Raw genomic sequence first — 72,089 nt, 5'->3', positions numbered from 1 at the left:
TCTCTTTTGATCACAAAATTAATTCCAAATTAAGTCTTGATCAATACTAATTAATGTTGGTTTTAGTATACTACAACATCCTATGGTGCACATACAACACTAAATGCCTTGGATCTATGTTTTCTCTAATTATACATGTAATGGTATTTCCAAAGCATTAAGCCTATAACTAGCATGCATTTGACATAAACAATATGAAATACTAGTTAGGATGACATACCTTATATGGAGCTTGAAACCTTGTTGTATTTGGCCTTAAGAGCTTAGCACCAAAAGTATGAATGCCTCAAATAGCTCACAACTCACCTAGGACAAATGTGGCTCTTGAGAGAGAATATTCATGCACCAAAAACACCTCATGAACTCCAACATGGATCATAAGCCCAACACATATAATATAACTAATTATCATAATTAGTCCCCATAGATTTAATTAGTCTCTTTTGATCACTAAATTAATTCTTGATTAATACTAATTAAAACATATGATTTCATATTAATATATTAGAACTTATAATATATTAATAAATCATATATAACCTTCTCTCAAGAGTCCATCCTAACAAATTGTCCTGGTGCTATGCAACCCAAATGGACCATGCTACTCTTGGGTTGAGTACATACCAATAATAGTTATGGGCTTAGACACCTAATTCAAGAGTTTCCCACTTGGATAAGTCTAAAACTATTATTGCAAATATGACTCCAAAATCCCGACTAGCAATCGTAGCTCTTAAAAGCCGCTGTCTAACTCTGATGTACTCAATGATGTGTCCATTAGATAAGGGATCATATAGTCCTCCATTCTAGATATCATATGGACTGAGACATGGATTATAATCATTCTCTCTGTCCATCTGTTGTTTTCCCGATTTCTGATTTACGACGACCGACTAATTGAACAAATCAAATCAGTCCAGGCCCGGCCGAGCACTTAGGGTTGTCATCCCTAAATCATCTAGGGGCCCACAGATATCGCTTTTATCCACATGGGGTAAAAGGAACGGATAAACTTCGACCCAAATGCTCGCTTGTACTCACTTCAAATTACACATAACGATATGTTTTATAACATCCAAGTTATTGGTGCGTTTACATATGTCAATGTGCAACCGACTTGCAACAACAACTCACACGTCTCCATTTGAAGAATATAAGATATTATCGTCTCATGATCACTCGTGATAAAATCCATGAAGTGATTCAAATGAGTGTTGGTTTAATCCAATACTCGAATCTTATTCCAGGAGCACTCATGAATACTACAGCTATGTCTAAAACATCTACACATACTACAGACCCATTCATGACAGTCTTGCCTCAATACCTACTTTCAAAGTATGATCGACTGTGGACGGTTTGAATAACCTAGTTATTCGGGAAGTCAAAACATACAAAGTGAAACTCAAGAATAATACTAATCCTATGTGGCCCCAAAACTTTTGAGTCATATTGATTACTCATTATTCCTTGTATAATGTTTCAAATAATCAACTTAATACTTGAACCAAAACAATAGTTGTCCCATGCTACAAGCATGCACACTATGTTTACCTATGGTCCTTCCTTTGTGGAATAGATCAATTAAAAACATTTCGATGATGCTTATTTCACAATTCCAAATCCTTATGACAAATGTAAGAATAGCAGATTCTTTCCCAATCTGTTAGATTCTAAACTTATATGCAATGATCCTCTTGTATTGACTATGCACAAAAGTCACAAAGACTTGGCAACAGACATTACAAAGTATTCCAATGGAGAGTAATTCCATGGAAACGAAGTCTCATATTCAAAGTACATTCCTTTGAACATCCTTCTTGCATTAAGTTTTCTAATCTTACACAGATTTAAAGAATAACTTCCACTTATGGAAACATTTCCATATTCCCATTTTGACTATCACTTCTAAACAATACTTTCCTCTTTTCAGAATATGTCAATATGGTCCTTCCAAAATTAACACTATACTTCCGACTGTCCATGAGTAACCAATATTTGGTAAGCCTTAGATTGTCCTCGACAATTGCTTAATCATTTTAGTCATATACAGTTCTGGTCCTTTTTCCCTCTTAATGCCCTTGGCATTTGGAAAATTCAGAACACATAGAAATATTATAGCATATGCAATCAATCCTATATACCCGAAGCATATGGGATACGATTCATAATGTCTCACATAAAGACATGATCCTAGACCAGTCTTTTGCTATAATTTTTCCTATTAGCCATGTTCTCAAAATTCAGACTATGAAGAGGGATGTCGTAATCATAATCGAATATTGAGAACACAATTAATATTTCCATATTTACAATTTCCTTATGTTGAACCATTCCAACATAACATTCATATATATACTTGACTAAATTTGATTAAAATCTCAATTTAAGCTTTTAGAATTGGAATGAAGTATAATTTCCTCTCCCTTAATTATAGCAAAACAACTTTTCAAACCCTGCAACTTTGCAAATTGAAACTTTTGTTTTCTATAATTAACATTGCTAACTTACGACACTTAACATAATAATCATGCTCCCACTAACATGATAATTATATTCTTATTAGCATAACACTTATGCTCCAACTAGCTTTGACATGTATCCAGAAATCAGCTGGACTTCTAGAAATCAATACTTTATTGACTTTCATTACCAAAGTTCAGGTTTCTGATACGAGATGCTTCGATAAGACTTTATCTAACCTTCCGAAAACCATACACCTTTCCTTAGATAGCCTACATGTGTGTCTAAACAGTTTTAGAACTATGAAAAAGGATGTCGTAATCATAGTCTCAAATGTTTATACCTTTGCCATTGCTCACAATTCGAATTATGAAAAGGGATGCCGAAATGATAATTGAATTTGAGAATGCAAATATCATAATTTCTATCTGCTTAAAATCTACTTAGTGAAAGCGTTTCCTCACCATCATTTTCATGAATCGAAGATAAACCTTATGACACTTAGATTTTATGGTGTATGTGTTCCTATCCATGTGAATTTGTCAAAAACATAACCACAAGAGGAGGTTAGTGACAAATCCAAACTCATATGGACTGAACTAGTTCAATCTTAACTTCTTGCCACTTGGCAGCACAAGGGTCTACCATTGCTTCCAAGTAGTTATGCAAACAACTGAGAACTCATAAAACTCACATGCATTGTCAACTTTAACTGGAATGGGCACAGAAACAAGAATATGTCAACACGATAGGTTATAAACCTCAAGTCGTGTGCTAGTGATAAACAATACCCTTGATTAGTTCTTGAAACTTTTCAAGATCTTTAAGACTCCCACTGACCTCTTGACATATAAGATTTTCTTGTCAAGAACCATTCCTTGACAAAGCAAATATTCAAGAGTTAGTGCGGATTCTTATCAAGACAAACACTTCACACAATTGGCCTTAGTTGGCCTTTGTTTAATCCAAAACATCATAACTCACCAATTTAAAATGTGCAAGAGTAGAAAACATTTTACTCTACATTTGATAAGTGTTTTAAACCTTCTTAAGATTATGTCACTCAATGCTCGATCTTGGAGTGTTACTCTAAGACTAAATTTTGGAACGAAGTATGATTCATTTTTTGATTTAACCATTTCAACAATTCACGATTCCTCTTCTTAGTCAAACAATTACACTAAGATGTCCTTAGAGGATCAATTATGATATGGTTTTTTTCTAATCATTAAGATGATCATAAAACATGATACTGAAGTACTCTCCCATCTTTTTCAGATTGGAGAAACTTTTATCTTTCTGTCTAATTTGATTCTTCTCATTCGTCCTGCCATACATTGAAACTTTTCCATTGTTTCAGAATTATACTTAAACTTGTAAGCACAACCATATTTACTAAACTTTAGTAAATCATGACGGATAGTCTTATCGTTCTTTGTGGTGGACCTGACCAGTGCACACCCAGTGTACCCGATCCCTAGTCCTTCACTTGACTCACATATACATGTGAACAAGGAATCAGTCTTAATTTCCCAAAGATGAAAATTCCCATTCATCACACAATACAAGTTGCATGATTCTAAGTTCCTATCCAATTGAAACTTGGGTGATGAGAATATTTCCCTATTTGGCAAATTCTCGACACTACCACAAACAAAGGAATCAAATTCATGTTGCTAACATAGAAACATACAAACATCAATTTTCACAAATGCCAATGCAAGGAGAGATAAGATAAGATAAAATCAACAAAAAATTTATTTATTTATCAAATGTGAAAAAACTTTTCCTTACAATGCAATTACAAATGAAAACTATGTTACTACATATTTCTAAGCAATGTATCATAACTCTTTAAGCAGCAGCTCAAAAATCGGATCATCGAACCATGCGATTGAAATCCATCTTCACGACCAAATTCAACATACTCTTCCTTTAAGCTTCCTTCCTTTTTCATGATCCTACAGAACATCAAAGTGCAACCTTGTCATGATCATGTATTAAGAATCAACAATTAGGAACTTAATAGAGTCAGACAGTAGACTTACCTGAAGTAGAGTCAAACTTTTTGATTCTACCATATTTCAAATCTTTCAGGTAGTCAGGGAAGCTTCGCTTCCAATGTCCCTTCAAATAGCAGTAGAAACAAATGACTTCTTTTGCATTGGCACATGAGACAATCACAGACTTAGCCTTTCTCTTTACCATTTGGTCAACCGGGTTGACTATGGCCGATCCCTTTCCATTGGGAAGAGAAATCTTTTCTGGACTTCCAATGTTACCATTGTCAATGTCCATGGAAGTTTGAGAAGTAGTTCTTCCAATCAAATTTGCTTTTCCAGTGCGCCAAATCATTGTTTATTTAGCAGCAACAATCAAATAGGTAAGATCAATAAGGGTCATGTCATGGTCTGTCATATAGTAGTCCTTAATGAACTCACTATATGATTCGGGAAGTTATTGAAGAACCCAGTTGACAGCCAACTTCCTTGAGACAACGACACTCAATACTCTCAGCCTGTCAATATGTTACTTCATCTCCAAGACATGAGTACACACATGGCTTCCATCTTGATGTTTCATTGCTAGTAGGGCTTGAGTGGCCTTGAATTTTTCAAGTCTTTGAACTTGTGGGTTAGGGAGAATAATTGGAGGAGGTGGAGGAAGTGAAGTATGATTTCCGTTTCCACGATCCAATCGTGGAACATCATCTTCAAGAGGAAAGCTTGTTCCAAGAGATTTGGGAAGACCATAGTTGTCTGAACTAGACATGTACAATGGGAGAAATTCAAGTTAGTTGATTTAAGTCCTTAATATAACACCCAAATGAAGTATTAAGGCTAGGACCCAACATAATATTCTACAATTCGGAAGAGGGATGTCGTAATCCAATTGTAGAATATTTGAAGGTAGGTATGTGTAACGCCCGTAGATTCGGGCTAGTCATTTTAGAGACAATAAGCATCAAAAATGAGTTTTGATGGAAGATTATTTAGAAGGAGTAGTCTTAACCAAATGGTAGTATATGTTACAAGGGTTCCGTACATATAAAGAACGCCGAAATCCGAGTTATAACGAAGAAGTTATGGCTCGTCGAAGTTTTTCGGCAAAACCGACATGACACCGGGAGACGTAAATAGTGAATTTACGATGGAGGACTTTTTAGCCTTAGAAATCTAAGCAAAAGTTGTAGTATACGTTAAACCGAGAACATACAAAAAAAGAACGCCCAAATCTGACTTCGTAAGAGGAAGTTATGAATTTTCTAAGATTTAGCATAGCAGTGCACGGCCCGAAACTCAAATTTTAGATCGAGCAGTTTTTGGCCTACGCGACCTAAATTAGTATTGAAGATCTCATTAATAGGAACTCAACGGTAAAAAGACAGACGAAAACGGAGTCCGTATGTAGAAGTTATGAATTTTACGCGGACCTTTAACAGTATAATCTCCTCGTACTGTTAAATTTAAGATCGGTCGAGAATTAGCCGACGGAGTCAAAATGAAAGTTCTAGATCTTATTTTTACCTACGCGTGGATATAAAGTATGTCGAAAACAGATCTCGTATACGAAAGTTACGGGGTTTAGAAGTCGGCAGGGTGCTGCTGCAAAAGGGGTGACGTGGCACAATCTTGGCCATTGCTTTCTCCCCAAGGCTTGCCACTAGATGGTGACATGTGGCACTAATTTCAGCCATATTTCACCCTATAAATACAGCCCCTTCCACCCTCATTTCTTCACACCTCCACCCTTCTCTCTCTCTACTCTCTCTCTCTCTCTCTCTCTCTCTCTCTCTCTAAACCTCCCAAAACTCCCCTAGCGCTAGAAGAAAGCCCCGGAGCGCTCGACGGCTCTGAGAAGAAGAGCTTTCGGCTCGGAAGTTCTGCCCCTGTAGAGCGCGGCTTCTAGCCAAACCCCCTCGTAGGTAAGATACGTCTACCTAATTTTTAATATAGCTTTTATTTAAATATAGTAACGTTATTAGGACCTTATAATAATTATTTGAGCTATTATTATGGGTTATATAAGTGTCGTTATACTATCTTTTTAACCACTCACGGTACGGGGAATCCGGTTTGAAGGGTCGCCTGAGTTGTTGGATTTCAAAAGTGCTATATGCCAAAATGATCCTGCCCTCCGATGTTTTATGTCTAGCCCCTGTCTGTACATAGTGGTTGGAAAATATTGTTTAAACGCTTATATAATAATAATAATAATAATAATAATAATAATAATAAGACTAATAATTAGTCACGGTAAATATTAGACTAAAATCTAGTGGTAATAATACTAGGTTTCGTCGAAGGAAATTATTTTAAAGTAAACGAAGCGTTGTCCGAGTACCGAGTCACCACCTTATCAAGTGAGTGCATGGTCCCTTTCATCTTACACATAGATATGAAGTATTTAATATAAATTGCGTGTTGTGAGTGCATAGTTACTTTCATCTTACACATAGATATGAAGTAGTTTATATAAATTACGTGCTATGTGTGCATAACACCTGTATACTTGCTATCTATGCTGGATGAACGATTTTATACATGTTTTAAATAATTTAAACTGTATATGTATTTTATATCTACGAATATGTTGGGTAAAACATGGGTAGATGAATGATGAGAGATGAAAGATGATATGAGTGAACATTGACAACTATAGACTTAGTGCCTAACAAATAACATCGGCAGCTATGGACTTAGTGCCTATCGAATAAACATTGGTAGCTATGGACTTAGTACCTATTAGATAAACGTTGGTAGCTATGGACTTAGTACCTGTTAAATAAACGTTGGTAGCTATGGATTTAGTACCTATTAGCTGAACACTGGTAGCTATGGATTTAGTACCCAATGAATGAACTTTAGCAGCTATGGAATTAGTGCTTTACGAACAAGCATTGGCAGCTATGGACTTAGTGCCTATCATACAAACCCTGGAAGCAATGGACTTCGAAATGAACGAATGCAGGATAGATGATTCTTAGGGTAGATCCTTAAGAGTAAGGAAGATAATGGGGATGGGTAATTGGGTTAATTGTTTGATGATTAAACATAATAATTATATTATTGTGGGTTGAAAGCCCTATGTACTCACCAGGTTTCCCAACATGACCCACTCAAGCTTATTTGTATCACAGGTGTCGATATGAAGTTACATTACACTGAGAGATTAAAGAGATGTAGATCACTAGTGTAAATGAATTTAAGTTCTGTTTATGCTTATGTTTCTGTATTGACGATGACATCCCAAATGTTTTAAAATGGATAAAAATAAACTTCTTCGGAAATGCTTTGATAACGTATTTATCATGTTTTTTTGGGAACAAATTCTGCAACATTTTTATTAAAAGAGGTACTCTGATTTTTATAAAGCATAAACAAAATCGGTCTTTTCTGGCCGTGAAAATGGGGATGTCACAGTATGTCACACCCCGGCCGTCGACGGAAACACCGGGCAGTGTAACGTCATTTCTTGTATCATAGTTATTAACTTCCTGAAAATACATGCATTTTAAAATACGTCAACATAAAGTTGGCGAGTTCACAGGTTTTGACTCCATATAAATTAACACTTTTTCTCAAGTTCAAAAATATAGTTTTGAAAGTATCATTTTGACTCTCCAACATTTAGTATATATATTAGGTATAATGGTTTACTTATCAAATAAGTGATATACCTATAAGTTTCACATATTATGAATAAATGATTGTAATCCCATACAAACTAAGGTTGCTACGTATAAATCTTATTTCAATTCTATACGAGTAAAACCACTACGTATAAATCTATTTCAATTCTATATGAGTAAGTGTGCTAGGTATAATTGTCCACTTAATGAGAAAGTAGTATACCTACAAGTTCCTTGTACTTAGAATATAAGTTTTTGGGAAACTTATACTTAACATTCATACTTGTATATCGACAAAGTATAATGCTTCTAAAGTTGTGCGACCATGAGTCTGTAACCGCTGCTAGACATACAAACCTCTGATTAACAGATATCCCACCAATGGTTCCTCCATTGGTGCCACAATAAAACACCCATTGGTGTCATAAAGGATTCCACCAAGGTAAATACTTCCCCAATACGCTTCATCGACGCCGGGTCCAGAACAATCAATAGGACAGTTCGTCACCCGCAGACCGTTGGGTTGTAGCTAGCAACCACGGGTGGGGTCGTCAACCCACATAGATCTATAGTCCACCGTAAAACTGATTGGGTTGTAGCCAACAACCATGGATGGGGCGTTAACCCACATAGATCCATACACAACTTCCTCGCTCACATGGGATTAACGGTTACAGCTCAGAGGATTTCCACTAAGATTCCCAATTTTAGTAGATGAATGAGGTAGCTCATGTAGACTTTGTCGGTTTCCTATAACTCTAACAGCAAAGCATATTCGTGTCTAAAATCCTATGTTACTAGACAATGCTTTTAAACATTACTCCTAATTTCATAATATTTAGGCAGTATAACAGCTATAACTTGAGGTAAAATCAGGTTTTATCTTGACATAAAACCCACAATAATAACATATAACATACTTAACAAATGATATATATAACTTCCGAGTATAACTCTAGGTCTATCACACAACATAGTATATAGAACTCCCGAGTATAACTCATAAGCTACATCACATAATATATATATATATATATATATATATATATATATATATATATATATATATATAATTCCCGAGTATAACTCCGGGTATATATTAGTATACTTCTACAATAACATGCTAACAAGTTTAAGATAGTTGTATGATTTCAAAATATTATATATATATTTTAGGTATATATGCGACAAAACAACTATATCTCGGTTAATATAACTATCTATGTTGATACAAATATACTATCATATAGACATAATATTAACTTAAATACAATATTTAGCATGTGTTTTCCCCCGAAAACATTAGAAAGTGGGGCCGTGAAACTCACCCTAGTAGCGTGATTTTATGTAATCTAACTAGAAACGTTCAGCGGTTCGAGATCGTCGAGCTCGGGATGCAAAATGGCCTCCAAAAACGAGAGAGAAAGAAGAGATTAGGTGTAAGGATTGAAGAGGCCGAAATTGCTATTTATAGGCTGATTTTGGCCCATTCACGTCGTGAACATGATAGGTTCACGTCGTGAGATGGCAAGAGTCATCCCGTACTCCGATTAGTGTCCTGCAGCGTCCTTACGTCGTGAGAAAACCTTGCTCACATCGTGAGCTTTTGGGTTATCGTTCCATAGACTTCTAGCTTCGAAATGTGGCGTTTTGACTCCTCACGTCGTGAGTTTTTATGCTCACGTCGTGAGTTCTGTCAGATTAGGGTTTCTGACATCTGTATCTTCGGAAGGTCGTAACTTTTGCATACGAACTCCGCTTTTGACGTTCTTTATATCCACACCTAGGTATTTACGAGTACTACAACTCTCTTTTAGACTCCAATAGATAATTCTAGGTCTATTTTAAACTCCTCTTATTTATGGAGATTTATAGTGTTTGGGTTTATCATAACTTCTTCACGCGAAGTCAGATTTAGACGTTCTCTATATTTTTGGAATCGTATGGACGTATACTTCGATTTATACTATAAAGTATGTATGAAAGTTCATATTTGTATTAGAATTTATCATGAACTACATAGTAAGTTTATCACATTACTAGTTTAACAAAATCACATTACATGATTGGTATAATCACATGTGATTGTTATTGACCTATTTTGACGAGTGTTACATTCTCCCCCGTTAAAGTAATTTCGTCCCGAAATTTATTTTGTACCAGATACCACCTAAGGGTCCTGGATAGCTTCCCTACTTCCTATTACGAATGCCCTGTCGCGACCTAAACCTTCATGACTCCTTAACTTTGGACATTCCCTCCTGAAGTGTCCAATCTCGCCACACTCATAACACGTTCTTCCTCCACCATAGCCGGTTCTAGTATTTGTTCCTTGGTTTATTGTTGCAGGTGTTGTGTTACTGCAGTAGCTGACGGTATGTCCCTGTTTGTTACACTGAGTGCACCATAAACAGTTACCTAGGTGATGGCGATTACACTGCGTGCACCATGGGAGTTTTCCAGCATACTTCCTTGGTTGTATGGGTATTGTTGTTGTGGCTGCATAATTAGTTGCCACATCTTGTCTCTCCTCAGATGATTGTCTAGGATTCTTCCCATTAAATCTGCGCTTGTTCGTTCCAGATTCGGGAGACTCAGCTATAAATCCCACTTGGATTTCTGTGCTGGTTAGTTGATGAGCTATTCGCTTGGTACTGTCATATGTTGAAGGCTTCGATGCGATCACCATTCCTTTGATTTGTGATGCTAGACCCCAGATATATCGCTCAATCTTCTTATATTCGGGGGTTACAAGAGCTGGACACATTACTGCAAGGTCGTTGAATCTAGCGGTATAAGCATTTATCTCGTAACCCTTCATTGTTAGGTTCCACAGCTCTTGTTCCAGCTTTTGTATTTCCTCTCTTGGACAATACTCCTCTACTAGCATCCTCTTCAGCTCTTCCCATTTCATGGAGTTTTCAGCATCAATTCCCATTGTATTAACATGATTGTTCCACCATGTTAACGTTGCATCAGTGAAGGTACACGCAGCAAATCATACCTTACAATCGTCTGGACAGAAGCTTATTTGAAATACTGATTCTGCCTTTTCAATCCACCGGGTGAAGTTAAGAACCCCTTCCATTCCATGAAAGCTCTTAGGTTTGCAATTCATAAAATCCTTGTAGGTACACATTCTGGCAGTCCCTACATTTCCTTCATTTCTAACTTCACCTCTTGTGACATTAGCTAGAGCTGCAGCAATTCTCTGAGCTATGATTTCTTCAAGTTCTACTGAACTTATTGAGGGGTTTATTTCTGGTGGTGGTGGTTACGGTTGTTGTTGTTGTGGTTCTGGTCGTTGGTTAAGGTTTAGCCGAGCGCTACTTCTTCTAGGCATTTTGTTTAGTTCCTATACATTTTGGATCGCCAAGTGTTTAGTCTATCAAATATTATTCCCAATTTAAATAGTTCATACGATCTGATCATAATAAAATATAGTTGTACACCTACACCTAGTTGTGATAAGATCTATGCACATATGAACTTTAGTTGGAATATCTGATCTAAATCCTTGAGATCAAAAACATTTCGGGTATTTAGAAATATTATTATCGCAGGTCTGAGTCTTCATATATGACTCTATATTTGTTATTTGTTGTATTCATGCTCTTTTAATTATTGTTTGTTACTTCAGGTCTAGCTGATAAGGCACCGGCCAGTCAGGACAGTCGAAGGGCAGGATCATTTTAGGATATAGTCGTTCTGAAATCCAGCAACCCAAGCAACATGTCTATCCAGTCACCACTCCCGTAAGTAGTCCTTTAATAGTATAATTAATAATACTTTATATTGTAGGCTAAGGGATATACCTAAACCTATGTGACATCCCTATTTTCACGGCCAGAAAAGACCGATTTAATTTATGCTTTTAAAATAAAATCATAGTAATACTTTGATTTTAAAAGAGTTGCGGAATTTGTTCTCAAAACAAAATATGATAAAATAAAATTTATCAAAGCATTTCTTAAAGAAATGTATTTTCGTATATAACAAAACTCGGGATGTCATGTTCCGATACAGACCAAAAGCATAAACGGCACATTATAAGCCTTACAACAGTTATATACAACTACAGGCCAATAAACAAAATAGCTTGATGATTCATCCAACTTATGCTCTCGCGCCACTACATGTAATACAAATAAAACTGAGTGGGTCAGGCTTGCGAGCCTAGTGAGCATAAAGGGTTTTCAACCCACAATAAATAATTATATTAATTTCAATCATCAAACAATCAACCCAATTACCCACCCCCATTATCTCCTTTTATTTATTAGAGATTTACCCTAAGAATCAGCTATTCCTCATTCATTTATTCCTAAGGATTATCCTAAGGAATCGGCACGAAATCCATCGTTGCCAGGGTTTTCTCAACAGGCACTAAATCCGTAGTTACCAAGGTTTTCTCAACAGGCACTAAATCCATAGTTACCAAGGTTCATCTACACAGTACTAAATCCATAGCTACCATCGTATTTATATAAATCACTAAATCTATAGCTGCCAGGGGTTTTAGAGTACACCGGTGAACATCAAGTCCACAACACCTACAAGTTGCGAGCCTGCTAGTGTTCCACTGGACTGTCTAGAATCGTCCGTGGTTGTCATCCCTACTCTGCTGAATGACGGGGCCATCGTTTGGGTAAAGGTTTCACTCATTTTTCACCTGTCACCCTCATTTCATGATCTATATCATCTTTTGTCTCATCCTCAAACTCATCTTTCCTCACACACCAACTATTTCATCTACCCATGTTCTACCCAACATATTTGTAGATATAAATTACATATATAGTTTAAATCATTTAAAAACCTGTATAAAACATTCATTCAACATCCATCTCAAGTAAACAAACAATATATAAACACATAACACGTATTTCATAACAAATACTTCATATCTATGTGTTAGAAGAAAGTAACTACACACTCACTTGTTAAGACGATTGTCGGACATCACTACGGCTCTTCAACTAGTAATCTTTGATGAAACCGTGATATCTTCACAAACCGGGCTTCTCGCGGGCAGAGCTTCAGCTTAAAACTTTTTTCTTCTCGGGATCTTCGGGGCTTCGGGACTCGCTTCGGGTGTCGGGATGATACCGGGGTGTCGGGGGTACTTCAATACAGCTAGAGAGGGTATCGGGAGTGAGAGAGTGAAGGAATTAGCAACTATGGTCGGCTGCCCTTCGGTTTCTATTTATAGGGCCATTTTTCTGGATTCACGTCGTGAATCCCATAATTCACGTCGTGAGTTCAGTCAGGCATAGGTCATTGCATTCTTCATCAGTCCACTTGCTCTGGAAGGCGTCACTTCTGAGTTCACGTCGTGAATTCTGACACAGTGTTGGGGTTTGTGCCCCGAACTTCAGAAATTCATATCTTTCGCATACGAGCTCTGTTTTCGACATTCTTTATATGCACGCGTAGGTGAGATTATGCTCTACAACTCTCGTTTAGACTCCGTCGGCTAACTTTGAATTTAACTTTTATTATATTATTTTTAGTAAGTCGGGACAGGTAAACTCCGTTGGGAATTCACAACTCCTTCATCTGACGTCCGTTTTCGTCTGTCTTTTTCCCGTTGGACTACTATCGACGAGATCTTTGATTCTTGTTTAGATTGTTTCGGCTAGAAACCACTCGATCTCATATTCGAACTTTGGGCTGCATACCGCTAAGTCGAAACTTCGAAAAATCATAACTTCCTCATACGAAGTCAGATTTAGACGTTCTTTTTATGCATGCCCTCGTTTAACGTATTCTACGACTTTCATTTAGATCACTAAGACTAAATATCGCTCTATCATAAATTCACTATTTACGTCCTACAGCGTCGTGCCGGATTTGTCGCGAAACTTCGACAGGTCATAACTTCTTCGTTATAACTCGGATTTCAGCGTTCTTTATATGTACGGAAACCTTGTGACATATACTACAACTTGGTTAAGATTATTTATTCTAAACACTCTTCTATCAAAAAGTCATTTTTGACGCTTATCGTCTCTAAATTGACTAGCCCGGATCTACGGGCGTTACAATTATCTCCCCCTTAGGATGATTACGTCCCGGAATCATCAACGAAAATAGGGCTTGTATAATGATTCCATACGTTATCGTTACATCCTAAGTAATGATCGTAATATATATGTTTCTTCGAACGAATATCTAACTCTTGGGCTTCTTGACCGTAGGCGATGCTCAATCTTGCACCTGCTCCTCGTACTATGTTGGACGCTCAATCGTAACCTTCGAGTTACAAAAAAAATCCTTATTGAGGACTCCTTCTTCTTCTTAGGATAAGTACTTTCCTTTATCTATTGTAACAGACCGATGGGTCATGCTCTAATAATCTCTCATCGTATGATGTAACGCTTAGACTCAAGTCTCTTAGCGTCAAATTCAAGAATGGAATATACCTTCCTTCATATTCTAATGTGATATGATCACATTTTAGCCTGTAGCATTTCTAGCTACTAACTTCTTTAACAACGGGCGCGATACAATTGATCGCTTTGATTTCAATCTTCCGGCTTAAGTCAGATGCTACATCGAACTTGGTTCTCCGAACCACGTAACAAACCCATCGTAGTCGGAATCAATTTGATATGACCACTAGGGTCAGAATATCAATCATCTTCTTAGTCGTTACCGAAACAATGGTAACGACATACTTGAATAAAAACGGAATCAATCACTAGCTTCTTGGTAACCTTGTGACTTTCCCTGATCCAAGCGTGATTCATATGCTTCCAGTAGTATAGATCTCTACTACTATTCACACCTACTCATACTCGTCCCAAGTATTGTCTCGCAGTCCCCAAGTCCTAAAATCACAAAACAATTTAACACATACGAATGCGTCCAATTAATCATAAAAATTTTCCTAGACTCTACTAGGACTTCTTCCATGCGTATCTTTAATCATCAATTCTACTTCAACTCAGTTGGTGATGGAAATTCCAGACGATGGGGCAACTTCAAGAATTACACCAATCGTTCCATCATCCTGCCAATCGAAGGTGTACTTCAGACGTACCGTACTCCTCTAAACGTTCCGTTATTTTATCAGACACATTCTAAAGGCAAGATACCACTCTTATGATATCTTCCGATAGGTGTCATTCACTATCATAAGCCTTTCATTTCCTCCATCTACTCAATTCTATACGAGTCTTCACCATAACGTTTTGTACACCCAAGCAGACGCTCGGTGTACTTAGGCGAGAATTTTAAGATAGGAAAGCTTTATTTACGATAGACGTATAAATCTCCTTATCACTCCGAAACGTTTACATGCTAGTTCTAATATCGTAGTCGTATGCTTAGAATCCTAAACACGTAAGGTTTCCAGATCCGGTCGGCAACACACCATAGATCCAAACAAATAATAGCATATATGGTAAACATATAGTATTTAGCACATAAAGGCATTTTAGGCATCTTTCCTAAAATAAACTAGTGCTCGTGTCTAAAATATGGTAGAAACTCATCTCACAATCATCACTTAACATTCTAAGTTTAAGTCTAGAAATCCTACAAATTCCTAGTTCGCTTAAACTAATGCTCTGATACCAACTGTGACATCCCCATTTTCACGGCCAGAAAAGACCGATTTAATTTATGCTTTTAAAATAAAATCAGAGTAATACTTTGATTTAAAAGAGTTGCGGAATTTGTTCTCAAAACAAAATATGATAAAATAAAATTTATCAAAGCATTTCTTAAAGAAATGTATTTTCGTATATAACAAAACTCGGGATGTCATGTTCCGATACATACCAAAAGCATAAATGGCACATTATAAGCCTTACAACAGTTATATACAACTACAGGCCTATAAACAAAATAGCTTGATGATTCATCCAACTTATGCTCTCGTGCCACTACCTGTAATACAAATAAAACTAAGTGGGTCAGCCTTGGGAGCCTGGTGAGCATATAGAGTTTTCAACCCACAATAAATAAATATATTAATTTCAATCATCAATCAATCAACCTAATTACCCACCCCCATTATCTCCTTTTATTTCTTAGATATTTACCCTAAGAATCAGCTATTCCTCGTTCATTTATTCCTAAGGATTATCCTAAGGAATCGGCACGAAATCCATCGTTGCCAAGGTTTTCTCAACAGGCACTAAATCCATAGTTACCAAGGTTTTCTCAACAGACACTAAATCCATAGTTACCAAGGTTCATCTACACAGTACTAAATCCATAGCTACCATCGTATTTATATACGACACTAAATCTATAGATGTCAGGGTTTTTAGAGTACACCGGTGAACATCAAGTCCACAACACCTACAAGTTGCGAGCCTGCTAGTGTTCCACTGGATTGTCTAGAATCATCCGTGGTTGTCATTCCTACTCTGCTGAATGACGGGGCCATCGTTTGGGTAAAGGTTTCACTCATTTTTCACCTGTCACCCTCATCTCATGATCTATATCATCTTTCGTCTCATCCTCAAACTCATCTTTCCTCACACACCAACTATTTCATCTACCCATGTTCTACCCAACATATTTGTAGATATAAATTACATATATAGTTTAAATCATTTAAAAACCTGTATAAAACATTCATTCAACATCCATTCTCAAGTAAACAAACAATATATAAACACATAACATGTATTTCATAGCAAATACTTCATATCTATGTGTTAGAAGAAAGTAACTACACACTCACTTGTTAAGACGATTGTCGGACAGCACTACGGCTCTTCAAGTAGTATTCTTTGATGAAACCGGGATATCTTCACAAACCGGGTTTCTCGCGGGCAGAGCTTCGGCTTAAAACTCTTTTCTTCTCGGGATCTTCGGGGCTTCAGGACTCGCTTCGGGTGTCGGTATGATACCGGGGCTTCGGGGGTACTTCAAGACCGCTAGAGAGGGTATCGGGAGTGAGAGAGTGAAGGAATTAGCAACTATGGTCGGCTGCCCTTCGGTTTCTATTTATAGGGCCATTTTTCTGGATTCACGTCGTGAATCCCAAAATTCACGTCGTGAGTTCAGTCAGGCATAGGTCATTGCGTTCGTCATCAGTCCACTTGCTCTGGAAGGCGTCACTTCTGAGTTCACGTCGTGAACACTGTGTTCACGTCGTGAATTCTGACACAGTGTCGGGGTTTGTGCCCCGAACTTCAGAAATTCATATCTTTCACATACGAGCTCCGTTTTCGACGTTCTTTATATGCACGCATAGGTGAGATTATGCTCTACAACTCTCGTTTAAACTCCGTCGGCTATTTTAGACTTTAACTTTTATTACATTATTTTTAGTAGGCCGGGACAGGAAAACTCTGTTAGGAATTCACAACTCCTTCATCTGACTTCCGTTTTCGTCTATCTTTTTACCGTTGGACTACTATCGACGAGATATTCGATTCTCATTTAGATTGTTTCGGCTAGAAACCACTCGATCTCATATTCGAACTTTGGGTTGCATACCGCTAAGTCGAAACTTCGAAAAATCATAACTTCCTCATACGAAGTCAGATTTAGACGTTCTTTTTATGCACGCTCTCGGTTTAACGTATTCTACGTCTTTCGTTTAGATCACTAAGACTAAATATCGCTCTATCATAAATTCACTATTTACGTCCTACAGCGGCGTGCCGGATCTGTCGCGAAACTTCGACAGGTCATAACTTCTTCGTTATAACTCGGATTTCAGCATTCTTTATATGTACGGAAACCTTGTGACATATACTACAACTTGGTTAAGATTATTTATTCTAAAAACTCTTCTATCAAAAAGTCATTTTTAACGCTTATCGTCTCTAAATTGACTAGCCCGGATCTACGGGCGTTACAACCTAACAGAGTAAGCCCTAAACTACAGTCGTACTTTCTTAAGAAAGTACTAATTCACTATAGTTGATAACTCTAATACCAATCTGTCACACCCCGGCCGTCGGCGGAAACACCGGACAATGTAACGTCATTTCTTATATCATAGTTATCAGCTTCCTGAAAACACATGCATTTTAAAATACGTCAACATAAAGTTGGTGAGTTCACATGTTTTGACTCCATATAAAATAACACTTTTTTCTCAAGTTGAAAAGTATAGTTTTGAAAGTATCATTTTGACTCTCCAACATTTAGTATATATATTAGGTATAATGGTTTACTTATCAAATAAGTGATATACCTATAAGTTTCACATATTATGAATAAATGATTGTATTCCCATACAAACTAAGGTTGCTACGTATAAATCTTATTTCAATTCTATACAAGTAAAACCGCTACGTATAAATCTATTTCAATTCTATATGAGTAAGTGTGCTAGGTATAATTTTTCACTTAATGAGCAAGTAGTATACCTACAAGTTCCTTGTACTTAGAGTATAAGTCTTTGGGAAACTTATACTTAACATTCATACTTGTATATCGACAAAGTATAATGCTTCTAAAGTTGTGCAACCATGAGTCTGTAACCGCTGCTAGACATACAAACCTCTGATTAACAGATATCCCACCAATGGTTCCTCCATTGGTGCCACAATAAAACACCCATTGGTGCCATAAAGGATTCCGCCAAGCTAAATACTTCCCACGTACGCTTCATCGACGCTGGGTCCAGAACAATCAATAGGACAGTTCGTCACCCGCAGACCGTTGGGTTGTAGCTAGCAACCACGGGTGGGGTCGTCAACCCGCATAGATCTATAGTCCACCGTAAAACTGATTGGGTTGTAGCCAACAACCATGGATGGGGCGTTAACCCACATAGATCCATACACAACTTCCTCGCTCACACGGGATTAACGGTTACAGGTCAGAGGAATTCCACTAAGATTCCCAATCTTAGTTAATGAATGAGGTAGCTCATGTGGACTTTGTCGGTGTCCTATAACTCTAACAGCAAAGCATATTCGTGTCTAAAACCCTAAGTTAGTAGACAATGCTTTTTAACATTACTCCTAATATCATAATATTTAGGCAGTATAACAGCTATAACTTGAGGTAAAATCAGGTTTTATCTTGACATAAAACCCACAATAATAACATATAACATACTTAACAAATGGTATATATAACTTCGAGTATAACTCTGGGTCTATCACACAACATAGTATATAGAACTCCTGAGTAAGCTACATCACATATAATATATATATATATATGTATATATATATATATATATATATATATATATATATATATATATATAATTCCCAAGTATAACTCCGGGTATATATTAGTATACTTCTATAATAACATGCTAACAAGTTTAAGATAGTTGTATGATTTCAAAATATGATATATATATTTTAGGTATATATGCGACAAAACAACTATATCTCGGTTAATATAACTACCTATGTTGATACAAATATACTATCATATAGACATAATACTAACTTAAATACAATATTTAGCATGTGTTTTCCCCCGAAAACATTAGAAAGTGGGGCCGTGAAACTCACCCTAGTAGCGTGATTTTATGTAATCTAACTAGAAACGGTCAGCGGTTCGAGATCGTCGGGCTCGGGATGCAAAATGGCCTCCAAAAACGAGAGAGAAAGAAGAGATTAGGTGTAAGGATTGAAGAGGCCAAAATTGCTATTTATAGGCTGATTTTGGCCCATTCACGTCGTGAACATGATAGGTTCACGTTGTGAGATGGCAAGAGTCATCCCGTAGCTTTAACGCGTGTTTTCTAGCTCCGATTAGTGTCCTGCAGCGTCCTCACGTCGTGAGAAAACCTTGCTCACGTCGTGAGCTTTTGGGTTATCGTTCCATAGACTTCTAGCTTCGAAATGTGGCGTTTTGACTCCTCACGTCGTGAGTTTTTATGCTCACGTCGTGAGTTCTGTTAGATTAGGGTTTCTGACATCTGTATCTTCGGAAGGTCGTAACTTTTGCATACGTACTCCGTTTTTTACGTTCTTTATATCCACGCGTAGGTATTTACGAGTACTACAACTCTCTTTTAGACTCCAATAGCTAATTCTAGATCTATTTTAAACTCCTATTATTTATGGATATTTATAGTGTTTGGGTTTATCATAACTTCTTCACGCGAAGTCAGATTTAGACGTTCTCTATATTTTTGGAATCGTATGGACGTATACTTCGATTTATACTATAAAGTATGTATGAAACTTCATATTTTTATTAGAATTTATCATGAAATACATAGTAAGTTTATCACATTACTAGTTTAACAAAATCACATTACATGATTGGTATAATCACATGTGATTGTTATTTACCTATTTTGACGAGTGTTACAAGGTAAATGACGATTTACCAATTTCCACCATGAAAAACGAAATTGACCATTAGGTTTTAAATGGATTGAAATTCCTAGATCCTTTGATATTCATTGAACTTTTCAATGACATGTTTAAATCTCGATTGTGCCCTTCAAGTTTGTGACTGAGATGCCGAGGATCACAAACAAGGTGTGAATAACCATGCAAATTAGCTTGGTATACCCAATGTTACAACCACCTAATCAATGTGCCGGTTAACCACACACGCTCCATTGATCTATGATTAACATCAAGCTACCCTTTGCCACGCACTGTCAGTCCCAGATTAGTGTGTCGGTTAACCACACACGCTTCACTAACGACTTAACAAGGTGCAAAGTGCAGATTCATGGGTTAGCACCAAATTCACCTTTTCCTAAGTAACTAAGATTGGGAATTTATAAGTGCTTAGTTACTTAGCAATTCATTATACTTTTAATGAGAATTTAAATGTCCTGTCAAACCCGTTCGGCTAACGACCCTCCACCAGTCAAGGAAGCGGTGGGTGAGAGTGGACACCCATTAAACTACAATTTTATAGGCAGTAACCTTATACCCCCCCCCCTTATAGACCTGCTTCGTGAATGAGGCCTACTAACGGTAAGACTGATTTTGTTCTTATACATATATATAAATATTAAACCAATAATATTATAATAGTATAAGGGTTGAATTTTAAACTTTTAAAATTCTAGGGTTTGGAACAAAATGTTTCAAAGTGACACTTTGCATTTACAAATTCCAAAACTTGAGGGCAAGTTTTTAACTATTCAAAAACTTTTGGTATCCATAACTTATGAGTTTAATATAGGTTTTATGAAAAGACTCTTGACATTCCATTACTTGAGGACAAGTTATGGAGTTCATAAAAACGTTTATGTAAAAGACTCTTCAAGTTCCATAACTTGAGGACAAGTTATGGAAGACTTAAAACCATTTAAGATGACATTTAAAATGAGACCTTTCATTTTCCATAACTTGAGGACAAGTTATGGATTTCACCAAAAACAATTAGTTCAAAAATTCCAATTAACAAAATCAAACAATTTGCCTATGATCTAATTAAACTCATAAGTTAAGATAATTCATATCAAACAAGTTTCAAGAAATTAGCCTAATCATATAAACTAATACAAATCATGAAACTTTGACAATTATATTTTATTTGGATGAGAACAATCATTACCATATCAACAAAATCAGATTTTATGAACTAAAACATTTTGTGGTAATGATTCTAATCCAAAACAGGCCAAAAAAACTCGAAAAACTGATGTCTGGACAGGCAACTCGTCGAGCCCCATACTGGACTCGACGAGTCCAAGGCAAACTTCAACCAACTAGTCGAGTACAAGAATGGACTCGCTGAGTAGGGCTGTCAGACAACAATTTTCAGCTTTGAAAATTAACACATTGCATCAAATATAAAAGAAAACAACCCATGGCTCTAATACCACTGAAGGTTTTCCGTATACTACAACATCCTATGGTGCACATACAACCCTAAATGCTTTGGATCTATGTTTTTTCTAATTATACATGCAATATTGTATCCAAAGCATTAAGCCTACAACTAGCATTCAAATGACATAATCAACATAAAAGAGAGTTATAGAATTACCTCTTTGTTGCAGCTTGTAGAACTTCTTGAGTTTGGCCTTTAAGAACTTAGTGCCCCAAGTGTTGCACCTCAAATGGAATCACAACACACCTTTGGACAAAGGATGACTTTTGAGAGAATATTCTTGCAACCAAAATCGGCTCATGGGACTCCAAGGATCACTAGTGTGTCATTTTGGATGCTAAGGGGCTTCTTATATGGTGTGGCAAGATTAAGGTTACACCATGTAAACCCTAATGTGCATGACCTTCCAGATTCCTTAGGATCCATGGGTTTAAACCCCCATGGATCATCCATGGGTTGTAACATTGGTTTAGCCCAACCTAAAGAATCATGGATCATTGGCCCACATCATAAGAATAAATGATTTACCAAATCAATCCCTATATATTTAATTAGTCTCTTTTGATCACAAAATTAATTCCAAATTAATTCTTGATCAATACTAATTAAATTATATGATTTCCTATTAATATATTAGAACTTATAATATATTAACAAATCATAAATAACCTCTTATCAAAAGTCCATCCTATCAAATTGTCTTGGTGATATGCAACCCAAATGGACCATGCTACTCTCGGGTCAAGTACATACCAATTATAGTTATGGGCTTAGACACCTAATCCACCAGTCTCCCACTTGGATAAGTCTAATAACTATTAATGCAAGTAGTACTCCAAAATCCCGACTAGCAATCGTAGCTCTTAAAAGTCGCTGTCGAACTCTGACCTAGTCAATGACGCGTACATTAGATAAGGGATCATATATTCCTCCATTCTAGATATCATATGGACATGAGACATAGATTATAATCATTCTCTCTATCCATCTTTTGTTTCCCGATTTCTGATTTATGATGACTGACTAATTGAACAAATCAAATCAGTCCAGGCTTGGCCAAGCACTTAGGGTTGTCATCACTAAATCATCGTGGGACCCACAGATATCGCTTTTAACCACATGGGGTAAAAGGAACGGATAAACTTCAACCCAAATGTGTGATGGTACTTACTCATCAGATTACACACAACAATATGTGTTATAACACCAAGTTACTGGTGCGTTTACATATGTCAATGTGCAACCGACTTGCAACTACAACTCACATGTCTCCGTTTCATGAATATAAGATATTATTGTCTCACAATTACTCGTGATAAAATCCATGAAGTGATTCAGATGAGCGTGGGTTGAATCCAATACTCGAATCTTATTCCAGGAGTACTCATGAACACTGTAGATATGTCTAAAACACCTAGACAAACTACAGACCCCTTCATGACAGTCTTGCCTCAATACCTACTTCCAAAGTATGATAGACTGTGGATGGTTTGAATAACCTAGTTATTCGGTAAGTCAAAACATGCAAAGTGAAACACAAGAATAATACTAATCCTATATAGCCCCAAAACTTTTGAGTGTCATATTGATTACTCATTATTCATTGTATACTGTTTCGTATAATCAACTTAATACTTGAATTAAAACAATAGCTATGCCATGCTCCAAGAATGAACACTATGTTTTCTATAGTATTTACTTTGTGAAATAGATCAATTGAAAACATTTCAATGATGCTCATTTCACAATTCCAAATCTTTATTGCAAGTGTAAGAATTCCAAATTCTTGCCACTATTAGAATGTGTTAGTATCTAAACTATCATGCAATGATTATTTTGTAATGTCTGGGTACCAAAAGTCACAGAGACTTTACCAATGATATTACAAAATATTCCTTTGGAGATTGTTACAAGACAATTCCATGGAAATGAAGTCTCAAATTCAAAGTACATTCCTTTGAACATCATTCTTGCATAAAAGTTTCTATCTTTCTCATCTATTCTCACATCCAACTCCCAATATGGAAACATTCCATATTTTCCACACGAAAACTCATTATCAATAAAATCTTGTCTATTCATAATAATGTCAATATGGTCCATCCATTACTATACTTCCAACTGTCCTTAAGCGACCAATCTTTGACGAACCTTAGATTGTCCTTAATAGTTGTTTAACCACTTTAGTCATATCCGGTTCTATTCCCTTTTCTCTCTTAATGCCCTAGGCATTTGGAAAATTAGAACACGAGAATATTATAGCATATGCAATCGATCCTATACCCAAAGCATATGGGATACGATTCATAATGTCTAACATAAAGACATGATACTTGATTAGTCTTTTGCTATAATATTTATATTTGCCATGCTCTCACAATTCGAATTATGAAGAGGGATATCGTAATCATAATCGAATTTTGAGGACGCAATTAACATTTCCATATAGAATTTCCTTATGTCGAATCTTTTCAACATAACATTCATATATCTCCTTGACTAAATTTGATTAAAACTCAATCTAAGCTTTTAGAATTGAAATGAAGTATAAATTCATCTCCCTTAATTATAGCAAAACAACTTTTCAAACCTTGCATCTTTGCAAATTGAAACTTTTGTTTTCTATAATTGACACTGCCAACTGGCAACACTTACAATAATAATTATGCTCCCACTAGCATAATAATTACATAGCATAATACTTATGTTCCTACTAGCTTTGACATGTACCCAAAAATCAGCTGGACTTCTAGAAATCAATACTTATTGACTTTCATTACCAAAGTTCAGATTTCTGATATGAGATGCTTCGATAAGACTTTATCTAGGCTATTCAAACTCATACACCTTTCCATAGATAGCTCACATGTGTGTCTTAACAATTTTAGAACTTACAGCAATAAGTATCAAATGTTTAGACCTTTGCCACTTCTCATAATTCGAATTATGAAGAGGGATGACGTAATCATAATCGAATTTGAGAATGCAAATATCACAATTGCTAACTATTTAAAATCTACTTAGTGAAAGCGTTTCCTCACAATCATTTAAATGAATTAGAGAGAAACCTTATGACACTTAGATTTTATGGTGTATGTGTTCCTATCCATGTGAATTTCATGCCACCTGGCAGCACAAGTGCCTACCAATGCTTCCAAGTTGTTATGCAAACAATTGAGCACTCATGGAACTCACATGCATAGTCAAGTTTAATTGGAATGGGCACAGAACAAGAATATGCCAACACGATAGGTTACAAACCTCAAGTCGTGTACTAGTGTTTAATAATAGGTTTACTCTTGATTAGTTCTTGAAACTTTCAGGATCTTTTTTAAGACTCCCACTGACCTCTTGACATATAAGATTCACTTTATCAAGAACCATTCCTTGACAAAACAAATATTCAAGAATTAGTGCGGATTCTTATCAAGATAAACACTTCACACAATTGGTCTTAGTTGGTCTTTGTTCTATCCAAGACATCACAACTTACCAATTTCAAATGTACAAGAGTAAGAAAACATTTTACTCTACATTTGACAAGTGTTATAAACATTCCTTAAGATTATGCCACTCAAGTTACAATCTTGGAGTATAACTCCAAGACTCGATTTTGGAACGAAGTATGACTCATCTTCTTGATTTAACCATTTCAACAATTCACGATTCCTCTTCTTAGCCATACAAATGCACTAAGATATCTTTAGAGGATCAATTGTGATGTAGTTTTCTATAATCATTAAGATGATCATAAAACACGATACTAAAGTACTCTCCCATCTTTTCAGATTGGAGAAACTTTTATCTTTGTGCCTAATTTGATTCTTCTCATTCATTCTGCCATACATTGAAACTTTTCCAATGTTCAGAATTATACTTAAACTTGTAAGCATAACCATATTTACTAAAATTTAGTAAATCATGACGAATAGTCTTATCATTCTTTGTGGTGGACCTGACGAGTGCACACCCAGTGTACCTGATCCCCTAGTCCTTCACTTGACTCACATATACATGAGAACAAGGAATCAGTCTTAATTTCCCAAAGATGAAAATTCTCATTCATCACACAATACAAGTTGCATGATTCCAAGTTCCTATCCAATTGAAACTTGGGTGATGAGAATCTTTCCTTATTTGGCAAATTCTCGACACTACCACAAACGAAGGAATCAAATTCATGTTTCTAACATAGAAACATACAAACATCAATTTTCACAAATGCCATTGCAAGGAGATATAAGATAAGATAAAATCAACAAAAAATTTATTTATTTATCAAATGCGGAAAAACTTTTCCTTACAATGAAATTACAAATGAAAACTATGTTACTACATATTTCTAAGCAATCTATCATAACTCTTTAAGTAGCAGCTCAAAAATCCGATCATCGAACCATGCGATTGAAATCCATCTTCGCGACCAGATTCAACATACTCTTCCTTTAAGCTTCCTTCCTTTTGCATGATCCTACAAAACATCAATATGCAACCTTGTCACATCATGTATTAAGAATCAACAATTAGGAACTTAATAGAGTCAGACAGTAGATTTACCTGAAGTAGAGTCAAACTTTTTTATTCTACCTTCTTTCAAATCTTTCAGGTAGTCAGGGCAGTTTCGCTTCCAATGTCCCTTCAAATAGCAGTAGAAACAAATGGCTTCTTTTGCATTGGCACATGAGACAATCACAGACTTAGCCTTTCTCTTTACCATTTGGTCAACCGGGTTGACTATGGCCGATCCCTTTCCATTGGGAAGAGAAATCTTTTCTGGACTTCCAATGTTACCATTGTCAATGTCCATGGAAGTTTGAGAAGTAGTTCTTCCAATCAAATTTGCTTTTCCAGTGCGCCAAATCATTGTTTATTTAGCAACAACAATCAAATAGGTAAGATCAATAAGGGTCATGTCGTGGTCTGTCATATAGTAGTCCTTAATGAACTCACTATATGATTCGGGAAGTTATTGAAGAACCCAGTCGACAGCCAACTTCCTTGAGACAACGACACCCAATACTCTCACCCTGTCAATATGTGACTTCATCTCCAAGACATGAGTATACACAAGGCTTCCATCTTGATGTTTCATTGCTAGTAGGGCTTGAGTGACCTTGAATTTTTCAAGTCTTTGAACTTGTGGGTTAGGGAGAATAAGTGGAGGAGGTGGAGGAAGTGAAGTATGATTTCCGCTTCCACGATCCAGTCGTGGAACATCATCTTCAAGAGGAAAGCTTGTTCCAAGAGATTTGGGAAGATCATGGTTGTCTGAACTAGACATCTACAATGGGAGAAATTTAAGTTAGTTGATTTAAGTCCTTAATATAACACCCAAATGAAATATTAAGGCTAGGACCCACCACAATATTCTACAATTCGGAAGAGGGATGCCCTAATCCAATTGCTGAATATTTGAAGGTAGGTAAATGACGATTTACCAATTTCCACCATGAAAAACGAAATTGACCAATAGGTTTTAAATGGATTGAAATTCCTAGATCCTTTGATATTCATTGAACTTTTCAATGACATGTTTAAATCTCGATTGTGCCCTTCAAGTTTGTGACTGAGATGCCGAGGATCACAAACAAGGTGTGAATAACCATTCAAATTAGCTTGGTACACCAAATGTTACAACCACCTAATCAATGTGTCGGTTAACCACACACGCTCCATTGATCTATTATTAACATCAAACTACCCTTTGTCACGCACTGTCAGTCCCATATTAGCGTGCCGGTTAACCACACACGCTCCACTAACGACTTAACAAGGTGCAAAGTGCAATTTCATGGGTTAGCACCAAATTCACATTTTCCTAACTAACTAAGATTGGGAATTTATAAGTGTTTAGTTACTTAGAATTTCATTATACTTTTAATGAGAATTTAAATGTCCCGTCAAACCCGTTCGGCTAACGACCCTCCACCAGTCAAGGAAGCGGTGGGTAAGAGTGGACACCCATTAAACTGCCATTTTATAGGCAGTAACCTTATACCCCACCCCCTTATAGACCTGCTTCGTGAATGAGGCCTACTAACGGTAAGACTGACTTTGTTCTTATACACATATATATATATATATATATATATATATATATATATATATATATATAAATTAAACCTATAATATTATAATAGTATAAGGGTTGAATTTTAAACTTTTAAAATTCTAGGGTTTGGAACTAAATGTTTCAAAGTGAGACTTTGCATTTACAAATTCCAAAACATGAGGGCAAGTTTTGAACTATTCAAAAACTTTTGGTATCCATAACTTATGAGTTTAATATAGGTTTTATGAAAAGACTCTTGACATTCCATTACTTGAGGACAAGTTATGGAGTTCATAAAAACATTTATGTAAAAGACTCTTCAACTTCCATAACTTGAGGACAAGTTATGGAAGACTTAAAACCATTTAAGATGACATTTAAAAATGAGACCTTTCATTTTCCATAACTTGAGGACAAGTTATGGATTTCACCAAAAACAATTAGTTCAAAAATTCCAATTAACAAAATTAAACAATTTGCCTATGATCTAGTTAAACTCATAAGTTAAGATAATTCATATCAAACAAGTTTCAAGAAATTAGCCTAATCATATAAACTAATACAAATCATGAAACTTTGACAATTATATTTTATTTGGATGAGAACAATCATTACCATATCAACAAAATCAGATTTTATGAACTAAAACATTTTGTGGTAATGATTCTCATCCAAAACAGGCCAAAAAACTTGAAAAACTGATGTCTGGACAGGCAACTCGTCGAGCCCCATACTGGACTCGACGAGTCCAAGGCAAACTTCAACCAACTCGTCGAGTACAAGAATGGACTTGATGAGTAGGGCTGTCAGACAACAATTTTCAGCTTTGAAAATTAACACATTGCATCAAATATAAAAGAAAAAACTCATGGCTCTGATACCACTGAAGGGTTTTAGTATACTACAACATCCTATGGTGCACATACAAACCTAAATACTATGGATCTATGTTTTCTCTAATTATACATGTAATATTGTTTCTAAAGCATTAAGCCTACAACTAGCATGCAAATGACATAATCAACATAAAAGAGAGTTATAGAATTACCTCTTTGTTGTAGCTTGTAGAACTTCTTGAGTTTGGCCTTTAAGAACTTAGTGCCCCCAAGTGTTGCACCTCAAATGGAATCACAACACACCTTTGGACAAAGGATGACTTTTGAGAGAATATTATTGCAACCAAAATCGGCTCATAGGACTCCAAGGATCACTAGTGTGTCATTTTGGATGCTAAGGGGCTTCTTATATAGTGTGCCAAGATTAGGGTTACACCATGTAAACTCTAATGTGCATGACCTTCCATATTTCTTAGGCTCCATGGGTTTAAACCCCCATGGATCATCCATGGGTTGTAACATTGGTTTAGCCCAACCTAAAGAATCATGGATCATTGGCCCACGCCATAAGAATGAATGATTTACCAAATCAATCCCCATATATTTAATTAGTCTCTTTTGATCACAAAATTAATTCCAAATTAATTATTGATCAATACTAATTAAATCATATGATAATATATTAATATATTAGAACTAATAATATATTAACAAATCATAAATAACCTCTTCTCAAAAGTCCATCCTATCAAATTGTCCTCGTGATATGCAACTCAAATGGACCATGCTACTCTCGGGTCAAGTACATACCAATTATAGTTATGGGCTTAGACACCTAATCCAACATTAGATCCATCCATGCATGATTTTATGTCCATTTAATGAAAGTAGGGTGTTATATTTTGAAGTTGGGTCTTTATGGGGGATGTAAAGTCACAAAGTCAGTGGCTTTATGATTATAGATGCTTCTTAGGACTTGGATCTATGGTTGGGGCTTCTGGTCTTAAGCATTAAGTGCTTAATGTGGAATTTTGGCTTATTGGGTGAGTACGCTAGGGGTACAATTCTGTACGTACGACGTACAATCCATTTAGCAAGTACGCTAGGGGTACAAGTCTGTACGTACGACGTACAATCCATTTAGCAAGTACGCTTAGCGTATAGCTGAGTACGCCCCACGTACTCAATCTATTGGGCTTAGCATTTTGGGTTTCAAGTTTTGACCATTTTATTGGGCTTGGATGCTTGGTTTCTTGTTGGTCCTTCTGAGTACAAGTATTTTGGACTAGAAATTTTTTTTAGGCTTTAGGGTAAGGCCAATGAAGGGGTTTGGGACCAATTTGGAAAATTAGGCCATAAGTGGGCCTTAAATGATTAATTGGTTTTGGGCTTTTTAGATTTTGAGTTTGGGCCTTAGCCTTGGGCCAAACTAGGTGAGGGGTAAAAGGGTCTTTTTACCCCAAGTATGGATTGTTTGACTTATGGTTATGGATTGGAACCCAAATGTTAATTGGTGTTGTTTTGGTATTGATTAGCTCAGGGATTCATTGGAGCGGCAGCCAGGGATTTTTCAGTGAGAGTCAACAGTCGAGGTGAGTTTCCTTACTGGGTATAGCGAGTCTAAGGCACCAATGTCGACCCTTATTCTTTATGTTAGGATGCTAGGAGTCTGTGTGACCCTTGCATGTGTTATGTGCTGCTATGTATACCGGGCGGGGCTCGAAGCCGGGCGAGGCCCGATGACTGAAACCATGTGTTATTGTTTTATGATCATTATATGTGTCAGCATGATTATATGATATATATATATATATATATATATATATATATATATATATATATATATATATATATATATGTGTGTGTGTGTGTGTGTGTGTGCCACATCCAAAACTTTACGCCAAATTTAAACTTTTCAAACATAAATAAAACCCAAGTAGTATTGTTTTACAAAAATGTTTTCAATTCATTATTCAATCAGAGTGTCCCAAAAGCCAGATCATAAGGATGAGGAGCGGTACGGTCACGCCTTCGCCTTGCCATGAACTCCTGAAGTACCTGAAACAATAAACTGAAAACTGTAAGCCCGAGGGCTTAGTGAGCTACCCCCAAAATACCAATACAACACTGATAATACCATATCCGTAATAACCAATCAATCAACATGCATACTGGGCCATCGGCCTGACTGGACCGCCCTACAGGGCCTACAGTTCAACTGAATCTATACCGAGCCTTCGGCATGACTGGACCGCCACGTGGGCCTACAGTCTCCCGGACCGCTCATAGGGTGTGTTGGCCTTCAGCACAAAGCAGGACCGCCTCAACCCAAACAACAAGAAAATAACCATGTGCGCATAACTAACGTTTACTGGCATATACAAACATCGAACATATCTATCTCACTGATTACCAAACATATCAATCTCTCATAACTAGAGCACTGACCTAACAGGTCACTAACATATCAATCCCTACGGATCATAAGAGCATAACATACTGTCTATCCTGATTCTGATCTAACAGATCATATCCACATGCAACATACCATAACGATAACAACTAAAGGTCCGGCCTTGGTGCCTTAGACCCTATCGATATAGTGAGGATAACTCACCTTGCAGATGTCGACTCGGTAGATAAACTTCAACCCTCGGATCACTGCCACAAACTCCACCACCTATTACCACAGTATAATCATACCCATAAGCCAACTAATCAATCCTGGTCAAAGTCAAAGTCATCAGTCAAGGTCAACAGTCCATGTTGACCTTGACTCTCCGAGTACTCCCGGCTACTCGCCGAGTTCCTCTAAGTACCAACCCACTCGTCGAGTCACTTACAGTTCCTTTGGTTTACGATCGAGACCCTAAGGCCACTCGTCGAGCTTCCTTCTTACAACTCGACAGTTACCCGCCCATACATAAGTTGGGGCAACCTCATCCGACTCGCCGAGTTGTTCATCCACTCGTCGAGTCTACGGCAATCTTCATTGGACTCGCCTTGTTGTTCTTCCAAATCGTCGAGTTCATGCCTATAGTCATATGACTCGCCGAGTCGACCATGCGACTCGCCGAGTCCCTTCAGTCCTTTTTGCCATACAGACTCATTTGAGCCATGCAGCGGCTCCAAACTACAGATCCAAGCTTCTAAGGCATGCTTTTCACGTAAAGTTGCAAACTTTATGTGCATGCATAGCTATAAAGGCTCCAAATGTCCAATCCAAGCCCGAAATGGGGGTTTCCTACCCAAGGAAGGCTTCATTCACGCCCAAACCAGAAACTTTATGACTCTAGGACTTAAGAAGGGTCCAGATCTGAAGTTACAACTTCAGATCTAGCCCATAGTCCACCTTATCAACTCAAAGATCCATAAAAGACCCAAACTCAACCAAAAAGAGATCTAGAAGGGAAAAGAAGTAAAGGTGGCGACTTGATACCTCTGGAAGATGCTAACTGAGGTAGATTCTGATTCGCACACTTTCCTTGCTCCAATTCCCTTGCCTTCCAAGTTCCTTTTCTCCAAAGATCTTCCTCCCAAGCTTAATACACACACAATAGAGCACCACACGAATTAGGGTTTCTTAAGAACTCTCTAGAATTGTAAAGAGGCCAAAGGAGGCTTATGCTTCCTTAAATAGGGTGCAAAACCCCAGGATTTAGGGTTTCCTCTGCCAGCTCCTACTCGTCGAGTCCCTTCATGGACTCGGCGAGTAGGTCACTAAACACGCGTACAAACCCGTTGCTACTCGACGAGTAGGGCAACCAACTCGTCGAGTATGCCTTGACACCAATTAAATTCTTATTTAAACAATACCTGAGAATCGGGGCGTTACAATTCTCCCCCACTTGAACTAGACTTCGCCCTCGAAGTCTGCTGGAATAAACAATGACGGGTAATGCTCCCGCATTTCCGCCTCCGGCTCCCACGTCCACTCGGATCCTCTCCGATGCTCCCACTACACTTTTACCAAAGGTATCTCTTTATTCTGCAAAACCTTCTTCTTCCTTTCCAAGATGGCTACAGGCCTATCCATGTAATTCAGGCGCTCATCGACCTGAATATCATCCATCAATACTATTGCCTCCTGATCCATAATACACTTCCGCAATTGCGAAACATGGAACGTGCTATGAATTCGGCTGAGCTCCTCCGGTAGCTCAAGCCTATAAGCCACCTTGCCAACCCTGGCAATAATCCTGAATGACCCAATATAACGGGGACCCAATTTTCCCCTCTTCCTAAAGCGGATCACACCCTTCCAGGGCGAGACCTTTAGAAGTACCATGTCACCAACCTGAAACTCTAAATCCGATCGACGTCTATCAGCGTAACTCTTTTGCCGACTCTGAGCGGTCTGCCGCCGCTGTCTGATCTGCTGGATCTTTTCGGTAGTCTGCAAGACTACCTCTGTCCGACCCATCACTCTGTGTCCAACTTCACCCCAACAGACCGGGGTTCTACATCTCCGACCATACAACAGCTCAAAAGGTGCGGCACCAATACTGGAATGATAGTTGTTGTTGTAGGCGAACTCTACCAGCGGTAGGTGAGAATCCCAGCTCCCACCGAAATCAATAACACACGCCCTCAACATATCCTCGAGGGTCTGAATGGTCTGCTCGCTCTGACCGTCAGTCTGCGGATGGAATGCTGTACTAAAGTGCAGCCGCGTACCCAGTTCCTCGTGGAACTTCTGCCAAAAACGGGAAGTAAACCTGACATCCCGATCGAAGACAATGGAGACTGGAACCCCATGGCGAGAGACAACCTCGCTGACGTACATATCGGCCAATCTCTCAGCCGACGAACTCTCCCGTATGGCCAAGAAATGGGCACTCTTGGTCAATCGATCCACGATGACCCATATAGCATCAAGCCCCTTCGCCGTTCTCGGCAACTTCGTAATAAAGTCCATCGTGATCTGTTCCCATTTCCACATAGGAATCTCCAGGGGCTGCAGTTTACCATGCGGCCTCTGATGCTCGGCCTTGACCATCCTACAAGTCAAGCACCTCTCGACGTACCAAGCGATTTCTCACTTCATGCGCGGCCACCAGTAGCTCAAACTCAAATCCCGGTACATCTTGGTGGCCCCCGGGTGTATAGAAAAGTGAGACTTATGAGCCTCCTCCATCACTATCTGTCGGACCCCTCCGGACATCGGAACCCAAACCCGACCGTGTCGGGTCAATAATCTGCGGCCATCCTGGACAAACCGGGCGTTCTCGCCCTTAATCCGCTCCATCTTCCAGTTTTCTGGTCTCATGCCCTCGACCTGAGCATCCCTAATCAAGCTCACAAGCGGGGAATCCACCGATATCCTCATACACCTTGCCGGGGTAGAAGACCCAGCTGACTTGCGGCTCAAAGCATCCACAACCACATTCGCTTTACCAGGATGGTAAAGGATCTCACAACCATAGTCCTTGACTACATCCAGCCACCTGCGCTGCCTCATATTCAGGTTCGGCTGATCCATGATGTGCCTCAAACTCTTGTGATTTGTGTATATAGTACATCGTACCCCGTACGGATAATGCCTCCAAATCTTGAGAGCGAAAATCACCGCTCCCAACTCAAGATCGTGCATAGGGTATCTCGTCTCATGCGGCTTCAGCTGTCGCGATGCATAGGCTATCACCCGTCCCCTCTGCATGAGGACCGCCCCCAGACCTGTGATGGACGCATCACAAACTACTACGAAATCCTCGACTCCCTCGGGGAGCGTCAACACTGGCGCCTCACACAAACATCGTCGGAGGGTCTCAAACGCCCTCTGTTGCTCAGGGCCCCACCAGAAATCCACCCCCTTCCTCGTTAGATGAGTGAGAGGTACTGCAACCTAGGAAAAATCTCGAATAAATCTCCGGTAGTACCCTGCTAATCCCAAGAAACTCCTGATGTCGGAGGGAGATTTCGGAATCTCCCACTGCATAACCGCCTCGACTTTGGCTGGGTCGACCAAAATCCCCTCCTGGTTAACGAGATGTCCGAGGAACTGGACCTCTCGTAACCAAAACTCACACTTCGAGAACTTGGCATACACCCGTTCTCGTCGCAGAACCTCTAGCAGCTCCCTGAGGTGCTCCTCGTGCTGCTCTCGGGTCTTGGAATACACCAAGATATCATCTATGAACACAATGACCGAGCGATCGAGCATCGGTCTGCAGACTCGATTCATCAAATCCATGAATACTGCTGGCGCGTTGGTGAGCCCAAAAGGCATCACCACGAACTCGTAATAACCATAACGAGTCCGAAACACGGTCTTCTCCACGCCTTCCTCCCTCACCCTGACCTGGTGATACCCAGATCTCAAGTCGATCTTGGAAAACCAAGATGCACCCTGCAGCTGATCGAAAAGATCATTTATCCTTGGGAGTGGATAACGGTTCTTCACCGTCAGCTTGTTCAACTACCTGTAGTCGATGTACATCCTGTGCGAACCGTCCTTCTTCCTGACGAAGAGGATCGGCGCTCCCCATGGGGAACTACTCGGACGAATAAACTGCTTACCCAGCAGCTCCTGCAGCTGAGATGACAACTCCTGCATCTCTGGCGGTGCCAGTCGGTACGACGCCTTAGCGATAGGGGCCGCACCCGGCACCAGATAAATCCTGAACTCCACCTGTCTCTCCGGAGGCACTCCAGGTAACTCCTCTGGAAACACGTCAGCAAACTCTCTAACCACCGGGACCTCTAAAACCGAAGTCTGATCCCTGACCCGCGTGTCCACCACATACGCTAAATAACCTGCACATCCGTGCTGAATGTACTGTCGAGCCCTGGCGGCCGAACAAAACCCTGATCCTACTCTGGTGCCCTCACCATATACCACCAGTTCTCCCCCACTTGGGGTTCGAACTACTACTCGATGTCCCTCACAGTCGATCATGGCGCCAAACCGGCTAAGCCAATCCATCCCTACGATCACACATACTTCCCCCATGGGAATAGGAATCAAATCTATCAGGAATGATACCCCGAAAATATCCAGCTCGCATCTCTGGTAAACCGAAGAAGCAGAAATCCCGTGCTCGTTGGCGATCGAAACTCGCAACGGACACTCAAGCTCATCTACCGACACACTGAACTCTCTACTGAAAGTCTGAGATACAAACGACCGACTCGCCCCCGAGTCAAATAAAACCAATGCAGGCAAAGAGTTTACTAAAAACGTACCTAAACACAGGTACCAACGATAAGCACAACATAGATAAAATGACTGAAACAGACAACAGAAACATACCAGCAACCACATCCGGTGCTGCCTTGGACTCCTCGGCCGTGAGCTGGAAGGCGCGCCCCTGAGCCTTCGGAGGCTCCGCCTTGACTGGCCTCCCATCCCCAATCCTCAAAGTAGCCGGTGCGGATCCCAGCGCCGGCTTGGCGGCGAGCTGCGGGCAGTTGGTCTTCATGTGACCAACCTGATGACAATGATAACAAATCCTCATATCTGCTGGAGGGGCGGACTGGTGACAGTCCCTGGCATAGTGCCCCTCCTTACCACATTTGTGGCAACCACCTCCTCCTCGACAAATCCCTGAATGACCCCTGCCACACTTTCCACAAGTGCGGCTCTGCTGACCCCCGGTCCGAGTATCAGCAGTCTTGGACCGCTTAGGTGCCGGCTGCGACTGTGCCTGAACCTGACGCTGCTCCTTCAACTGCAGCTCTATCTCCAACTCGCGCCGCCTTGCGGCTTCCTGAAGATCCAAAAGAGTCTCACAACGTTGCGTAGCAACAACCTGTCGAATATCAGTCTTGAGCACACTCAAATAACGAGTCATCTGATACTGCTCTGAAGCAAACTCCGGGCAGAACATAGCCCTCTCCGTGAACATACGAGTGATCTCCATCACTGACTCCCCATCCTGTCTCAATGTCAAAAACTCATGAGCAAGTCGCTCCCGCTCAACGCGTGGAACATAGCGGGTGCGGAACATATCCCGGAACTGCTCCCAAGTAACAGCAGCTCGCTGATCATCAGTGTACGACCCTGTCGTCAATCTCCACCAGTTTTTTGCCCCAAGCCTCAACAGGTTCAGGGCACACCTGACCTTATGGTCAGCAGGACATGAACACGTGAAGAAACATCCCTCCACGTCAGATAACCACCTCATAGCCCTGATCGCATCCTGTGTACCATCAAACGTCGGGGGCTTCGTGTTATCGAAGTCCCGGTACTGGAAAGCCCTGCCGGCTCCTCCTCCAACCCCTGCCGCAGTTACAGCCTAAGTGGCTGCAGCGGCAGCTGTCTCTGCTAGAGCTGCATAACGCTCATCAAAGTACTCCACCATCGCGGTCTTAATCGACCCAAACATCTCTGGCAGCTGCGCTCGGAACGCTGCGGCAATCTCGTCGTGTATAATCTCTCGGATCCTGGCATCCAACTCCTCTGTCCCTATCTGTACCACGGGCTCAGGTGCTATCAGCACCTCTGACCCTCCGTCTCCCGATCCTAATCCTGATCCTGATCCGGATCCAGTAGCAACACGTCTCGTCACCACCATACTGAAATATATATTCAAGTCATCAGATAATAACATAATATTGGGAGACCAAAACCCACAAACCCTAGGGGTTGTGACTTCCTTGCTACGCGTATGGGTCCTGTGCTTTCAGTAGTACGAGCCCATACTACCTTCCACACCTACCCATATTTGTCTCAAGTATCACCACAACACCCTAACACTATCATCAACATATTATGCGCTCAACCCTTACTCCTAGGGAAACATCGCCTATCCCACAACTGATCCCACAGCTCCTCACAACCCACACATCCATGAAACTTCCATCAACCCCTGCAGTGCTAGTGCAGGCTAGTCGCACATAACACTGGACCTAATAGACTTTCGAATACCCAATCCTATCCGTAGACTGGATCAAACATTCTCAGGCTATAAGATCTTGATTACGCACGGCCGTGACGCCTACACTAACGACTACAGTAATGATGTCAATTCCATATACAAGAAACCCTAGGCTAGTAGGCATCATATAATCAGGCAAGTCTATCATGCGATTCCTGAAGATCCCTAGCCTAGCACTAGCATGCTGTTCTAACATATCATAATAACTGTATGGTATTTTGGGGTTTACTTACAGGCTCCGGCTGATCGTACCCTCTGCATCCTCCATCCTTTATTTTGAAAACCATTTTAGAATTTATTCCGAAAATTTCCTTGATTTGAGACTGGGTTCACACGTGTGTTTTCCCCAATTCACTCAAACCAAGGCTCTGATACCAACTTGTCACATCCAAAAATGTACGCCAAATTTAAACTTTTCAAACATAAATAAAACCCAAGTAGTATTGTTTTACAAAAATGTTTTCAATTCATTATTCAATCAGAGTGTCCCAAAAGCCAGATCATAAGGATGAGGAGCGGTACGGTCACGCCTTCGCCTTGCCATGAACTCCTGAAGTACCTGAAACAATAAACTGAAACTGTAAGCCCGAGGGCTTAGTGAGCTACCCCCAAAATACCAATACCACACTGATAATACCATATCCGTAATAACCAATCAATCAACATGCGTACTGGGCCATCGGCCTGACTGGACCGCCCTACAGGGCCTACAGTCCAACTGAATCTATACCGAGCCTTCGACATGACTGGACCGCCACGTGGGCCTATAGTCTCCCGGACCGCTCATAGGGTGTGTTGGCCTTCAGCACAAAGCAGGACCGCCTCAACCCAAACAACAAGAAAATAACCATGTACGCATAACTAACGTTTACTGGCATATACAAACATCGAACATATCTATCTCACTGATTACCAAACATATCAATCTTTCATAACTAGAGCACTGACCTAGCAGGTCACTAACATATCAATCCCTACGGATCATAAGAGCATAACATACTGTCTATCCTGATTCTGATCTAACAGATCATATCCACATGCAACATACCATAACGATAACAACTAAAGGGTCGGCCTTGGTGCCTTAGAACCTATCGATATAGTGAGGATAACTCACCTTGCAGATGTCGACTCGGTAGATAAACTTCAACCCTCGGATCACTGCCACAAACTCCACCACCTATTACCACAGTATAATCATACCCATAAGCCAACTAATCAATCCTGGTCAAAGTCAAAGTCATCAGTCAAGGTCAACAGTCCATGTTGACCTTGACTCGCCGAGTACTCCCGGCTACTCGCCGAGTTCCTCTAAGTACCAACCCACTCGCCGAGTCACCTAAGTGACTCGTCGAGTTCCTTTGGTTTACGATCGAGACCCTAAGGCCACTCGTCGAGCTTCCTTCTTATAACTCGACAGTTACCCGCGCATACATAAGTTGGGGCAACCTCATCCGACTCGCCGAGTTGTTCATCCACTCGTCGAGTCTACGGCAATCTTCATTGGACTCGCCGAGTTGTTCTTCCAAATCACCGAGTTCATGCCTATCTTCATATGACTCGCCGAGTCGACCATGCGACTCGCTGAGTCCCTTCAGTCTTTTTTGCCATACAGACTCATTTGAGCCATGCAGCGGCTCCAAACTACAGATCCAAGCTTCTAAGGCATGCTTTTCACGTAAAGTTGCAAACTTTACGTGCATGCATAGCTATAAAGGCTCCAGATGTCCAATCCAAGCCCGAAATGGGGGTTTCCTACCCAAGGAAGGCTTCATTCACGTCCAAACCAGAAACTTTCTGACTCTAGGACTTAAGAAGGGTCCAGATCTGAAGTTACAACTTCAGAACTAGCCCATAGTCCACCTTATCAACTCAAAGATCCATAAAAAGCCCCAAACTCAACCAAAAAGAGATCTAGAAGGGAAAAGAAGTAAAGGTGGCGACTTGATACCTCTGGAAGATGCTAACTGAGGTAGATTCTGATTCCCACACTTTCCTTGCTCCAATTCCCTTGCCTTCCAAGTTCCTTTTCTCCAAAGATCTTCCTCCCAAGCTTAATACACACACAATAGAGCACCACACAAATTAGGGTTTCTTAAGAGCTCTCTAGAACTGTAAAGAGGCCAAAGGAGGCTTATGCTTCCTTAAATAGGGTGCAAAACCCCGGGATTTAGGGTTTCCTCTGCCAGCTCCTACTCGTCAAGTCCCTTCATGGACTTGGCGAGTAGGTCACTAAACACGCGTACAAACCCGTTGCTACTCGACGAGTAGGGCAACCAACTCGTCGAGTAGGCCTTGACACCAATTAAATTCTTATTTAAACAATACCTGAGAATCGAGGCGTTACAGTGTGTGTGTGTGTGTGTGTGTGTTGTATGTGTATAGTGGGCGGGGGCCTATGTCAGGCGGGGCCTAAGATAACAAATTTATATACCAAGGGGGACTCGATGTCGGGCGGGGCCCGGTGGAGGGCGAAGACCCGGTATGTGATTTATTATGTATGGTATAGGGTAGTTTGGGGAACTCACTAAGCTTTGTGCTTACGGTTTTCAGTTTATGTTTCAGGTACTTCTGGTTCCAAGGGGAAGAGCTCGGGTTGACTGCATCGCACACACCATATGGATTCAGCTTTTGAGATATTACTTTGATTGATATGATGTTTGATACACTTATTTTCATTTGGTTGTATGGATAATGTTTTTGGAATACTGTTTTATTTAAATTGAAAATGAAATTTTTGGACCATATTTTGAGACGTTACAATAGTTGTTAGTAGCTTATATATAAATGGTCATTTGGTATAAATGGCCTTTTTAGTTTCTTATTTCCAAATTGTGTCAGCATTTGCTATAAACTTTTAAGTAAACTCTCCAAGTTAACAACAAGCCCGGTTTCATCACTTAATCTATCATTTTCTTCCTTTCACTAAGTCGATGCTAGTTACGGAAAGTTTGGTCATTTTGACACTTTTAGACCATCCTCTCATTTTTCTATTTATAATTTATATAAAATCTCAAAACTTAAAAATATTATTTATTTTCTCAATAATTATTTATTTACTAATCACAATCTCATTCATTTTAGAGGATGTTATAAGATATGCGTAACCGATAAGTTTAACCATTTAAAGAAAACCATCAACGAACTTTAGCAAAATTTTCTTTCAATGAAAAAGCCCTAGCAAAAAAGGTGGGCAATAATGGTCTTTTTGTTCAAATATAAAGAATAATGACGGAGAATTGTGAATTTTATCTTTAAAGATGGCAAGGTTGGAGTTTCCAAAATTCTTTAGAAAACACCCTTTGGAATGGATGAGTAGGGTTTCTTATTGGTGATCAAAAGGTAGCTGTAACAGCTTTCCACCTTGAAGGAGAAGCAAATCAATGGTAGCAATAAATGCATTGAAGTAACGAGGACGAAGGTTGTGTAGTAACTTGGAAAATTTTTAAAGAGGATTTACGAGCTTATTTTGAAACAATAAATTTTGATTGTCTTGGTCAAGCTTTATCAAGATTTCGACATTATGGATTTCTTTGTGGCATAAACAAAGATCGCTTTGTTCCATTTTGTAACGAAAATTTCACCCTAGACACAACTACCACATACTTCAAATATTGTCTAGAGTGCCAAAACAATCAAACCAATATGGACTTTGTCTACAAGGATCCAATTAACGGGGAAGTGTTAGATAAATGATAGATCAAGAATAAGTCGAACAATCACATGTTTTTAGCTTGGGATAATTTTTTTGTATCTTTCTACAAAAAAGTCAGTAATGTGAATTCTTTTTAAAGTATTATTGTGGTTTATATTACAAATTCAACTAAAATATATATTTGCCGTCATCGACACCTATCATATCGAAGCGTGTGCAAAGGTGGACGATATACTAATTAAGTAAAAATATAAAATTAAAATATAAGAAAGGCAAAACTGTGAGATTTTGTTTAAAAAAATTATTGAATTTATAATAATGTTTGTAAAATTAACGAAGTCCCCGCTACATAAATATAGTAGTTCAACAATATGTCATAATTTAGTTCAACTAAATTAATGCTTCTCACGATATATTTTTAATAAAAAAACTAAAGGTTTTTTTATATTTATTTAATCTGGTAAGAGGTTGGGTCTAATTTAAATAGATTTAGATTCTTTAATACCGTAACTAAAAAGTTCTAATATGTTTTTACTAGGTTTGATAAAAGATTGAATCTAACTATATTTTAACCCGATCAATCAAATAACCCTAAATCATCAAATTACAAGATGTTTTCGTTTCCATATCAACACTTATCATTTTATATGATATAATTTGAAAAAAAAATAGTCGTTGGGTTTGGGTAATATGCGAACTTGAATTATTATTATTATTTTAATTATTTTACTAAGTAGCTCATCATTATATCTATCTTTCTAATTGGACCCATTAAGCCAAAACCAGTGACAAATGATCGTATGATTATAGTTAAAGATAATTAGAATATTGTATATTATCTATGAAAATTATTTCATTATAAGAACAGAACAATTCTATACCCACTTTTTTAAACTTTAATAATTATGCTAAAACAAAACCAATTATTATAAATTAAAATAACAACAATCAAATGTCTACATACTTATCTTGACACTAAGAACGTCGACAAGAGAATGACGTTTTTAGATTCCAACTTATAACAATTAATTGCTACAAATAAAAATATTAATATTTAATTTTTTGTAATTAATAAATAGTACCAATTCATTCCCATAAGCAAATCAAGAAAACATAATTAGTGGGACTCCATATGTTTCTTTCTACCGAGTTGAGAACCAAAACGAAGTCGTAATGGGTGTTCAAACGGACGTGGCCCCACACGTTAACGGAGGTCCCACCAGCACGGAGAAAAATAAAACAATTTTGCAAATTTGCCCGTTGATGCCGGACAAAAGCCAAATCCTTTTCACGCTTAAAACAAATCTCTATGTAATCTGGTCCGTTCGATTACTCCGTAAAACAGGCGCTGCCGTCGATGCCCTATCTCACGGGGAGAGTTACATGTTTAAAGTTAAAACGATTTATGAAATTTTCATTTTGATGCCACTTAAGTTTTATTATTATTATTATATGTATATGTATAGTATATGTTTATATCAGTTTGTATTATTGTATATATGTAAGTACATAAGTATACACATTAATGGTATGTATACATGCATGCATGTATGTATAATTTAACATTTTAATTTTGAAATAAATGAATCTCAACTACCAAATTCGCTTATAAGTTACATCACTTATTCACACTTGGCAACTATAGCCGTTGCATTTTCTTTTTCTTGATAGAAGTGTCCAAATACTAAATATGCACATAAGCTTACATCTTCTGGTTGACTTTCTCCGATAGAAGATTTGGAATTTGATTTATTTTAGTTGTGAGACTCATGTATTACATGGGTTAATTTTAAAAAAAAAAGTTAAATATAAAGTTCAATTTGAAAACTTTGAATTTATAAGAAAATAAGAAAAATAATGAATTATTATAATGGAAATGTTTTTTATCTTTTAAATTTAAACAAATCATTTATATAAAGAAAAGAAATTAATGAGATTTAATTTAAGGAATTTTGAAATTAAAAGGTAAGTTTATTAATGAAATTGATATCTATTTATTGCAATTATTACATTAAAATATTATATGGAATTTATTAAAACTAGATTGCTAACCCCCGCTTCGCGGGGGGCAGAGGGACCTGATGTCGGCATATGATCTCGGTTAGAAGTTTTGGTCAGAAAATTTCGTTTATAGAATAGATAAATATATTAGGGGATAAGCATCAAAAGTTATCATTCATTACTGGATTGTTATAGGATATTCGATTACAAAACTGTCGATCCATTAAAGGATGACTATAGAACATTTGATTACAAAAGTGTTGGACTGGTATTTGTCGTCACGGTGCTTCATGGTCTCGAATGATCTTCCTGCGGATGTCTGTTGCTGAACTCATGTTGTCTTGCATCGTTTCGAACATGTCCAGCATGATGACGGTGTCTTGGTCGAGGTCTTTGATGAAGGTGTCCGTGATGACAATGTGGGTGTACGACATGTCGACCGGTGCTTCTTTTATCATAGTTGTCCTTGTCTCGTATGTGCTTTGAACGATTGCCAGTGATTCCTTCATTGTCTGGAGTTGGTCTTGAAGTTTCTGCATGATCGCTTCCATGTTGTATGTTTGGTGTTTGGTGGAGAAGTCGATATCTTTGGTGTATGATTTTATAGGAGATTATTGTGGTTGTTGGATTGTATTTATTAGAGGCAGTGAATTAGGGTGGCTGTGACCTTTTTTTCCTTTATTTGATAGATGTGATTGTTGGGTTTGGGTGTGGTATTAAATGAGTAATATCTGGGGAAATCTTTGACTACAAGAGGTATATTTGTTTTGGAAAATGGGATAATATAAGAATCAAAATTAATAGCTGGCTTGTCTTCAATATGCTTTGTAGCATGTATATCTATTTGAATACACTACTTTTAACCCTATGGTATCTGTTTTCATTGATGTAGTTTGTAAATTGTTAATTGTTGTTGTATATAAATTTATTTAATTGTATATGTGGTGATTCATATTAATATAGAGTAGGATAAGTATGTCGCTTATATCAGTGTGATATTAAATATGACATTGTTATGTAAGTATCATTTGTATAGGTTGTTTTTTGTGAAATTTTGGAAAAGTGGAAGCATGCAAACGGTGTCTGTTTATTATTGTTTATATTACATATGATAGTTGTTTAGCATGTCTGTTACAAAAGATAAACATATTGTCCAAAACAAAAGTTGGATTTCTTAGTGCTGTTTCATGATATCTGCTATTTTGTGGTTCGTTTTTGATTTTTTGGTGGTGGTGGCCCTGTGATAGGAGAAATGAAAAGGTATTAGTATTTGTTTTGGTATTTTGTTGTTTATTTTTTATTTCAGTACATCAACTTTTACCTGGTGGAGTGAAGGTGAGAGTGCGTGCCACAGGGCGAGGAGGTCTGCTTGGCTCTGGTGTTCCGTCATCTGGTCGCATTCTTGTCATCTGCGGTACGGCTGGTGTTGTTGGGACAGGTGTCTCTGATGGCATTCTTGATTCTTGGATGTCAATTATTATGAAACGGATGTTGTCGGTTGTTGATGTCCTAAGCATTTGGATACACATTGTTTTTGTTTGTTCTTTTTGATCAGTGATGATGTAAGGGAGGCTGTTTCTGCTTGTGAGCGGGTTGTCAGATATAAACTTTTGAAGTGATGATTTTAACAGCTTCCGAGACGTTGTTTCGGATACAACCGCAGGTATGGTGTCTGTAGTGTCGGTAATGGTGACTGTGAATTTGCATCTATTGATATAAAGAACTTGTAAGCAGTATAGTTGGTGAATAATGGTTTTCTGTATGCTTGAGAAGATACTTACGTGTAGGTTGGGTTTTCAATGAGTCCATGTGCACTGCAATACCACCGTTCGCCTCTTCTGAAAATGGGATCTTTACAGATTGGACATGTTGTTTGGTACCAGCTGTTTTGAAAGTGAAATTCCTTGATTGAAGCTTCTACTATGAATGTTTTATCCTATAGATAAAAAGCAAATAGTTGTCAGAGTGGGAAAGAGATTGTATTTGTATATACTTATATTATTCATATTGTGTTACCAGTAGATCAGATCTGTTTTTCAGTTTCATGTTGTATAGGGTTGAGGGAGTTCCTGATAGTGCTGGTATCGGCCTTGAGGGTCCTGTGAATCTGAAACCATGTTCTTGTTGGTATAGAATTGAAATAATATGGATTCTACCATATTTGTGTAATTTATGTGACTTACAGAGTTATGAGTGATGTTGTCTCCGGTATATCTGGATTGACATAGATATGTGTAGCATATGATGAGCCGTGCCGTAATGCTCCTACATAGAACGTATTTGGTGATTAAGAATATTAGAGGATATGATGTATATATATATATATATACATATATATATGGAGCCATACAGAGGAGTGTACCATTGGATGTTGATGGTTTTAGGTTTGTTACTGCAACAACCGTTGTTGTAGATGGGTGATCTAGGGAGGCACGGTTGAATTTCTGTGGATTGGTTATGCATTCTTTCCATAGATTGATTGCAAGTTCACTGCCACTAATGGAATTTCAATTGTTTTTGGTGTTAGGCGGTGATGATAGAATTTATGAGTGTAGTTTCATAACTAGTATGTATACCTTTCATCAGTTAGTATAAGCAACACAAATGGTTCTCTATTTGCTTTCGTGCAATCTCTTATCTTTGATAGAACGCCACTGAAGTCTGTTTAGAAGTAAGTGGAAGTATGTAACAAAACCAAATATGAACAATCACTTTACCTCGAAATTGTTCATATTTGTCAATTCACAGTTTCTACCCTTTTTGTTCCTTGCCTCAAAAGAACAACAGGGGTATATTTGTCAAGTTTGAAATTAAAAAAAAAAAAAAGTTACCAACCAAATATGAACAATCACTTTGAATAATATAAAACATTTATGTCCAGATTGTTCATATTGGTTATTTCCCACCTTCATTTTTTTTTGTTTTTTTTTGATTTTTTGTTTAATTTCAAAGCTAACAAATATACGTCTGTTGATGTTTGGAGGCAAATAAGAAAAAGGCCAAAAACTATGAAATGACCAATAAGAACAATTTTGGGTTAAATTTTTTATATCATGGATACTTATTATGGGAAATACTGTTTTGCTTTAGAAAAGTTAGAATTCTGTATTTCAATAATGGGCCTGGATTATTGCCTTTAAGATTTGGGATGAAATGAATAAATTTTTTTTTGTCAGATGTACAAAAGTGATTCCCATGGTATTTTGTAGAAATTATAAGTAATACAAATTTACATTTCAGTTATATCGAGGTTTTTAATAAATACCTAGATAGTATGGTGGTGTTTCTCCGAGTTGTATCAGATTTGACTTTGATACGAAGCGAAACCAACTTTTTGGAACTGTTACTGTGTCTGGAATTGGTTGTATGATGGACTTGAGACCAACATCAATATAGAACTCATTTTCAAGAACTTTTTGATACTTGTCTAACTGAGGACAGCTATAATCTGATATGATGTAACATTCTGAAACATTGAAAACAGATTCAATGTAGCTCTGATTTGTTCGTTGTCCAAGAATTTGAATTGCATCTCCCTGTAGAAACAGATTATTATAACATTAGATTGAATGGTATTAGATGTGTTTTTATTGTTATAGAATTGTATCGTGTGGTAATCATACGTGTTTTTTAAGCAACAAAGCGGTTTGGTTTGTCAATATTAAAGAGTGATAATTAAGAATTTTCTTCATACAAATTTCAAATTTGTTGAAAATTTTAAATCCGAAACCTCTTTTCCTTATATTTTTAATAAATAATAATTTTCTTGATAGACCTTTCATTTGCTGAAAAATTGCAATTTGAAACCTGTTTTTAGTGTAATATATTTTGGTGGTAACTTACAAATCTGTCAACAACCAGGTACCACGTCTCATATTGGCGGACATCGTGTTTCCATTTGCGTAGTATTCTAACTTGTAAGGGGCCTCCGATACCCTCAGCTTTGAGTTCTGAGATACTCGTCATTACTTGTTTGTGTTTTCTATTATAAAGAAATGTGCGGAGGTAAGCAAGATATTTGGATGAAAAAAAATATTGTATAAACATTTAAAAATTGTTCAAACATTGAAGAACATATGAATAAAATGAAAAGTAGTAACGGTGATGAAGGGTATAACAGGCAGTGATACTGTAGATCTCGGTTGAAGTCACTCTGCGTAGTAAATCTTTGAAGACAACATTTTTTGTTTCGTTGGTTTTAGTCGTGCCACTGCTGTTTATTAGTATCTTTATGGAATCTGGAGATGTTGCTCGGGAGAGGGCAACATAGAGCTGTCCATGTGCAAAGACAGGCTGTGACAAATATATTCCAATCTTACGTAGTGATTGTCCTTGACTCTTGTTGATAGTCATTGCGTAACAGACTTTCAGTGGAAACTGTTTTCGTGAGAAGATGAATGGCAGATCTGCTGACTTATGTATGAACTTTATGCGTGGTATGTATACACGTTTTCCAATCGAAGTGCCTGTTATGATTGTCGCTTCAATAACAGTTGGTAACAATTGTGAAACAATCATACGGGTACCATTGCATAAGCCTTCCCTCTGATTTATGTTTCTTAACAACATTATTGGACAGTCTACCTTAAGTAGAAGCTCGTGTGGTGGTATTCCTGGAAAGGTTAGGTGGTTCAGGTATTCTATTGGATAGAGGCCTTCCAAGTCCGATGTGTGTTTCCCATTCGGCTGAATGGTGTCCGTGCTATTGTATATCCTGCCACCTGTTGCCACCATTTTCAAAACATGACCGTTTATCTCATCAGTTGAATCATTTGTGGGACAAACTATCGCTCTTGCTGAAAGCAGTGTGGCAGTCGGTTCATTAAGTGCACCATCCCCATACACAAAATCAATTAAGGTTTGTAGGGAATTGGGAGAAGGTGATATTAGGAGTGAAGATGGAATTTGTATCCAACTTGAGTCATGTGGGTCATCTTTGTCAGGCACACCTATATGTCCATTACCAATAGCTAGCAGCCATGTGGCAAAGTCTGATAAAGTCATTGAGGCGTGGGGTATTGTGTTAGAGGACTCTAGTCTCATGTTCGTATGTAAAAAGTGAATTATAAAATATGTCCATAAATATGAACTTGGTAGAGTTAGTGCTATAATTCCAGAACGTGTACTTTTTGGTAGAACAGGAAGAGTTTGGCGGAAATCACCACCAAGAAGCACTGATATGCCTCCAAACGGTTTTTCATCGCAGTCTAGCACATCTCTAAGTGAACGGTCCAAAAATTCAAAACACCTTCTGTCACTCATTGGTGCCTCATCCCAGATAATGAGTGTTGTATGTTGCATAAGATCTCCAAGGAAGGTACGCTTTTTTATATCACACGACTTTTTGTTGTTTAAATCAATAGGTATTTTGAACCTTGAGTGTGCAGTTGTTCCAGAGGGTAACAAAAGTGATGCGATTCCAGATGCAGCAACAGCCAAAGCGATTTTGCCTATTGATCTCAGATACGAAAGAATAGTCGTCCATAAGAATGTTTTACCAGTACCACCGTGTCCATAAACAAACATTAATATTTGCGTTTCATTCTCTATGGAAGTAACAACTCTGTCATAGACTGATCGTTGGTCGTTGTTCAACTTTGGTAATTGATCATTGTGCTGTTTCAGTAGTGCTTCCCTATCATAACTCATTTCTTCCAATAGCAGTCGATTTTGTAAAACACCAATCACATTCACTGACGGAACTGGAAGAACAAAATATGCCATTGATTTAGATGGGACAGCGGAACGGAGCATGTCATCTAAATCATGAAGTAGTTGATGTTCAACAATTTCAGCAGCAGAGGTAATTGTCTTATCTGGTACTTCGACTCTAAGGGTATGTAAGTAGTCATCTTTCATCCTATCGCATGCAGTATTCCACAACAAAAGTGGATTGCTAACCTCACAGAACAGCAGTAGATGACAGAAAAGTGATCGTAGCTGTGATGCATTTGCCCATGTTGAAGCTTCTGTGAAACATGTCAACCACTCGATATCATCACCTATTAATCTAAGTGCATTACAGGCCGCCCTGAAAGTTGGATAGACAGTACCAGCAACAGTACGTAAATCCTCAAATGATGTACATCCTTTTTGGTGACATAGTAACATCCGTAAATAGAATAAATCACCGGAAGTCGGATGTACAAATACAAGGCGGCCTACCGCTTTTGATGATTCGTAAACCCTACGACCCCAACACTTACTTGACTTATCCCATTTGTAATTTTTTGGATAGTCCAGATATGTCAAATCATGGCCTTCAGGGTCCGCTGAATTGCTTTTGAACCACCCAAGCAGGGTAGTAATGTTGGCATATGGATTAGATAATACTTCGGGTATTGACCTGTCTCCATTGAACACCAATTGTTGCATATTTTCCTCATGAACGGTTAGAATCTGAACAGGTGGATGCCGATGATGTATGTGGAAGTCCAATATCCGCCATGCCGCCTCATGTGGACATATATACCGCCCATCCAAAAAAAATTGGACCTCATTTATAGGACGGTAATCTTCATTTCCAGTTCTGTGATGATTACCAGTATGCACTGAACTGGGTGATGCATCAGAAGATCCCTCCTTTTGGATAGTGTATCTGACACGATCTGCACCTTTGGAAATATATTTAAATAGGTACTTGATCATCATGCTCCAACCACAATACTCAACATTTATATGTGCACAGAATCGTGAGCAAAACCTTTTATTATAGGGCACAACATATCCGTTGTCAACAATCTGTCCATATTCAGTAGTGTGGCGTATAGTTGACGTACGTTTGTAACGTACATATCCATCTGTGTCAAAAAACGTAGCATCAAGAAACGGTTTAGGGAAGTGTTTGCTGCATTTGCCTTCTTTCATACATGGAGCTTTTTGGTTAAGTGGTCCACATGGACCATGGATCATGCAGGTTGTTATCGTCTCGTATAGTTTTGGCTCCTTAATTGGATCTGGCAACTCAGCTGTGATATACTTGTCAACATCACTTCCAATTTTTATACGGTTGGCAGCAGATACCCAGAGTAACATATGACAATGGGGAAGACCCCTTTTTTGGAACTCAATGGTGTATAGATCTGCAATAATGTACAAATATGTAAATCATAAACCAACGACAGTGTATAACGGGAAGTAGAAACAGCAACATAGAAGACAACACTATAACAAAGAAATTGTAATTTCATATTGTTTAGAACACAAAAAAAAAATTAATATATATATATATATATATATATATATATATATTAAATAAATAAATAAATAATAAAAACGATATGTGCAGCGGCAAATTAAAGTTTTTATGAAAGGGAGACTAAAAAAACTCAAGACACAGGTAGAAATGAAACGGAAAAGTGGACAGTCATCAGCTTTAAATGTATGAACTCACGAAAATAAGTATGAAGAACATACGAATGTTAATGTATGCAGATTGTAAAATCTATATACAGAAACAGAAATGGTACTAAATTAGGAATTTTACATGGTTTATATAACATATGGATTGAATATGTAGGAAGTGATAAAAGGTTGACAATAAGAAAGATATGAATGTAGCGATAGGAGCAGGAAACTATCTATCCAATGGTAATTTGGAAAAAACGTATACAAAGTGAAGATGGTACACGTAAGGGTAGAAATGATACCATATGTACACATACATAGCTTTGAAAATATGTATGAACCTGAGAAGCAGACAATGAATTAAGAAATTTACATAGTCTATGTCACACATGGAATGAACATGTAAGAAGTTAAAAAAAGTGAGGAATAAGAAATAGATACGTACAGTGGCAGGAGCACCAACGTATGAATGCAGCGGTAATTTTCGAACAACATATAGAAAACAAAAATAATTAAGAAAATACAACTTCCACTATAGCATGGTCCCGTCATATAACAATAATTAAAAATTCAATTAAATATTTCTTTATGATAAATTTTTTTGATAAATAACCAATAAGATTCCTGAAAATAGAGCCAACATTTAATCCAATGACGATGCGTATACAGAAACAGAAACAAATACATATCACAACACAGTGACAACTGAATGAACTTATCAATACAGGGGTAATGTTTGAAGAACATATCAGATAGCGAAGGGCTGCATATAAGACTAAAAGCAGCAACATATCTATGAAAGGGTAATTTGCGGAGAACAGATAGAAAATGAAAGTAATCAATAAAACCAAAACTCGACCACAACTGGAAATAGAACCAAAAGTGAGCAGAAACGGTAACACATAGAACAGGTGTAAGAAAGAAACCATAAATAGAAAATGAAGAGAATCTATAAAAAGCAGTGAAGTCGATAGGAAGGTGCATATGTTATAAAAGGTGAACAAAACTTGATTTGAAGGAATTAAATTAGCATACATGTACAATGACACAATTGAAAACATTAGAAACATCTAATTCGATAGATCCATATATATAAGAATTTGGAAGAAACACAGAGAATATAATATATACAATGAAAGACAAACATCCACAAAACATACAATCAACAAAAATCAACTGCTTTGACAGCAAGATACATAGCATATTAAATAATAACAATATATTAAAAAAAACGAAAAAAATTAATAATAATAATAATAATAATTCAGTTATATTTACCTCCAGGGCACAAAAGAACAGGTGTAAGACAGAAACCATAAATAGAAAATGAAGAGAATCTATAAAAAGCAATGAAGTCAATAGGAAGGTGCATATGTTATAAAAGGTGAACTAAACTTTATTTGAAGGAATTGAATTAGCATACATGTACAATGACACAATTGAAAACAGTAGAAACATCTAATTTGATAGATCCATATATATAACAATTTGGAAGAAACACAGAGAATATAATATATACAATGAAAGACAAACATCCACAAAACATACAATCAACAAAAATCAATTGATTTGACAGCAAGATACATAGCATATTAAATAATAACAATATATATTAAAAAAACCAAAAAATTAATAATAATAATAATAATAATAATAATAATAATAATTCAGTTATATTTACCTCCAGGGCACAAAAATAGTGTACATGAAGCAGGTTCAGACAGGTAAAACAGGAAATCTCATAGTACCTTATACATTATACCTACCAAAGTACACATAACATCATATGAAAATTGTATGAGGAGGCAAGTGGAAAACATACATGCATCTACTTCGCCAAATGTTTTGTCTTCCTTAAGAAACCGGATAAACTCATGAACTTTGATATTGAACACCCGAGCAATGATATCCGCTCTACTATGGAGATCGGTTTGGCGATGTGTATCCATATACCGGGTGATCTCTGGCCACTTTACATTGCATGTAAACGTGATAAAGTATTGTGGATTCTCATACACCCTACATATGGAAAGTGCATCTAAATAATGACTGTACATGAACCGGGGACCACCTGTGAATGACGCAGGTAGAAATACACGTTTCCCAACGGCACCCGCCTCCCTATCTCCCTTTGAAAGCGCATCATAGAGTCCACTAACATAATCAGAACGAAGATTTGCCTGATGTTTTACAATGTAATCCAAACGGCTTTCCTTTATACATGTATACGCATCAACCAAATACTGTTGGAAGAGCCATGATGCATTCAGAATTGGAGATCAGATATGTTGACGTGTATGGATATGATAGGCATAATACATGTTTACAGTAAGATTTTCACCACTCGTGCCTCTCCGATTGCGAAGCCTCAAACGGGGCGACCAACCTTCTTCACCATATGGAAACAAAAGTGGGTACTGTAAAGGCATGTAACTCGGATGGAGCTTACTGATACGTTGGGGCCGACCGGATTGTGAACGAATTATAATGTCATATGTGTTACATGTTGTGTCATCGCCACTCACTATACATCCCAGGGACCCTGGTAAGGGAAGATCATACCTACGGTCCTGAATGTTGTTAAACAGTCGAACTGCATATGACTGCAAATTACTTCCCTCTGCCATCTGTTTTGCAGTCTTGAAAGTCCGAACGTATTCATTATTGGCACTGAAGAAATCAACCAGAAATTTGACAACAGTAGGATCTAAACTTTTCCCTCTAGGACGATCAAAAGCTCTGAGACGATTTTCAACCTCATGGTTTGTATCAAACAGATAAAGTTGCAAAAACCTGGGACCTTTTACAGGATCGGAAGAAAACGACCCAATCTTGTGACTGATCTGACCTGATATCTTAAAAACATATGGACCCCGGCTATCATTCACCTCTTCATCAACATTAGCCCCAAAAGAGGTCATAGAAAACATACTATTATAAGCCCTAATATCCTTTAAAAAATTTCGACTTTCATACAGGGTAATAAACTCAGGTGGAAATGTAGAAGGATATGGAAGAATGACACTCCCACCTCGACAGCAATGAGTGTACCTTGTGTGGGCGAGTGTAGATATATTAAGAGCCCTTTCCACATACCAAAAAAATGCACCACAATACTCACATATCCAACTACAATCACCACAGTCACCATACTGGGGAAGCACAGATACTCGATCAAGATGCGGGCACTTCCATCGACCACCGATAGGAACACCCCCGGACGACGAAGCACCGATAGGAACACCCCCGGACGACGAAGCACCGTCACGATACTCGATCAAGACGCGGGCCCTTTCCGCCATGCTATACGTAGACGACCACACAACCACAATAAAGGAACGGAGAAGACGACAACGGAAGAAAGAAGCGCAAAACAAAAGACACGCTTTACCTTACAGAAAGGAAGATCGAGGTGGAGAAACGCAAAGCAGATGACGCCTAAGGAAGAAAAAGACAGCGAAAATGAAATGAAGGTCAACGATCCAAAAGCAAATGAAGATGAATAAGACACGTGGAAGGTGGTGGCCGGTTCAGAAGAATCCGGAAAGACATTAAAGTGACGATTCTTCAACGCTGACCAGCAGAAAAAAGAAGAGGACGGCTGAAGGAAGAATATACCGAACATTGAGTAAAGTGGGAATTTAAGGAAAATAGAAGGACAAAAAGTTAATGTAACTTCAGGGGCCGATTTTGACAAAATAAGGATACGATTATTGTTCCTTTCCTTCATTTCTTTAATATATATATAATAATAGAAAAACTAATAAAATGACATGTGGAAAAAAAATTAATTCAAAATAACCACAAAATGACATTTGGCAAATTGAATGAGAGTATGACAAGTGGCAAAAAAAACCTTCATTTATTAGAGAAGATAATTGACTAGTTTATAACCCGTGGAAACCACGGTTATTAAATTAGACGAATATTGATAGTTCAAATTCATAATCCTTGATCAATTAAATGACAATTTTGTGCTTGGATGAAACCTATAAAAACATATACCAATGTAACCAATATTAACAATGAATTATATAAAATATTGTTATTTGAAGATGTAAAAACGTAAAAGTTGTATGTAATAATAAATTAAGATTTTATAAGTTTTAGGTTTTCATTTTTTCAGTGTTAGTTCAGGGGTAAAATGGCAATTTAAAAAAAATAATAATAAGTTGAGTAGTAAGATTTAACGACCCAATGACCAAAACCACAATAAATAAAACCATACCGATAATTAACCACATAACCATACCGATAATTAACCACATATACAAACCTTTACATAAAAAAATTGGTTAGTGAAAGTTGAGAGAAATGAAATTTGCTTCAATTGTGGCTTGATGTAACAGGATTTTATCATTATAAACCCATTGTCAAGATGTTAATATCGCAAATAGTTGAAAATTGTTGTGCACTTGTCCCTGTATATATCTCCATTCATTTGATGCTCAAGATTGTCACCAAAAACACTACGTAATATCAGTAAAAAAATACATAAAAAAAACTAAAAAAATAGATAACACATACTACTTACAGCTTGTGGATGGAATTTTAGGGTAAAACACGTCCCAATGCAACAATAATTCTTGTGGATGAATGAAGAAGCAATTAACAGAACAACATAAATTAGGGATAAATAATGATAGTCAACCCAATGAATTAAATACAATGATTTACCTGTGTATTTGGAAATGATAACCTTGAAAATAATAATCAAATCAAAATATTCAGTATCTCACTCATTTTTAGTTCTCATACCTAAAATACGTATATATTCAAAATTTAAAATTAAAATCAGTTGACTTAAGTGAGCAATCAAGTTAAAATACTAAATACAAAGATTGAGCAAAATAATTGGAAATAATAACCTTCATCATGCTAGTTAAGTCAAAATTTTCGATGATTAATATTAATCAATATGGAATCTGATTAATCAGACCATTCTATTATCAAATAAAAGAAAAATTAATATTAGGGTTCCATTATCAGAAGAAATGTATATAACCCTAAAACAGGAAAAGATTATGCTTACAAGAAGAAATGGAGGCTGCAAAATTGATTGAACTCCTTAGATGTGGAATTGAAAGGTGTGGATGGAGGTTCATGCTGGTTGTGATTGGTGTATGATTGATAGATCTCTACTTATCTACAGATACATACCAAAACACAAAAGAAAAAAAAACGGCAACAACAATCTTAGATCAGTAAGAAGGGAGTAGTTGAGCGGGAGCAGGAATCGTATAAATAAATAGGCTAGCCTTTAATTTTGGAATGGATTTCCATGAAATAGGTTTTGATCTTGCTAATTAGTAGCAAAAAGACTCGATAATTGCTGATTTCTTGTATTTGTTTCCTGATTTTTTAGTATGTACGTGGATGTGAACGGGAAACCAATCTTTGGAAGATTAAGAGGCAGACACATGGACCCAAACCATAGTTAAATCCTCGATAATAACCATAAGGATAACCACCGTAAACAGGAACAAAGTGATTGCCTATTCCATTCCCACCACAGGGGTAATTGTTGATTCCATTCCCACCACCATTATCATCTTTTGGTACAACCTTTTTGACCTCCACAAGCTTCCCACATAATTCGTTGAAAATTTTTTGCATAACCTGTTCAACAGAATCTTCAGAATCAAAAGTGATTAAACCAAAACCCCTTGGCCTATGTGTTATGTTGTCATGCATCACAACTACATCTGTAATTCTACCGATTTTTTCAAAATAGACCTTGAATTCATCTTCTGTTATGTTAGTAGGTAACCCCCCCCTACAAAAATCTTCTTAATTTTTATATTACCGTTGCTAATAATAACATCGTTAGTTTTACCTTTTTATTTAATCTGCTTTGATTGTATTCATGTCTTGGTACAACCTTTTTCACTTCAACCTGTTAAGAATCAGAAAGAATATGTCAAAAAGGATCATCTTAATTCAATTAAACCGTCAAACAATTTAGTCAAGGATTATCTTGAACAACAACATGCAAATATATTAATGGAATTTTCATGCGATTTAGGGAGTAATATGAAATCAAACAGACTGATTAAGCAAATTAGAAGTAATAAGTGGGAGATTAAAGAAAACAAACCGCTCTCCCAAGAATCGTATGTGTATTAAGAACTTCATTCAGAGCCGATGCTTCAGTGAAGGAAATAAACGCAAATCCACAAGAACTTCCAGTGATTCTATGCAAATCCACGATAAGTTCCAGTGATACTATCTTTAGCAATTACAACGTGCATAACCTTTCCATACTTTCCGAAGTGTTCTCTCAACACATCCTCTGTTGTTTCCCATGATAACCCACCCACAAATACCTTGCTTTGATCACAACCCTCCATTTTATTCCTAAAACAAATCCTGGGTTTCAGGCGAAACCGATACAGGGGTTTTGGTGTTGAAAAAGATTGGAATTTGCCCTAAATCAAAGAATTAGGTTGGAATTTAATCGGCAACAACAATCGATCAGTAGGAAGGGAGTAGTCGAGTGGGAGCAGGAATCATATAAATAAATAGGCTGGCTTAATTTTGGAATAGATTTCCATGAAATAGGTTTTGATCTTGCTAATTAGTAGCAAAAAGACTCGGTAATTGCTGATTTCTCGTATTTGTTTCCTGATTTTTTGGGATGTATGTGGATGTGAACGGGTTGGAAGACTAAGAGGCAGACACATGACACATGGCAGTTAAAGACTTTGACACATGACACATGCAGTTAAAGACTTTGACACATGGCGATAGGAGATTCAAGCTATTTATTTATTAGAAAAGAAGAGAAGATTTCAAAATATTACATTTTCCAATCATATAGTTTGATCTTATATTTTTAACGACAGGAATTTTCGTAATTATATATCGTTCAATGTGACTTGAAAATTAAAAATATGAAATAAACCTGAAACCGTTTTTCAACAGGATAAGCATATGGAGTATGTTGAGTGCCATTAGTCCCGAAACCATACACGAAAATTAAAAAATGTCAGTTTTTTGTTTATTGACTATTACATGTTAATAGTTTATATGTTTGACAATTGGGCAAGAGTTATTGACGAGAACTTTACGAGAGAAATGAGAGTTTAGTTATCGTTTGATTTATTGTCATATATAGATGCAATTCCGCGATAAAGGAAGGGAAAATAACTTAATAGGATAATATATTTTTTATTTTGTACACATTTAGTCATTAATTATTTTGTCCATATTTGATCATTTAATTTTTTTTTCTATATACATTCAATCCTTATAACTGGCTACTCCACGTTAAGCCAGAAAAAATTAATTAATATGATAATATAATTTCCAGTTTGTACACATTTAGTTCTTAAAGTTTCTGTACACATTTAGTTCTTAAAGTTTTTGTACACATTCAGTCCTTATGACCGGTTTCTACAGGTTTTGTTCATTACATCCTACGTGGGATAATCAATAATGATATGTTTTCATACGTGGCTCGTCCCTCACCTATATCTGTAACCTAATTCATAAATCGATCAAATAATGTTGGTATCCTAATTTGCTCCAAGTACAAGATGTCTTCTACTTTAGTTTCAAGTATTTCTATAGTGGACACCGAGATTCTTTATGATTGTTTCATCCCCACTTGAATTTGCATTTCCAAGACAAAATGTTTAGAGTCTTCCCTAATTCATAGAACCAAGTATGAATTAGGGATGACTCTGAACTTTTTGTCAGGGTGTTCTTTTGTATTGGAAGTGCAAATTCGAGTTTGGAGGAATCAATTACAAAGAATCTCGTTATCTGCTATGAAGATAGTGATGAACTTTAAGCATAACAACAATTCCCTATGTGTGCATGCAACCTTAATGCTTTGGATCTAGGTTTTCTCTAATTGAACATGCAAACTATGAACACAAAAGGAGAAACCCTAGGATGTAACTATAATTTTCGAAATCAACATAGAACTAGGGTTAGGTTACATACATTGATTGTTATATTGTAATAACAATGATTTCCGTGTAGATCTTGAAGCTTGAGAACTTAGTGTCACAAGTGTAATACCTCTAATGGCCCACAAACACACAATGCAAGAGAATGATATGAGAGATGAGGAAAGGCAATGTAATTTCGGTTTTTCTTTCTTAGAATGATTGGCCGAAAACCATATGGTTTAGAACCCTTTATATAGTGCACCAAGGATGTCATGGATAACCCTAATCTGAATAAAATATCATTATCTGAAATATGGTAATTATCCACCTCCTTTGATTATCCATATATGATAAGATATTCTAGAAATTCTAGAATAATCTTACATATATCTATATATTTCGTCCACCACCTTCCCTAGGAAGGTTCTGGACCATATTGTTCAACTATTGAACAATTGCACTTTAGTCTCTGCACTTTCAGTTAATTCTTTTAACCCCAAAATTAATTCCAAATTAATTTATGATTAAATATTAATTAATAATATGACTTCTAGTTAATATATTATTTCCATAACATATTAATAAATCATTTATCTCAGTTTATTAATCAAATTAATAAATTCTTCATCTTCTTCTATTAATCATCATGTCTAGTTGCTGGTGTGAAGGCAACCCAAAAGGATCATGCCACTATCAATTCAAGTACATATCATTTATAGTTATGGGCTTAGACACCTAATCCAACTGTCTCCCACTTGGATAAGTCTAATAACTATAGTTGCGAGTATGACTTCAAAAATTGACTAGCAATCGTAGCTCTTAAAGCCTCTGTCGAATTCTGGCCAAGTCAAATATATGTCCTAAGATAAGGGATCATATAATCCTCTGTTTTGCAAAATATCATGTGGACAAATGACTTGGAACAAAATCATTCTCATTGTCCATCAGTTTGTTTCCCGATTCCTGATTTGTAATGACAAAGAACTTAATTGAACACATCAACTCAGTCCTGACCGGGCCCAACACATAAGTCAACACCAAATCATCGAGGGGCCCAAGATATCGCTTTTCCCCCTTAGGGCAAAAGGAACATATAAACTTTGACTTATGTGCTTGCACTATTTACTCATAAAATCGTACACAACAATGTGTTTTATAACATCAAGTTACTGATGCGTTTACGCATTATCAACGCACAACCAACTCGTAAACAACAACTCATATATCTCAGTTTAAAGATTATATGATATTATCGTCTCAGAATTACTCGTGATAAATCCCATGAAGTAACTCTCTGAGTGTGGGTTAATCCAATACTTAAATCCCTATTTCAAAAGTACTCGTGAATGTTGCAGCAAACCATTGTCATGTCTAAACCCTTAGACAATCTACAACCCAGTTCACGACAGTCTTAATTCACTACTTACTTCCAAAGTATGATCGACTGTGGATGTTTTGAATAATCTAATTATTTGGGAAGGAAAACATACAAAACTGAAACACAATGATAAACAATTGACAAAAGATAGTAAACAATACTCATAAATAAATCCCCATTTATTTAATCACCAAATTTCAATTATATTTATTTGTTACAAGTTTCTAAATATCTATCTAATCACTAAAACTAATATCATCCTTCAGACCAATGCTCCTTGCATGTTGAACATGCTTAACCCTTCTCAGACCCTTTATGAGGGGATCTTCAAGATTCTCTTATGATGATACCCTCTTTACGACGAGGCTTCCTTCTTCTACATGATGTCTAATAAAGTGATACTTTCTGTCGATATGTCTTGATCTACCATGATCTCTTGGTTCCTTGGTCAAGGAAACCGCTCTTTCATTATCGCATAAAATCTCAATGGGCTCTTTTATGGCTGACATTACTCCAAGATCTTCGATGAAGTTCTTCAACCATATAGCCTCATTCGACGCTTCGCTCGCTGCAATGTAGTCTGATTCACAAGTAGAATCAGCCACCATTTCCTGCTAGAACTTTTCCAAGCCTCAACTCCTCCATTAAGGGTAAACACTCAACCAGACTGAGAACGAAAGTTGTCTCTGTCTGTCTGAAAACTGGCGTCACTATATCTAGGGCTCTTAAGTCATAACTGCCACCAAGCACAAGGACCCAGTCCTTAGTTCTTCGCAAATCTTAAGAATGTTCTTGACTGCTATCCAATGAGCTCTCCCCGGATTTCCCTAATATCGACTAACCATGCTCAAAGCAAAAGCCACGTCAGGGCGAGTACATGTCATAGCATACATGATCAATCCAACAGCGGAAGCATATGGTACTCGACTCATTTCTGCTATCTCATCATCAGTACTCGGACTCTGAGTCTTACTCAATTTGGTATTGCTCTGGATAGGTAACTCTCATTTCTTGGAATTCTCCATGCTAAAACGCTTTAGCACCTTATCCAAATATGTGCTTTGACTAAGTCCAATTAGTCTCTTACTCCTATTTCTCAAAATTCTTATTCCCAGAATATAGGCAGCCTCTCCCAGATCCTTCTTAGCGAAACACTTTCCAAGTCAGGACTTGACTTCCTGCAAGGTTGGAATGTCGTTTCCTATAAGTAGCATGTCATCAACATACAACACCAGGAAAGTCACTATACTCCCACTAGCTTTGACATATACACAAGATTCATCTTCACTTCTAGAAAAGCCAAACTCTTTAACCTTTTCGTCAAAGCAAATATTCCATCGGGGAGAAGCTTGTTTCAATCCATAGATTGATTTCTAAAGCTTACACACTCTATTTGGGGTGCTTAGCATCCACAAAACCCTATGGCTGACTCATGTAAACATCCTCAGCCAACTTTCCATTAAGGAAAGCGGTTTTGACATCCATCTGCCAAATTTCATAATCATGAAACGTAGCTATGGCTAGCATAACCCTAATGGATTTAATCTTAGCTACTGGTGAGAAGGTCTCATTATATTCAACCCCTGGGGTTTAAGTAAAGACATTCGCAACCAGTCGAGCCTTGAAAGTGTGTACCTTTCCATCCATGTCAATCTTCTTCTTGAAGATCCATTTGCACCCAATTGTCTTACTACCTGGTACGTTATCAACCAAGTTCCAAACTTGATTGTCATACATGGACTTGATCTCTCTGTCCATTTCCTATTTCCATTTAGCAGACTCAGGGTCCGTCATGGCTTCTTTGTAGTTAGAAGGATCATCCAGATTTACCAGTGTACTATCACTGATAAACGTATCACCATCTGTAGTTATATGGAAACCATAAAACTCATATGTCATTCTAACTCGAGTGCAACGTCTAAGAGGTAATGATTCGTCAATAGGTTCAACAGGAGTTTCTTCCTCAGGTTGAGCGCTAGTGTTAGAGGTTCCTTCATCGCTTGACTCTTGAATTTCTTCAAGATCAATTGTACTCCCACTGTCTTCTTTTCATATGATCTCTCTCTCATGAAAGACTCCCCTTCATGCTACGAAGACCACGTTCTCACTAGGTCTATAGAACAAGTATCCAAAGGACTTTTGTGGGTAGCCGATGAAAATACTGTTGGGTTATGAGCATTCTAACACTCCTAAGTGTACATGCAACCCTAAATACCTTGGATCTATGTTTTCTCTATTATACATACAATTATGAACATCCAAGGTATTATCCTAATCTAGCATACAAAATAATAAATATAACAAGATAGAATACATACCTCTTTAATGTAGAATGTCTTCATGAAGCTTGAGTGCCTAGTGCCCCAAGTGTGACACCTCAAATGGTTCACACAACACCAAATACACTTGGAATAACTTGAGAGAAACTTGAACACTCCTTGAAATCTTCTAGCCCTCACACTCACACATTAGTGCACGATTTCTTGAGCCATGGGATTCTTTTATATGGTGGCTATTAGGGTTACACCATGTAACTCATAACTTTACCCATTCCTTATGCTCCATGGATTTTAACCTCCATGGAGTATCCATGGGTCACCCCATGGACTTAGTCCAACATAAAGAATCTTGGATCACAAGCCCACATATATAAGAATGAATGATTTACACAATCAACCCATATATTTAATTAGTCTCCTTTTGATCACTTAATTAATTCCAAATTAATTCTTGATCAATACTAATTAAATAACCTTATTAATATATTAGAACTTATAATATATTAACCAACCTTAAGTGTTATTTCTCTCATTATAGTCTATCCAAATGCATGATGCCATGCAACCCAAATGGACCATGCCGGGTCGGGTCAAGTCTTACCAATTATAGTTATAGACTTAGACATTAATCCAACAGTCTCCCACTTGGATAATTCTAAAACTATTATTGCGTTTGACTTCAAGAACCGATCAACAATCGCAGCTCTCAAAAGCTTCTGTCGAACTCTGACCTTGTCGATGAACTCTGACCTTTGTCAATGACTTGTCCATTAGATAAGAGATCATATATTCCTCCATTCTAGATATCATAAGGACTGAGACATGGATTATCAATCATTCTCTCTGTCCATCTGTTGTTTCCCGATTTCCGATTCATGATGACTGACTGATTGAACAAATCAAATTAGTCCTGGCTTGGCCAAGCACTCACATGTATCATCTTTAAATCATCGAGGGGCCCATAGATATCGCTTTTATCCCGAAGGTAAAAGGAATGGATAAACTTCGACTCATATGGCTTGTTCTACTACTTGTTGAATCATACACAAAGGCACGTTTTATAACATCGAGTTACCAATGCGTTTTCGTGCAATCAATGTATAACCAACTCATAGTAACAACTCATATCTCTAGGTTTGAAGAATATAAGATATTATCGTCTCATGATCACTCGTGATAAAATCCATGAAGTGATTCAAATGAGCGCGAGTTGAATCCAATACTCAGAACTTATGAGCACTCATGAGTGTTGTAGCACCACTTTGTCCACCAACTTGGACCTCTACAAACCAACCCATGACAGTCTTGATTCATATCTACTTCCAACATATGACCGACTGTGGATGGTTTGAATAACTTAATCATTCAGGAAGAGCGACTTAGTTATTCTGGAAGTCAAAACATGCAAAGTGAAACACAAGAATAAATGAATCAAATATGGTATCAAACCCTATGAATATAAATAAACACTTTTATTTATCACCATACTGATTACTCATTATTCATTGTTTCGGTTTTATCAACTTTATACTTGAATTTAAAACAATAGTTGTCCCATGCTCCCAGCATGTACACTATGTTTTCTAAACACTAGTCATGCCATACACCAAGTATGCATACTATGTTTGTCTATGATCTTTACTTTGTAAAATAGATCAATTGAACATCACTCCAATGATCCTCTTTTCACAGTCCCAAATCCTTACTGCAAATGCAAGAATTCCAAATTCATGCCATTTACTGAAATCTGTTAGATTCTAAACTTATATGCATTGATCCTCTTAATGATTATGCACAAAGTCAGAAAGACTTGACAACAATCATTACAGAGCATTCCAAAGGAGATCAGCTCCTTGGAAACATCCTTCTTTCATTAAGTTTCCTAATCTTACACAGATTGAATAATTTCTAACTTTGAAACATTTCCATATTCCATTTTGACTATCACTTTTGAACAAGAGTTGCCTCCTTACAGATTATGTCAATATGGTCCTTCGAGAATTAACATTATACTTCCAACTGTCCTTGAGCAACCAATCTTTGGTAAGCCTTAGATTGTCCTCGACAATTGCTTAATCATTTTAGTCATATCCAATTCTAGACCTTTTCCCTTCATAATGCCCCAGGCATTTGGAAAATTTTAGAAAGGATGAATATAGCACATCTAATCGATCCTATATCCGAAGCATATGGGACACGATTCATGATGTCTCACATAAAGACTAAACCAGTCTTTTGCTATAATATTTCCATTTCAATTTGCCAAGTTCTCAAAATTCAGATTATGAAAAGGGATGTCGTAATCATAATCGAATTTTAGAACGCAAATAATGGACCCATATATAGAATTTCCTTATGTTGAGCCATTCCAACATGAAATTCATATATATATCCTTGATTAAATACGATTAAAATCTCAATCTAAGCTTTTTAGAATTGAAATGAAGTATAATTTCCTCTCCCTTAATTATAGCAAAACAACTTTTTCAACCCCTGCAACCTCACGAATTGAAACTTTTGTTTCTATAATTAACATTGCTAACTTGCAACCTTTGTCATAATTATCATGCTCCCACTAACATGATGATTATTAGCATAACACTTATGCTCCCACTAGCTTTGACATGTACTCAGAAATCAGCTGACTTTCTTACAAAAGTTCAGATTTCTGATACTAGATTGTTTTGATAAAACTTTATCAAAATCATACACCTCTCTTAGATAGCTCACATATGTGTCTAAACAATTTTAGAACTATGAAAAGGGATGCCGTAATCATAGTCTCACTTGTTTAGACCTTTTCCACTTCTCACAAGTCCATGTTAGTGTGTCGGTAAACCACATACGCTCCACTAACGACTTTGAGAATGCAAATATCACAATTGCTATCTAGCTAAAATCTACTTAGTGAAAGTGTTTCCTCACCATCATTTTCATGAATCGGAGAGAAACCTTATGACACTTAGATTTAATAGTGTATGTGTTCTTATCCATGTGAATTTGTCAAAACCATAATCACAAGACAAGGTTAGTGACAAATCCAAACTCATATTGATTAAACTTGTGCAATCTTAAATTCTTGCCATTTGGCAGCTCAGGTGCCTGCCATTGCTTCCAAGTAGTTGTGCAACCAATTGAGAACTCTCAGAACTCCTATGCAAAGCCAACTTGAATAGGCACAAAAATTTCAACACGATAGGTTATAAACCTCAAGTCGTGTGCTAGTGAAGGACTTTAGGATTTATTCTTGATTAAGTCTTGAAACTTTCAAGAGCTTTAAGACTCCCACTGTCCTCTTGACATATAAGACTCCCTTGTCAAATATTCAAGAGATAGTGCGGATTCTTTATCAAGACTAACACTTTACACAATTGGCCTAAGTTGGTCTCTGTTTTATCCAAAACATCACAACTTACCAATTTCAAATGTACAAGAGTAGATAACCTTTTACTCTTACACTTGACTAGTGTTAACAAACCCTCTTTAAGATATGTCACTCAAGTTACAATCTTGGAGTATGACTCTAAGAATTTTTTTGGAACGAAGTATGACTCATCTTTTTGATTTAACCATTTCAACAATTCATGACTCCTCTTCTTGACTTTAGAGGACCAAATGTGATATGGTATCTTAATCATTAAGATGATCATAAACATGATACTAAAGTACTCTCCCATCTTTTCAGATTTGAGAAACTTTTATCTTTCTGCCATACTTTGATTCTTCTTATTCGTTCTGTCTCACATTGAAACTTCTCCAATGCTACAGACTTATACTTAAACTTATAAGTATAACCATAATTACTGAACTTAAGTAAATCATGACGAATAGTCTTCTTGATCTTTTGTGGTGGACTTGACCAGTGCACAAGAATGTGTACTCGATCCCTTAGTCCTTTCCTTATTCACATAAGGAATTAGTCTTAATTTTCCAAGCTGAAAGTTCTCATTCATCATACTATACAACTTGCATGATTCCAAGTTTCGGTCCAATTGAACCTTGGGTGATGAGAATCTTTCCTTATTTGGTAATATTAGACACTACCACAACCGAAAGAATCAAATCCATCTTTCCAATATTGCTATCAATGGAATCTTATAAGCAACAACTTTTCACAAATGCCATTGTAAGGATACTTAAAATAAATAAAATCAAAACCTTTTTTCTTTTATTTTAAAACTTTGCGGAAAAACTTATCCTTACAATCCATATGAAAACCTTGTTGTTATCTATTCCTAAGCAATATAAATATCATAACTCTTAAGTAATAGCCCAAAATTCTGATCACCGAACCATGCGATTGAAATCCATCTTCGCGATCAGAATCAGCATGTACTTAATAGAGTTAGACAATGGACTTTACCTGAAGTAGAGCCAAACTTATTGACTTTAACATCCTTAGGTAAATTTGGCAGCTTCGTAACCAATGCCCCTTCCTTTGGCAATAGTTACCTATGGATCCTTGATAATGGGACTATCTCAGACTTCGCCTCTCTCTTTACCATTGGGTCAACAGAGTTGACTATGGCCGATCCCTTTCCATTGGGAAGAGAGAGCTTTACTGGATATCCAATGGCATCATTGTCAATGTCCATAGCGTTTTAGGAAGTTGATCTTAGCAAATAGATAAGATCATTAAGGGTCTTGTCTTAGTCTGTTTCATAGGATTCCCAAAAGAACTCACTATGTGACTTAGAAAGTAGTTGAGCCACCAACTTTCTCAAGACTTTGACACCCAACTCTCCCGGCTTGTCAATATGTGACTACATCTCCAAGATGTGATCACACCTAGCCCTTGCCTTGCCAATAGGGCTTGAGTGACCTTAAACTTTTTAGGAACTTGTGGGTTAGGGAGAATAATTGGAGGAGGTGAAAGAAGTATGATATCCATGGGACATCATCTTCATTTAGGAAAGCTTGTTTCAAGAGATTTGGGAAGATCATAAATGTCTAGACCAGACATCTTTTTGGGAGATATTCAAGATAGTTGATTTAAAGTCCTTAATATGACACCCAATATGAAATATTAAGGCTAGGACCCAACAAACTATTTTATAACTTATAAGAGGGATGCCGTAATCCAAGCTATAAAATATTTGAAGGTAGGTGAATGACGATTCACCAATTTCCACCATGAAAAACGAAATAATTTATTAGGTTTTAATTGGATTTGAAAGTCCTAGATCTTTGAGATTCATTGAACTGTTCAAAGACATGTTTCAATCTCGAGTGTGCCCTTCAGGTTTTGTGACTGGGATGCCGAGGATCACAAAACAAGGTGTGAATAACCATGCAAATATACTTGGTACCCTTAATATTTACCCCTTAATCAGTGTGCCGGTTAACCACACACGCTCCACCGATACTATGATAAATATTAAGTTACCCTTTGCCTACCTTGTTAAGTCCAGGTTAGTGTGCCGGTTAACCACACACGCTCCACTAACGACTTAAGCAAAGTGCAAAGTGTAATTTCATGGGTTAGCACCAAATTCACATTTTCCTAAGTAACTAAGATTGGGTATTAATAAGAGTTTAGTTACTTAGTATTTATCATTAATACTTTTAATGAAAGGAGAATTATAGTCATTGTCCTACCCGTTCGGCTAACGACCCTCCACCAGTTAAGGAAGCGGTGGGTGAGAGTGGACACCCATTAAACTGCCATTTTATAGGCAGTAACCTTATACCCCCCTTATAGACTGGCTTCGTGAATGAGGCCTACTAACGGTAAGACTGACTTTACTCTTATACATATATATAAATATTATTAACTTATAATATTATAAAGTATAAGGGTTGAATTTTAACTTTTAAAATTCTAAGGGCTAACTTGGAATTAAAGTATTCATAAGTGAAAACTTTTCAAATTCCAAAACTTGAGGGCAAGTTTTGAAACTATTCAAAACTAATTAATTCCATAACTTATGAGTTTAAAGTAGTTTTATATATAAAAAAAAACTCTTCAAGTTTCATAACTTAGAGGACAAGTTATGGAAGACTTTAAACTAATTAATAAAAAAATAACTTTTTTTTATTGTAACTTATGGAACTAATTAAGGTTACACTTTTTTTTTAATTTAATGAAGAGACTCTTCATTTTGTAACCTTTGCCAACTTTTATGAGTTTTATGATTCTTAAATGTGACTTTTCATATAACTTGAGGACAAGTTACAAAAACACACTTTGGAATCAACTCTTAGATTAAAATGGATTGAAAACAACTATTTCACACAACTTTTCTATTAATCTAAGAACCTCATAAGAACAAGATAATTCAAATCATCAATCTTCAAGAAATTAGCATGAACATACAAACTAATACAAATCTTAAAATTATGACAATTATCTTAGAAATTGGATTAGCATGAACATTACCACATCAAAAACAAGTTTATAAGTCCAAAAACATCTTAGGGTAATGTTCCTAGTCCAATTCCAGCCAAAACAATCGAATATATGCATCCAACTCGATTTTTCAGCTACTTTTGCAAGTATAACAAGAAAACAAGCCTAGGCTCTGATACCACTGTTGGGTTATGAGCATTCTAACACTCCTAAGTGTACATGCAACCCTAAATACCTTGGATCTATGTTTTCTCTATTATACATACAATTATGAACATCCAAGGTATTATCCTAATCTAGCATACAAAATAATAAATATAACAAGATAGAATACATACCTCTTTGATGTAGAATGTCTTCATGAAGCTTGAGTGCCTAGTGCCCCAAGTGTGACACCTCAAATGGTTCACATAACACCAAATACACTTGGAATAACTTGAGAGAAACTTGAACACTCCTTGAAATCGTCTAGCCCTCACACTCACACATTAGTGCACGATTTCTTGAGCCATGGGATTCTTTTATATGGTGGCTATTAGGGTTACACCATGTAACTCATAACTTTACCCATTCCTTATGCTCCATGGATTTTAACCTCCATGGAGTATCCATGGGTCACCCCATGGACTTAGTCCAACATAAAGAATCTTGGATCACAAGCCCACATATATAAGAATGAATGATTTACACAATCAACCCATATATTTAAATAGTCTCCTTTTGATCACTTAATTAATTCCAAATTAATTCTTGATCAATACTAATTAAATAACCTTATTAATATATTAGAACTTATAATATATTAACCAACCTTAAGTGTTATTTCTCTCATTATAGTCTATCCAAATGCATGATGCCATGCAACCCAAATGGACCATGCCGGGTCGGGTCAAGTCTTACCAATTATAGTTATGGACTTAGACATTAATCCAACAAATACATCGCTCACTTCGAGGTTCAAGCTTATCGTGAGTCTCTCGTCTAAAGAAAGCTTCACAACCTTAAACCTTGACATGTGCCAACGAGGGAACCTTCCATGTCCACATCTCGTGAGGTGTTTTGGCAATCTTCTTAGTTGGGACTATATTAAGAATATGGGCGGCAGTCTCTAAGGCATACCCCCAGAATGATATTGGAAGTGAAGCTCGAATCATCATGGAACAAACCATGTATAACAAGGTTCGATTACGCCTCTCAGCCACACCATTAAGTTGTGGTGTCCTAGGAGGTGTCAATTGTGAAACAATTCCACATTCCTTGAGGTAGTCGTGGAACTCGATACTAAGATACTCACCACCTCTATCTGATCTGAGCATCTTGATCTTCCTGCTCAATTGATTCTCGACTTCATGTTTGAACTCTTTGAACTTTTCAAAGGTTTCTGACTTATGCTTGATTAAGTAGATATAGCCATATCTGTTATAATCATCAGTAAAAGTTACATAGAATCGATTTGCATCCCTTGTGGTGGATCTGAAGGGCCCACACACGTTTGTGTGTATGAGATCCAACAATCCTTTACCTCTTTCGCAAGAACCATTGAAAGGTGATTTAGTCATCTTTCCAAGCAAACAAGACTCGCAAGTATCGTCTGACCTTAGATCAAACGATTCCAACACTCCTTCCTTTTGGAGTTGGACAATGCGCTTCTTGTTGACATGTCCAAGACAACATTACCACAAGCATGATTTGTCTAAACCATTAGACGAATCAATTTGTAACACACTATTTCCTAAATTGTCTACAACCATCACAGTTTCATACACGCCATCACAAGATAATGCTTCAAAATAAAATACACCATTATAATTAGCATAAATATAACCATTCTTATTATCAAAAGAATATCTAAAACCTTGTTAATATAAACCATGAAAAGAAATGATGTTTCTTGTCATCTCTGACGATTAGCAACAATTATCTAAATCTAAACATAACCCATTACTAAGCACTAAAGAATAAACACCAATCTTGGTAACATGTGACGATCTCCTATTGCTCATAATCAGGTTCATCTTCCCATGCTCCACATTTTCACTTCTTTTTAGTCCCTGCAATTCAGAACAAATATGAAAATCACATCATGTATCAAGGACCCAAGAATTCGAATGTGATGAGTTTGTTAGATAGAATAGTGTAAATACCTGCCGAGGTTGGCTTAACCTTGCCATCCTTTATGTATTGCAAGTACTTGGGGCAGCTTCGTTTCCAATGCTCTTTTTGTAACACCCGGAATCCAGAAGGATAATTAAGGAAAGAAAATATTCAATCAATAGGGTAACTCGTCGAGTTGAAGGGTGAGAACTCGACGTGTTGGAATAATTGGGCACGCGGGAATTTAAAGACCAACTCGAGGAGTTGGGGAGGACCAACTCGACGAGTTGGACGGGGTTTGGGAAACCCTAGATCCGGGATTTTTCACCCTATTTAAACACCTTATGCTTTAGGGTTTGGCCTCATTTCCAGCCTCCACTATCCTAACCTTAGATATCGAAACCCTAATGCTATTGTGAGTGATTGTGAGCCATTTGGAGTGTTATTGAGGGTGTTTGAAGCTCTTGGAAGGAAGGAAAGTTTAAAGGAACAAGGAAGAGTTGCTAGATCCAGAAACCTCACTCCATTTTCGTCACTTTCTGGTAATCAAGTCTCAAACTTGCCTAATAGTTGATTAGATCTCCTTCTTATCACCTTTTTGTTTGTTTTTGGTCCTAATGATATGGTTCTTGAGAGTTTGACGTCCCAAATGGAAATCACTTCATATCTAGAGTCTTGAAGGACTTTCATGGCATAAAGTTGCCAACTTTATGGCCATGGAAGTCCCATGCAACCTTTAGACCATCATTTTGGCCTTTTGGAGCTTCTTAAGGCCATGCATTGTGACATCCCCATTTTCACGGCCAGAAAAGACCGATTTTGTTTATGCTTGTTTAAAAATCAGAGTAACATTTTAAAGAAAAGTGTTGCGGAATTTGTTCCCAAAAGAAAATATGATAAAGATTTATCAAAGCATTTCTGAAGAAATGTATTTCATTAAAACCTTGGGATGTCATGTTCGATACAGATCAAAAGCATAAACAGTACAATATAAGCCTTACAACATTTATTCATATCTACAGGCCTATAATCCGTAATCCCTCATCCAAACATCACATCTATGCTCGAGTGCCACTACCTGTAATACAAGAAACTGAGTGGGTCAGGCTTGGGAGCCTGGTGAGCACATAGGATTTTCAACCCACAATAAATAAGTTTATTAATTTCATCAACCAACAATAACCCGATTACCCGTTCCCGTTATCCTCACTTTACGTCCCTAAACACCTATCATAAGGGACCTAGCCTAAGGATCATCATCGGGATGGACACTACTGATAAGGGGGATCCTCAACAATAAATGTCCTAAAGGCAACCATGAGGGGGATAGAGTACACCGGTGAACACATCATTCACAAACACCTACATGTTGCGAGCCTGCTAGCGTTCCACTGGACTGGCTAGAAAAGTTTGTGGTCGTCATCTATACTCCACTAGATGACTGGAAACATCGTCAACATCGAGGCCTCTCATCATTTTA

The 72,089-nt window shown here is 37.4% G+C and overlaps 1 protein-coding gene, 1 long non-coding RNA gene and 1 pseudogene across 2 annotated transcripts; all 3 read right to left on the bottom strand.

Moving 5' to 3' along the window:
* Positions 1 to 45,126: 45,126 nt before the first annotated feature.
* Positions 45,127 to 45,497, bottom strand: LOC145136886 (uncharacterized). The gene is made up of 3 exons (XR_013720758.1): positions 45,448 to 45,497; positions 45,281 to 45,371; positions 45,127 to 45,200 (listed from the first exon to the last, which is right to left on the bottom strand). It is a non-coding gene; the product is annotated as an uncharacterized LOC145136886 (long non-coding RNA).
* A 3,375-nt stretch (positions 45,498 to 48,872) lies between these two features.
* On the bottom strand, positions 48,873 to 53,913 carry LOC145140631 (uncharacterized). Its single transcript, XM_079074057.1, has 4 exons — positions 52,939 to 53,913; positions 52,434 to 52,854; positions 48,953 to 50,346; positions 48,873 to 48,899 (listed from the first exon to the last, which is right to left on the bottom strand). Exons 1-4 carry the CDS (start codon positions 53,911 to 53,913, stop codon positions 48,873 to 48,875), a joined length of 2,817 nt encoding a protein of 938 aa, XP_078930183.1.
* A 2,059-nt stretch (positions 53,914 to 55,972) lies between these two features.
* Positions 55,973 to 56,961, bottom strand: LOC145140629 (RNA-binding protein 1 pseudogene; annotated as a pseudogene).
* Between the last annotated feature and the right edge of the window lie 15,128 nt (positions 56,962 to 72,089).

Source organism: Lactuca virosa, chromosome 9 (assembly GCF_052849685.1).
Source record: "Lactuca virosa cultivar CGN04683 chromosome 9, Lactuca_virosa_CGN04683_v6, whole genome shotgun sequence".
NCBI classification, from domain to species: domain Eukaryota; kingdom Viridiplantae; phylum Streptophyta; class Magnoliopsida; order Asterales; family Asteraceae; genus Lactuca; species Lactuca virosa.
This window is presented reverse-complemented; position numbering and strand designations above follow the sequence as displayed.

Excerpts from the sequence above, each read along its gene's own strand:
- LOC145140631 (XM_079074057.1), bottom strand. The coding sequence starts at position 53,913 with ATGGCGGAAAGGGCCCGCGTCTTGATCGAGTATCGTGACGGTGCTTCG. Across the intron at positions 52,855-52,938 it reads CGAGTGGTGAAAATCTTACT|TATTTGGTTGATGCGTATAC; the intron begins GTAAACATGTAT and ends CTCTTCCAACAG. Across the intron at positions 50,347-52,433 it reads ATTTGGCGAAGTAGATGCAT|ATCTATACACCATTGAGTTC; the intron begins GTATGTTTTCCA and ends ACATTATTGCAG.